General features: G+C 42.6%; 1 protein-coding gene and 1 non-coding gene across 5 annotated transcripts; one reads left to right on the top strand and one right to left on the bottom strand.

Annotated features, from left to right (window-relative positions):
- Window positions 1-44,287: 44,287 nt before the first annotated feature.
- DPF2 (double PHD fingers 2) lies at window positions 44,288-59,762 on the bottom strand. 4 transcript variants are annotated; one of them, XM_053448683.1, is made up of 12 exons: window positions 59,658-59,762; window positions 57,759-57,919; window positions 57,121-57,228; window positions 56,653-56,864; window positions 55,739-55,831; window positions 54,595-54,673; window positions 52,383-52,424; window positions 49,668-49,814; window positions 49,296-49,424; window positions 46,159-46,271; window positions 45,129-45,210; window positions 44,288-45,039 (listed from the first exon to the last, which is right to left on the bottom strand). In XM_053448683.1, the coding sequence occupies exons 1-12, from the start codon at window positions 59,678-59,680 to the stop codon at window positions 44,966-44,968; spliced, it is 1,263 nt and encodes a 420-aa protein (XP_053304658.1). In that variant the 5' UTR covers window positions 59,681-59,762; the 3' UTR covers window positions 44,288-44,965. The 4 variants fall into 4 exon arrangements, with proteins under 4 accessions (XP_053304658.1, XP_053304660.1, XP_053304659.1 ...); XM_053448685.1 differs by having other exon boundaries at window positions 56,704-56,864; window positions 59,658-59,761; XM_053448684.1 differs by lacking the exon at window positions 52,383-52,424 and having other exon boundaries at window positions 59,658-59,761.
- LOC128468099 (U6atac minor spliceosomal RNA) lies at window positions 50,424-50,549 on the top strand. Its single transcript, XR_008345815.1, has one exon. It is a non-coding gene; the product is annotated as a U6atac minor spliceosomal RNA (small nuclear RNA).
- Window positions 59,763-68,748: the final 8,986 nt, after the last annotated feature.

The raw sequence follows: 68,748 nt of genomic DNA, 5'->3' as shown, positions 1-68,748 counted from the left end.
CTCCCCTCCATGTAAAGAAAAAAAAAGGACGCCGTTTGAATTGGGGAGACAACTGATTGAGGCTGCCTGAGACCCAGGATATGTGGTCACCCTGGCAACATGAGGAAAGAAAATAGAGGGCCTGTGCATCTGTATATTACTTTCTTTTACACTAATTGTGTTTAGATCATTAGGCAGTCTGGTCAAGATCAGCTGCGCCAACAGGTGCAACAGCTCCAGTCGGGTCCTACATCTTCGAGGGATCCACCGCTTAACATACCTCCACCAGCTCTATTGTCTCTGGAGGGGGCCACAGCATCTGAACCGCAAGTGATTCTCCCAGATAAATTCTCAGGTGACAGAAAGAAATACCGTACTTTCATCACTTTATGTCAGATATTATTTAACTCTAAACCACGTACCTATGCTACAGACTATGTAAAGATCCATACTGTTATATCACTACTCCAGGAAGAACCCCAACTATGGGCTTATCATTTATTGCACTCTGAGATTTCTGTCTTGGAATCCTGGGCCTCGTTTCGGCAAGTATTGGACTCAATGTACGAGGACCCCTTCAGAATATCTACCTCTACCACCACCCTACAGGCCCTTAAACAAGGACGCCAACCTGTAGAGGAATATATAACAGAATTTCGCCGAATTTCCCTAGAGACTACCTGGAATGAATCAGCCTTACTGGATCAATTCGACCTGGGGTTATCTGATACGCTTAAAGATGAACTTGCTCGTGTCGGGATTCCTAACTCCTTGGAGGATCTTACTCACCTAGCCACTCAGATTGATCGTCGGTTGTGAGAAAGAAAGGCCGAGCGGGGTTCCACATCTTCACATCTTTCTGGCACCTTTTCAGCCCCACTTCAAACTAGTTCCACCGAGGAACCTATGCAGATTGGTCTAGTGAGGGGCCATTTAACACCTGAGGAGAAGACTTGACGCTGATCGTTGAATTTATGCCTCTACTGTGGTAAACCAGGACATTTGTTCCAGGACTTTCATAACCGTCGCCGTTTACAGGATGGTAAGATTACCTCCATCCGCACTCAGAAAAGACTTATTGTACCTCAAGTATGTACCCCGCATTTATCCATATGTCTTTCCTTGAAGTGAACTAAGGGGCCTATCTGCCTTTCTGCTATGATCGATTACGGAGCTAGCGGGTGTTTTCTGGATGATGATCTAGCTAAATCTCTGAAGGTTCCCACTCAGCTGAAAGCTACACCTATTCATATTCAACTGGTCGACGGCAGCCCTCTTAAGTCGGGACCCATTACTCACGAAACGATTCCGCTGATGCAATTTATGCAATTTGACATTGTCCCTGCACCTACATTTCCTGTCATCCTGGGCCTCCTATGGCTTCGTAGACACAACCCTGCTATCAACAGGGAGACTTTCCCTCCACATTTTGCACTAATAAATGTTTATCATCTCCCGCATTGTGTCTGACCACTGATTGTTCTCTATCCACCATCATTCCTTGAGTTTATCATCAATACCTGGATGTTTTTGAAAAAAGAAATGCTGATATTTTGCCCCCTCATCGCTCCTATGACTGTCCTATAGATCTGCTCCCTGGGGCCTCCATTCCTTCCTTCCTTCCTCTGTACCTAAACTATCCACCCTAAAAAATTATATTGATGAAAATCTGGCCAAGGGGTTCATACGGCCATCTACCTCCCCTGTTGGCGCTTGCATTTTCCGTGTTAAAAGGAAGAACAGAGAATTACGTGCATGTGTGGATTACAGAGAACTAAATAACATTACTATTAAGAATCGTTACCCTCTTTCACTGATCTCTGAACTATTGAATCATGCTCACAAGGCATACGTTTTTACTAAAATCGATCTTCGTGGCGCCTATAACCTTGTGCGAATACATAGCGGAGCCCTTACAAAAAAATTACTGCAGTTTTTCTGAAGTAATACTGCAGTTTTTTGGACATGATAAAACTGCAATACTGCACATTTACTGCAGTATTACTGCACATTTACTGCAGTTTTACTGCATTTGTACTTCACTGTACTGCAGTTTTACTGCAGTTATTTTTGTACGGAAGCACAAATGCAATAAAGCTGCAGTACATTGAATTACAACTGTAGGTTTGCAATATAAAAAAAAAGTGCAGTAAATGTGCAGTAATACTGCAGTAAAAATGCAGTACAGTGAAGTACAAATGCAGTAAAAGTGCAGTAAATGTGCAGTAATACTGCAGTAAAAGTGCAGTATTGCAGTTTTTTCATGTCCAAAAAACTGCAGTATTACTTCAGAAAAAACTGCAGTAATTTTTTGTAAGGGAACGAATGGAAAACGGCCTTTGGGTCCAGATACGGTCACTTCGAATATTTGGTCATGCCATTCGGACTTTGCAATGCACCTGCTACATTTCAACACTTTGTGAATGATATTTTCCACGATGTTTTGGACAAATTTGTTATCATCTACCTAGATGATATTCTGATTTACTCATCTTCCCTGGCCTCTCACCGTGAACACGTACAGAGTGCTATCTCGTCTTTGTCAACACCAATTGTATGCCAAGGCAGAGAAGTATAGATTCAAAACTTCTACCGTGGAATTTTGGGGATTTCTTTTATCACCTAACTGTGTCAAAATGGACCCTAAAAAAGTGACAGCTATTCTTCAATGGCCTCCCCCACCGACCGCAAGGGGGTCCAACGCTTTGTCGGATTTGCCAACTTCTATCGAAAATTTATTTGAGACTTTTCCCGTATTACCCAACGTATTACTGCTCTTACCTCCAAAAGATCTGTTTTTCATTGGACCCCAGCAGCACAAATGGCATTCAAAGCACTTAAGAAAAGATAAAAAAAAAACGGGAATTGTTAACAATTAAGTTGGCTTTGGAGTAATGGAGGCATCTACTCGAAGGAGCTATTCATCCAATCACAGTTTTTACTGACCATAAAAACCTTGAATATTTGTGCACAGCCAAACGTTTGCAACCCAGATGGGCACTCTTCTTCGCCTGGGTTCCCGCAATGGCAAGGCTGATGCTTTGTCCCGTATGACAGATAAGGTTACACCTGTTGTGAATGAAGTGGGTACCATTCTCCAGCCCAAGCATATTTTAGCCTCTATAGATAGTTGGGGCGCAGGTACATGTAAGGGAAGAAAATAAATATATTTTTCTCCTGAGGAAGCCCATACGGCGAAACGCGTCGAAGGATCACACGGGACACCCCCTTTTTGATCGAGTTTTTGGCTGACTTTAACCCATCGCTTTTATATGCACCCAGTGCATGGATGAACTGTGAGTGCATTCTTAATAGCCACAATTGTTGTATTGAAGATACTGCACCATGTTCAGTTTTATCTTTTAGATTCTATATGAAGATTTATTAAAGATATTTTCCAACACAATTTGAAGGGCCTGAAGCATCCTATCCGTTTGTGAGTGCAATCACAACATCACATATATTTTCAGTACCTATACTTTTCACACTATATATTTATTTTCTTCCCTTACATGTACCTGCGCCCCAACTTTTTGCCTATCTGTACATTCGCACCCTGAGGAAGAGTGTTGTTTGGGCTGCTGCGGTCATTAGGGAAGTATATCATATTCTTATCACCTTTTTATTTTATTTACACTTGTGAACACGGGAATTAGGCATATTGTATCTTGTCCATATTTTAGCCTCTACCCAATCTATTTGGAACACGTTACGCAGATATTCTTCTCCCTCCAACATTCCTACTCAATCCACTCTTTCCCTTCACCAAGGACTATATTACCATCACCATACACCTCACCATTATCCTGAAATTCTACCATTTATGTACTACAGTCCTGTGTGCCACTGAATGAGCACTCACTGCAGAAGTTTTTCAGCCCTGAGTCACCTAGAAATGAGTGGTCCCCAAGCTAAGCGGACACAGACTTATATGATCCCAATAGTGAGGAAGCTCGGGTGTAGGCAGGTAAACTTCGGCACTGAGTGTAGTAGGTAATGCATAGACAGATTCAGAAACCTGTATAGGTAATCTGTAGGCTGGAATCACAGATGGGTGATACAGAATGCCACGTTAATGCAAATTGGATGATCAGACATAGCTGGATTCGGTACACTAAACAGGTAGTCATACAAGCCAGAGGTTGGTACACAGCACAGGTACGGCAGACAAGCCAGGTACGGTGCAGAGGAAGAGCAATGTAGGATCAGAATCTCTAAGCAGAATAGTAGTCATGCTAGCCGAAGATCAATAACAGCAAACACGAAATCCAACTTCAACAAACAGAAAAGCAGGACCACAACAGGATGCCTGTCCTGAGCAGTTTTGGATTTTTAAATCCAGTGCCCGCTGGCAGACGGGTGACTGCTGGTAATTGGTCCCGATGAGGTGACACTGTGTCCTCAGCACAGTTTGGAACTTTCTAATTATGCTGACCTATAGACAATTTCAAGCTTTCACTATTTGAGTAGTCTAGTAGACAAGACTGGTCAACAGTCTTCTCATCCTAAAGAAAAACCAATTACTTATATACACAACTAGGACTCATATTTTCCTTAACACAGACTAAGCACTAACTCAGAGTGCCAATTAAATGTCACAAAACTACAGGTGGTAAAATGTTACATTTTCCCCAGGTCTACCCATTTTTTGTATATATCACACTGATTAGCCATGTTCTGCACCTCCCCAAACTTTTCATTGCTGATTTTAGGACATGGGGCAGGGACAGATTATCAACGAGAATTATCCCCAGGGCCCCCAGTGGTAAGGGGTTTCACTTGCAGCTTACTTGTGTTTGTCTGCAGATGGGGGACCACTTGGTGCACAGGGTTCCTTTCCTTAAGCAGGGGTATATACAGAGACAAAGACAGACTCAATTGTGAGAGTATCATCAGTAATGGCAAAGTGAGCTCCTACTTCCTGTCATGTGACAGGTTCTGCCATTAAGTAGTTCATTTTGTTAGTCACGTGCTGCAATCTGTAAGAATGCAAACTGCATTGCTCTCTGCTTAAAGTAAAATGGCAAGGATCAGGGTTACTCTATTAGGATGCCCCAGCCAGGCAGCTGCACACAAGCTGACAATTACAAAAGATAAGTATCAGTTGGAGTGGTGTAAAGCAGTGCTCCTCAATCCTCTCCTCCAGGCACACCAACATTCCAGGATTTAGGTATTACTTACGTGTGTCTAAGGTGTTTTTATTTTTTTTTAATTTTCCTACTCTTTACAGTAGTGGCCAAACATTTTGAGAATGACACAAGTATTGGTCTTCACAAAGTTTGCTGCTTCAGTGTTCTTAGATATTTTTGTCAGATGTTACTATGGTATACAGATGTATAATTACAAGCATTTCATAAGCGTCAAAGGCTTTTATAGACAATTACATTAAGTTTATGCAAAGAGTCAATATTTGCAGTGTTGACCCCTTTTTTTTTCAACACCTCTGCAATCCGCCATGGCATGCTGTCAAGTAACTTCTGGGCCACATCGTGAATGATGGCACCCCATTCTTGCATAATCAATGGAGTTTGTCAGAATGGGTTTTGTTTGTCCACCCGCCTCTTGAGGATTGACCACAAATTCTCAATGGGATTGAGAAGGTTGGGGGAGTTTCCTGGCCATGGACCCAAAATTTCGATGTTTTGTTTCCGAAGCCACTTAGTTATCATTTTTGCCTTATGGCAAGGTGCTCCATCATGCCGGAAAAGGCATTATTCGTCACAAAACTGTTCTTGGATAGTCGGGAGAAGTTGCTCCTGAAGGATGTGTTGGTTCTTCATTCTTTATTCATGGCTGTGTTCTTAGGCAAAATAGTAAGTAACTTTAGGAGACAGTCCTGGCACTTGCTGGACTTTCTTGGCTGCCCTGACACATTCTTCAAAACAATTGAATGGTTGATTTAGGTGCAATCTTACTAGCAGCAATAGCCTGTGAAGCCCTTTTCGTGCAAAGCAATGATGACAGCACGTGTTTCCTTGCAGGTAACCATGGTTAACAGAGGAAAAAAAATGATTTCAAGCACCACCCTCCTTTCAAAGCTGTTATTCTAACTCAATCAGCATAACAAAGTGATCTCCAGCCTTGTCCACATCAACACTCTCACCTTTGTTAACAAGAGAATAACTAATTGGTTGATGCCAGAGGAGGCCCCTGCAGGCGACCAATAGGCTCACTCACACGGCCTTTTTAACTCCTGACGGCAAACCTACGGATTTCCTCTCCCGTTAGTCCCTGTTATGCTGCGTAGATAAAGGGAGCGGAAATCTGTAGGTTCGACATCAGGAGTTAAACTTGGAGCGGGGAGACAGGCCAAGTTCCCTGTCAGGAGTTAAAGGGCCATGCAAGCGACTCTATTGTTCGCCTGCGGGGGCCTCCTCTGGCATCAACCAAGTTGCAGCACCAGGATTTTAAAAGTCTGTACGAGCGACTCTATTATTCGCCAGCAGGGGGCTCGTCTGCCATCGACCAATGTGTACTTCACTGGTTGATGGCAGAGGAGGCCCCTGCAGGTGACCAATAGAGTTGCTCAAACAGACATTTAAAATCCTGGCGCCAAAGCTGCTGCATAGTCCGTACAGCGTTAACCCCGTATTAACGCCTTCTACAAAAAAAAACAACAAAAAACGAAGAAGAAAAAATGAACACGAAGAATGTACACGAATATTCACCTGAACCGAACACAGGAACGGGCAAAAATTCACAGAATGCGAAGATTTACATAATTTACATATATGCATTTACGCTAGGGTGACCACATTTTATTTCTGCCATTCAGGGACACACTATGAAGCGCCTGAGATCACACACACAGGTGTATATATATATATATATAGTAGAGCAGGGGTGTCCAAGTTTTTTCTGCAGTGGGCCACTTCATCAGAATTGTATACGTGCGAGGGCCGCACTCATTTTTCACTGAGAGAAGATATGGCCTTTAATAAAATATGCAGATTAAATGACACAAAACCTTTACTTTTCCTCTCACTGATTTCTGGGCCCTCCCCCACACACTTTTAATAAAAGTAAGTTACACACCAAAATTGTACGGAAAAATTATATATTGTGATTGTTAACAGCAATCTCAGGCATACCCAGATTCCAGCATGTACTGGTTGGCTGGGCATTGTTTTTTTTGTCCAATTTTAGTGTGTAACCACACTTTTATTAAAAGTAACACACCACAATTGGACAAAAAAAAAATCAACAATATGACTTGGCATGATAGGAGTGTGATTGCTAACAGCAAACACACTCTTTTTATACCCAGGCAACCAGTAAATGCTGGAACCTAGGCATGATGGGACTGTAATTGCTGTTAGCAGATTGCTGTTAGCTGTTAGCAATCACACTCCTATCATCCCAAGTCAGCCAGTACATGCTGGTACAGGGTGGCTGTAAGTGCAGACCCCTTACTGCTGGCAGCATATTGATGCTGCCAGCAGTAAGGGGTCTGCACTTACAGCCACCCTGTAAGGGGTCTGCACTTACAGCCACACTCCTATCATGCCAAGTCAGCCAGTACATGCTGAAACCTGGCTAGATGCCCCCCTTGTGTATTGACACAAGGGGGGCATCTAGCTAGGTTTCAGCATGTACTGGCTGACTTGGCATGATAGGAGTGTGATTGCTAACAGCAAACACACTCTTTTTATACCCAGGCAACCAGTAAATGCTGGAACCTAGGCATGATGGGACTGTGACTGCTGTTAGCAATCACACTCCTATCATCCCAAGTCAGCCAGTACATGTTGGTACAGAGTGGCTGTAAGTGCAGACCCCTTACTGCTGGCAGCATCAATACACAAGGGGGGGCAACTAGCCAGGTTTCAGCATGTACTGGCTGACTTGGCATGATAGGAGTGTGATTGCTAACAGCAAACACACTCTTTTTATACCAAGGCAACCAGTGAATGCTGGAACCTAGGCATGATGGGACTGTGATTGCTGTTAGGAGATTGCTGTTAGCAATCACACTCCTATCATCCCAAGTCAGCCAATACATGCTGGTACAGGGTGGCTGTAAGTGCAGACCCCATACCGCTGGCAGCATCAATACACAAGGGGGGCAGCTAGCCAGGTTTCAGCATGTACTGGCTGACTTGGCATGAGAGGTGTGTGATTGCTAACAGCAATCACAGTCCCATTATGCCTAGGTTCCAGCACTTACACATCCATGCTATCACACACACGCAAATCCATTCATTCACAGATTCATTCCCTCAATCTGACATACTCATTCACACAACCTCCCCCACCCCCTTACCTGCTCTACAGCTCTCGATGCCGCTCACTGACTTCAGCAGGGGGCGCGGCCTGCCTCGTTCTCCCCACAGAGGAGGCAGGACTGGAGCAGAGAATAGACCCTCCCACAAGTAAGCAGCAGGGCTTTTGTGATCCTGGCTGCCGATCTCATGCGGGCCGCACCTTGAGGTTCCGCGGGCCGCATTTGGCCCGCGGGCCGCATGTTGGACGCCCCTGTAGTAGATGTTGTAGCCGTATTAGTCCAGTTGTGTCAATATCAAATAACAGATGGAATAAGTATCTTGTGATAATACCTTTTTTATTGGACTAACAGAATTTTGGAATGACAAGCTTTCGGGAGCTCTTCTCCCTTTCTCAAGTTTTAGATATATATATATATATATATATATAACTGTATCGATGCAAATGTTCTGTCTTTGCCGCTGTCTCATGATCACTGCAAACTTACAGCTTCTAACTCATTTGGCAGCTGCAGAGAATCGTATATCTGTAAGGAAAAGCGGACCAAGCAAATTATTCAGTGTTGGTTATACCAGTGGTAGTGTCCAAAGACCCACTGTTCCCCTTTGCCTTTCCAGCAAATATATATATATATATATATATATATATATATATATTTGCTGGAGATTTGCTCAATTATAAGCCAAGGTTTTTTCCAGAGCAAATGCTCTGAAAAATACCCCTCGTCTTATAATCAGACCTCACATAGGTCTGACTATGAGACTAAGATCCAGATCCCCCGCAGCGGTGCACGGGACCTGGATCCTCCTGTCTTATGCCCCCCCCAACTTACCGGTGCTTCTGACTCCCCGGTGTGTTGTCCGGGCAGCTGGTAGACGTCTACCCGATTTGCGTAGACAACTTCCGCTGCAGCCGGAAGGAGGTGCGGTTAACAGCGGGGGTTGTCTGCGTCCATCGCGCAGACCTTCCCCGGCTGTCAGAGATCAGAGTTCCCCGTTGCCCCGGCTACGCCCCGAGGACTCAGAAGCACCCGTGAGTTGGGAGGAGGAGTTGGGAGGAGGAGGAGGGAGGGTGTTTAAATGGGGGGCATAAGGCATTTCTGTAGGCTGAGAGCTCTATGAAATGCCTTTTAACCCCCTTAATGCCACCCTGCCTCCAGAAATGCCTTTAACGCTCTATACGCAACTCTGCCTCCTGAAATGCCTTACACCTCCCTATATGCCACTCTGCACCATAATATGCCTTTTAACCCCCTAAATGCCAGAGTGGCATATAGGGGTATAAGGCATTTCTGGAGGCAGAGTGGCACATATGGGGCCATGGCATATCACAGGGCACAGTGGCATATAGAGGGTTAAAAGGCATATCATGGGGCACAGTGGCATTTAGAGGGTTAAAAGACATATCATGGGGCACACTGGCATATTGGGGTATAAGGCATTTCTGGGGCAAAGTGGCAAGCCTGGGGGCAGATGTGCATAACTGGGGGTGGGTTGGTAAATAAAAGGAAATGAAAACAAAATATTTTTCTCAATCATAGCTTTTATTAAAAAAAATATTTCACATAGTTTGCATGAATTAACATTTCAACTTTTTCCTATAAGGTCGTCTTGTATTCAGGCTTTTTCTTTTTTTCATAAATTAATATTTTGGGGGGTCGTCTTATAATCAGGGTAATTTTATGATCTAACAAATACGGTATATAATTTTTTTTTTATTATCATTTATTAGTTTTTTACATTTTTTCCCCTTGCCTGTCTACAGTTTTTGGAATGTTTCCTGACCACGAAGAACATGAAGCCTCCTGCCTCGGACCATCCGACCACTCTTGTTGGAGCTTTCTTGATCAACACCACCAATCGCTTGAGGTGACACTCCTTTCTTACAAAAGGGGCTTCTTACTTCTCACTTGAAGCTATAAGAATATAGGAAGCTAATTTTGCAATTATCGATCATACATCTGTAATGGAATCTATCTGAGCGTCTGCAAATACCACTGTGGCAAGGGAGGGGCAAAATGCACCATCTGGGCTCCAACATCACCCAGCACCCAGAAATAATACTGCATCGAGCAAGCAGCAAGTGGGCCCCCCTAGCCACCAGGGCTAAAAACACCATTTCCTCCATTAATAATCTAACCCTCAAAAATTCATTAAACTTATCTTGATTCAAGTTGCTGCAGAAATTTTTTTGCAGGAAAAAAATATTCTTAACTCAAAATTTCATCATAGATTTTGCCTTGGTTTAACCAAATATCTCTATTAATATAAATAACTATAAAGTACACTTTCTAATGTTTTAACCATGTCACACAATCTAACTCAGGCATCAATTTATTTTAAGTATAGCAGATCTAAACTGTTACCCTTGTTGTGGAATAAAAATGTTCCTGATTAAATTTCAATTATTTGGATAATCATTATAACCCTTCCATATCCACCTGAAATAACACTGATGACTTGCTAGTCATAGTTCTAGGCAATACATACGCTGTACATTTTGCAACCTCCAGAATCTATTTAACTGTGCTCCTGTATAGCATGAATGGAAATTTGAAACTTTCATTCCACACGCTGAAACATGGTGCTCATAGGCAACGGTGGACATTCTTCTAATCATATGGAATGGAAAGTCTGGTTTTCCAGACTGCTTCTATTGTTATAGTATAACATTATAGAAAATAGTTTGGTAAAGTCCTTCACCATGGACAGAGAAGTAATAGAGACATATGTGTATTTCTATATTTCTCATCAATGATCCATGTCACCTAAAAACTGCATTAAAACTTTATTTCAGATACCTGTCCAAGCATACTTGTCCTCCTGTATGTATTACATCAGTGTAGCCTCCTACAACAACTTCCAGTCATTTCAACTAGAAGAACTTCAAGCAATCGTCCTTCCTGTGATGTCATAAACTGGCAGGCAGAGCAGCGTAGAGGAAGCAAATTAAGCTGTCCAATGAAAGGTTTGGACCAAGTAACTACATTAAACTGTATATTATTTTAACCTCTTGACGACAATTGATGTGCCAGGCATGTCATGAGGTCAAACATGTTTAGAAAGTGATCTAAGGTCACTTTCTTCTTCAAAACGGTATTGCTGCAATGCCTTGATGCCAAGACATTCAGCAACACTGAAAACTGCAGCAGGGGCCTCATCTGATATAGTCAAAGTGCGCTATATTAAATGTCTCCGGTCATCTGCTTTAAAAGCAGTTAGGAGTAGACTTGGGCACCAGCCAACTCTTCGTGTTCGTCTTCGTGTTTGTCTTCGTGGGGGGAAAATCTTCGTATTCCTCGAATATTCGCCCGTTCCTCTGTTCAGTTCGGGCGAATACTCGCATACATTTTAGGTTTTCGTTTTTTTTGCCTTTTTTGTAGAAGGGGTTTATACAGGGTTAACGCGGTACGGACTACACAGTAGCTTTGGCATATAAGCAACTCTATTGGTCGCCTGCAGGGGCCTCCTCTGCCATCAACCAATGAAGTACTCCAACTTGGCCGGCAGAGACCACTTGTCTCCCTGCTTCAACAGTTAAAGGTCTGTACAAGCGACTTTTAACTGTTGGAGCAGGGAGACCAGTGGTCTCTGCCGAGCCAAGCTGCTGCACCAGGATTTTAAAAGTCTGTATGAGCGACTCTATTGGTCGTCTGCAGGGGCCTCCTCTGGCACCAACCAAATGTGTGGATGCATTGTGTGAATGAGTGAGAGTATGAATTAATGTGTGGATGAATTGTCTGAACGAGTGAGAGTATGAATTAATGTGTGGATGAATTGTCTGAATGAGGGAGAGTATGAATTAATGTGTGGATGAATTGTCTGAATAAGGGAGATAATTACTGTATATGCTCGTACCGTAGATGCTCGTATATGCTCGAAAAGACAAGGTTTTTTCGAGAGCAAATGCTCTGCAAAATACCCCTCATCTTATAATCGGGGTCGTAGCCGGAGCCCAAAAGTGACTAGGTAAGTATATACACCACAAAAACTTTTAAGGACTACTCAGCTATCATATGCATTAAAGCACACATGGTGACAGTAATGGTTAAAATGTTTCTTACCTTTAAAAATGCAAAACATAAACACAGGTTAACAGACCTTAAAACACACCAGCAAACATAATAAAGCACACACACATTGTAGCACATTGAGGTTGCGGTGACCAGATGTAATGTACAGCAAGATCTTAGATGAGTAGTGTTATTGTTTTTTTTTTATTCTTTTATCTTTACAGAGTATATACTGGGAGCAGCTGTGGTGCACAGAACTGAACATGGGACAGCTTGTAACAGCATTCCAGTGGGTTTTCTTGGCAATACATCCATATTTAGCTTTTTCCCTGAATTGTTCCTATTTTGCCTTTACAGCCTCACCTGTGCTGCTCTCATTTATTTTATTTTTTGACATTGTAAAAAAAAAAATCTAAAACCGCTATAGTTTGAATTTATTTTTCTACAAAACAATAGCATTCAAATATATAGAGGTGGTATCGGGAAACAGTTTCACACGGGACAGGGGACTGAGTGTTTGCTCATGGATCTGTGCTTGTTTGAGTGTGTGTTAATGTATGTGTAACCAAGGACCGGGGGTGGGAATTGCTCTACGCAAAGAGTGGTTCTCAAAACAATCACTCATGTGCGGGGCTATATACCATCACTCAGGGCCGACTGCAGTTACTGTATGAGTTTAACATGCTTAGCTATCTGAAATTACACCTGTTTATTGCTACATAGTGATACACATCTAATCAAACAGCACATCTAATCACTATGGTTTTCGATATAAGCTCTGAGATTCATCAGTCTTATACTGTATTCCTAACAAAGCTGCACAGCAAGCATTCTACAGCTGTAGCAGTCACTCCACATCTACATTGGTTGTATGCAGAGATGTCAGTGTTATCTATCAAAGTGACACATCTTGATATCACACATTGTATTCCTTTTATTTACCTCTTTTGGTGTAACACGCAAGTGGCCAGCATGTGTAGCTTGATTCTAGGCAGATTTAGACAAATCGTCACCTACCTTTGCTGTCAGACTTGTATCATTTGAGCACTTTGCTCATTTATCTTAGACACCAGTACACTACAGAAATCCCACGCACCTGTGCATAGAGCATGTGTTTATCCCTCTCCGTACACTAAATTTTAAAGGTGCTTATAGGTATCTAGAAGTTTTTATGTAATGCAACTCACTGTTCTGCGATTTTCCAGCCCAGTGGGGAGTGAGTCAGAGAGAATCTTGAGAGAGACTGGAGAGAAAGAGAAAAAAAAATCCTGCTGATCTTCACTTTAATCATTGCATAGACAGCATCTGCCTTGTGAACACTTTTCACTTTTTCTTCAAGAATCCGGTTCACGCACCACAAACGTACATATTATCTTAAAGGCATACCTGTCAGTAGACTTGCACATTCGAGGCTTCTAGCTCAGTGGCGGTGCTGGCATTTCATGCTGAGCGCTGGAATATGACGTCATATACCAGCCCTCAGCAGTGAAGCAGCGCACACTGTGACAAAGCAGGGAGAGAGAGGCCTTGCACTCTCACCGCAGGACTTGGTAAGTGAATTCAAAAGGGGGGAGAGGGTAGATAGTCAGAAGGGTAGATAATGAGAAGGGTAGACAGTGGGGTAGATAGTAAGAAGTGGGGGAGAGGGGATTGATAGTGAGAAGGGAGGGGATAGATAGTGAGAAGAGGAAGAGGGGGTAGATAGTGAGAAGGGGGGTAGACAGTGAGAAGGGTGGAGGGGGTAGATAGTGAAGGGGGTGGTAAGAATATTGAAATAAAGAGTGAGAAGGAGTGAGAGAATGAATGAACATGTGGATGAATTGTGTGAATGCGTGAGAAAATGAAATACCGGTAATTAATGTGTGGATGAATTGTGTGAATGAAAGTATGAATGAGTATGAATTGGATGAATTGTCTAAATGAATTAAAGAATTTGTGAGAATTCATTAATGAATATGTGTAAATGATTTGTGTGAATGAGTGAGAGAATAAATTATTGTGTGAATTATGTGAATGAAAGTGTGAATTAGTGAGTGACTGTAAACGTGTTTGTGTGTATCATAGATGTATAATTGATTTGTGGAAAGGCAAAGATGGCACAAGCAGAGTTATTGAGCCCTGGGGACCAAAATGGCACAGGCCCGGCTGTTTGGGAGCAAAGTTGACTCATGCTGGGCTGTTTGGGGACAAAAATGACAAGTCCTATGCCTGTAATTTGGGTGCTGGTCAGGATCTATGTGGCCAATGGGGATGCCAGGGCTGGCTTTGGGGTGTGCAACCTGTACCTGTAATTTAGGGGGTTTATCCATACCTTTAATGATGAGTTTTTATGTGAATTCCAATTGATCTATACCCGCAAAGCTGGGTTTGTGTGTTAATTTGTTGATCCATATGCTATGTTTCCATACATTATTTTTGTTTACCTGCAAATACAGGGTTTGTATGTCTTATTCAGTTGATCAATATCTGCAATGCTGTTTCCATGTGTTTATTTGATCTATACCCTCAGTGCTGAGTTTACATGTGATTTCCAGTTGATCTATACCTGCAAAGCTCAGTTTGTGTGTTCTGTTGATCTATATCTGCTATGCTATGTTTCCATACATTATTATTGTATACCTGCAAATACAGGATTTGTATTGTCTGATTCTGATTCAGTGTGGAGGATTTGGTGCAGGAAAAATGGAGTGATTGCTAGGGAGCGTGGCCCAATTTTTTCAATATAAAATGAATTGCCAACAGGGTCAAATATTTATACGTATCGGCAGCAGGGCCTAATATTTATATATATATATATATATATATATATATATATATATATTGGCAGCAGGGGCTAATATTAATATATATATATATATATATATATATATATTGGCAGTAGGGGCTAATATTAAAGAATGAAAACTAACTGCCAGTTCAGCTGTTACCGTATTTGCTCGATTATAAGACGACCACCCAAATCTGAATATTAATTTAGGAAAAAAAGAAAAAGCCTCAATATAAGACGACCCTATAGGAAATTTTTTTTACCAGTAAATGTTAATTCATGTAAATATTTTTTTTTAATGAAAGCTATGATTGAGAAAAATATTTTGGTTTTATTTCCTTCTATTTTCCAACCTGCCCCCCCTAGTTATGCACATCTGCCCCAGAAACGCCTTATACCCCCTATATGCCACTGTGCCCCATGATATGCCTTTTAACCCTATATGCCACTGTGCCCCATGATATGCCTTTTGACCCCCTATGTGCCACTCTGCCTCCAGAAATGCCTTATACCCCTATATACCACTCTGGCATTAAGGGGGTTAAAAGGCATATTATGGGGCAGAGTGGCATATAGGGAGGTTTAAGGCATTTCAGGAGGCAGAGTGGCGTATAGAGCGTTAAAAAGGCATTTCTGGAGGCAGAGTGGCACAGAGTGCCTCCAGAAATGCCTTATGCCCCGCATTTAACACTCCCCTGCCCCCCCCCAAACTTACCGGTGCTTCTGACTCCCCTGTCATGCAGCCGGGGCAGCGTGTAGATGTGTACGCGATTCGCGTAGACAACTTACGCTGCAGCCGGAAGGAGGTGTGGCTAGCAGCGGGGGTTGTCTGCGTCTGCACCGGTGCGGGGAACTCTGATATCTGACGGCCGGGGAAGGTCTGCGAAAATCGCGTAGACATCTACACACTGCCCCGGCTGCACACCGGGGACTCAGAAGCACCGGTAAGTGGGGCAGGAGGATCCAGGTCCCCTGCAGCTTCGGGGGATCTAGATCTTAGTCGTCTCATAGTCAGACCTATTTGAGGTCTGATTATAAGACGATCCCGATTATAAGACAAGGGGTATTTTTCAGAGCATTTTCTCTGAAAAAAATCTCGTCTTATAATCGAGCAAATACGGTATTTTGTAATAGTAATAATGTAATAGACAGACCCCTATTTCTAATATTCAAGGACTCTATAGTGACCGGGTCTGTTCCCCAGGACTGGCGCATTGCAAATGTTGTGCCAATATTCAAAAAGGGGACAAAAAGTGACCCGGGGAATTATAGGCCTGTTAGTTTAACTTCTGTTGTGTGTAAACTGTTTGAGGGTTTCCTAAGAGATGCTATTTTGGAGTATCTCAATGAAAATAAATGTATGACTCCATATCAGCATGGGTTTACAAGGGATCGGTCCTGTCAAACTAACCTGATCAGCTTTTATGAGGAGGTGAGCTCAAGACTGGATCGGGGAGAATCGCTGGATGTCGTATATCTTGATTTTTCCAAAGCATTTGATACGGTGCCACATAAAAGGCTGGTACATAAAATGAGAATGCTTGGGCTGGGGGAGAATGTGTGTATGTGGGTAAGTAACTGGCTCAGTGATAGGAAACAGAGGGTGGTTATTAATGGTACATACTCTGAGTGGGTGACTGTTACTAGTGGGGTACCACAGGGGTCAGTTTTGGGTCCTATTCTTTTTAATATATTTATTAATGACCTTGTAGAAGGATTGTATAGTAAAGTATCAATCTTTGCAGACGATACTAAGCTCTGTAGCGTGGTTAACACAATAGAGGACAGTGCACGATTACAAATGGATCTGCATAGGTTGGAGGCTTGGGCTGGGATGTGGCAGATGAGGTTCAACACGGATAAATGTAAGGTTATGCACATGGGGAAGAAAAATCCAGGCTGGGAATATGTATTAAATGGGAAAACACTGGGGACGACTGACATGGAAAAGGACTTAGGAGTCTTGGTTAACAGTAAATTTACCTGTAGCGACCAGTGTCGGGCAGCTGCTGCTAAGGCAAATAAAATCATGGGGTGCATCAAAAGGGGGATGGATGCCCATGACAAGGAAATAATTCTACCATTGTACAAGTCACTAGTCAGACCACACATGGAATACTGTGTACAGTACTGGGCACCAGTGTACAAGAAAGATATAGTGGAACTGGAGAGGGTTCAAAGACGGGCAACCAGAGTAATAAGGGGAATGGAAGGACTGCAGTACCCAGAAAGATTATCAGAATTAGGGTTATTTAGTTTGGAAAAAAGACGGCTTAGGGGGGACTTAATAACTATGTATAAATATATAAGGGGGCAGTACAGAGATCACTCCCAGGACCTATTTATACCCAGGACTGTATCTATAACAAGGGGACATCGTCTACGGCTGGAGGAAAGAAGGTTTCTGCACCAGCACAGACTGGGGTTCTTTACAGTAAGAGCGGTGAGACTATGGAACTCTCTGCCAGAGGAAGTGGTAATGGTAAACTCAATAAAAGAGTTTAAAAGGAGCCTGGACGTGTTTCTTGAAAGCAATAATATCACAAGTTATGGATAGTAGATTAATAGGGACAGAACGTTGATCCAGGGATTTATTCTGATTGCCATATTTGGAGTCGGGAAGGAATTTTCCCCCTGGTATGGGGCAATTGGCATCTGCTTCATAAGGGTTTTTTGCCTTCCTCTGGATCAACACGGTAGGGACACAATATGTATATAGGTTGAACTTGATGGACTTTGGTCTTTTTTCAACCTTATGAACTATGTTACTATGTTATTTTCAAATCATATTTCAATCACAGTCTTTACTTCAAAGAGATAAGTACATATTATGTAGTTAAAAATGCATGTCTAACGCATATATTTACCTGCCCTGTTGCAGACCTAGGTATCATCTGCAAAAAGACATACAATATATGGAAAAAAGTATTTGAACACATGACCATTACACTAATATGGACTTTTATGGCATCTAACATGGGCATTCATATGTAGTTGGTTTTCCCCTTTTTTCAGCTATATCAGCTTCCACTATTCAGAGAAGGCTTTCCACAAGATTTTGGAGTGTTTCTGTGGTAATTTTTGACCATTCAGCCAGTAGAGCATTTGTGAGGTCAGGCACTGATCATCGACAAGAAGGCCTGGCTTGCAATATCCATTCCAGTCCATCCCAAAAGTATTCGATGGGGTTGAGGTCAAGGCTCTGTGCGGGCCAGTCAAGTTCAATGTTCAAGTTCTTCAACACTAAACTCATTCAACCTTGTTTTTATGTATCTTGCTTTGTTCGCTGGGGCATAGTCATGCAGGAATAGAAAAGGTCTTTCTCCAAACTGTTCCCACAAAGTTAGATGCATAGCATTGTTCAAAATGTATTGGTATGCTGAAGGGGACATACCAAAACATTTTGAGCAATGCTGTGCTGTAGGTGAATATTTTAGTTATTTCCATTTAAACCAATCGTAAGCTTGATATTTCTGATAACAATTTCTAGCATTTCAACAGGTGATACAAAGGATACTGTTGATTTGATTGGAATTAGTTTAATTGTGTTGTCATTGGTAGGCCTTTGTATGGCTAAGTTGTGTCCAGTGTAAAGGTTGCCTTATTTGTTTGTACTACAATGTTTTCCATCCAAGTAATTTTACATGTTTTTGCGTGGACCTTGTGCTAGGTTACCTGCTTGATAGCAGTGCTTTGTAGAAGCAATTCAATGAATTTCCAATCATGTTTGAATGAATGTTTCAATGTGTCTTCCAGTGCTGCCAGGATCCCCATGTCTAACGCCTGAGATTTTGAGTTGTAAATCTTATGATATGAACTAAGCTAAAAACATTTAATTTAAAGGCTTTGCAAATTGGTCAAGGATATTATTGGTTTTGTTAAAACTGAAAGGATGTAAGGAAAGGTAGGTGTTTGAAAACCAGTAATCTTTGGGTTTGTCTGATTACAGCTCCAAGGTCAGAAGATAAAGTCAAAAGCATAACAGGTTGTCCCTGACTGGTGCCATTTGTAATGGGAACTGGTTTCAACAGGAATCCTATATTGAAAACCTGAGCTGCTGGTGAATTATATAAGGTGACTACTGCATTCAAAAATGTTGGGTGTAGGCACATTTAGTTTCCCACAGGTAATCCCAAATGGAATTGATGAAACCCATTATTATTATGCGGCTAATTTGGTAACATTAAAGAACATCCTTATTTTGCATACCATTTTTACACACACACACATACACTGCCCTTACACACACATATATATATACGTTCACTGCCCTTACACACACACATACACACATACACTGCCCTTACACACACATATACATGTAAACTGCCCTTAGACACACATATACATGTACACTGCCCTTACACACACATACACATATACACATACACTGCCCTTACACACACACATACATGTACACTGCCCTTACACAAACACATACACATGTACACTGCCTTTACACACACATATATACACATTCACTGCCCTTACACAAACACATACACATGTACACTGCCCTTACACACACATATATACACATACACTGCCTTTACAGACACACCCATACACTGCCCTTACACACACATATATACACATACACTGCCCTTACACACACACGTACACTGCCCTTACACACATATACATGTACACTGCCCTTACACACACACATACATGTACACTGCCCTTACACACACACATACACATGTACACTGCCCACACATATACATACACTGCCTTTACACACCAGCTAGCAAATACCTATACTGCGCTGACACATACCGGCCCATACACACACAGAAGCTTACAAACACATACATACACATACACTGCCCTTACACCCCTTTCTCCCCATCTCTTACCTTTTCCACCATCCACCATCCTTCTGCCTTCTGCCTCCATCCTGTATCCTGCGGTGGGAGCGCGAGGTCTGTCACTTCAGCAAAGCGGGACAGAGGAAGGCATAGGCGGGACAGAGACCCTAAATCGTGACTGTACCGCTTAAATTGGGATAGTTGGGGGGCATGTTGTTTTGTCCAAGGGCTGTCTTCCGAGGCTGACCCCAATCTTGTCATCTCCTAGTAAGGCAGGGAATAGTCTGGCTATCCTTCTCGCTAGTATTCTCACTAAAAAGGCCAAATATTGTGTAGTAGATTTTTTTAGCTTCATAATATTTCACAAATATATCTGCAATTATTCACAGGTCACCTAATGTAGTCTTTGCATGGGAATATACCGTATGTAGGAAAGTAGCTTGTCTAAATTAGCATTGGTCCTACTTTCCTTTAATAGCATAAATTTTTTCAGTTTTTGCAACATAAATGTTTTTCTGGGTGAAAAGGTAGACTTAAATCTCCACACTGGATTTTAACATAACAATAGCTGATGTACCAGTCCTTAAAATGACAGTAGGAGATCCAGGTCCGCTGCACAGCGATGTCAGTGTTACAGATACAGAGCGGCAACGTTATATATATTACGTATATGTGGTAGCCCTATGCATCATAGTGCTGAACAAATGATTAGTAGTCTTCTGTTTGTGGAAGTGTTTTTTCTGAAAGCAATTTAGCTGTGTCTTGTTTGTTTCTTCAAGAATCTTCTCTTGGGTAGAGAATTTAGATTCTTTACACCCTAAATGTTCTATAATTTATGATGTGCATGTAGTGATCCGTTTAAGTAATAGAATTTCAGTTTACGGTGTTCCAGGATCGCTCATATTTTTAAGGATTTATTGCAGGAGAGTTGCAAATGAGCTCCTACTGAATAAACTCAAATTGTGATCAAAAGCTATGTATGAATATATACAGAGCCGGCCTTAGGTGTTCCGGCGCCCTGTGCGAACTACTCCTCTGGCGCCCCCTCTCACTACCCCCCTCTGCCCCTTCAAACTACCCCCCCTCTGCCCCTTCAAACTACCCCCCCGTGCCTTCAAACTACCCCCCTCTGCCCCTTCAAACTACCCCCTTGTGCCTTCAAACTACCCCCCTCTGCCCTTTCAAACTACCCCCCCTGCCCTTTCAAACAACCCCCCCTGTGCCTTCAAACTACCCCCCTCTGCCCCTTCAAGCTACCCCCCCTCTGCCCCTTCAAACTACCCCCCCTGTCCCTTCAATATACCCCCCCTCTGGCCCTTCGAACTACCCCCCCTCTGCCCCTTCAAACTACCCCCCCTCTGCCCCTTCAAATTACCCCCCCCCTGCCCCTTCAAACTACCCCCCTCTGCCCCTTCCTTCAAACTATCCCCCCCTCTCCCTACTTCTCCTTATCCTAACTTACCTTGAGGAGTCCTGCCGGCATTTCATGTTGAGCGCCAGAATAGTCCGGCGCTCAACATGAGATGCTGGCACCGCGACGGAGTCACGGAGAGTAAGGGGCGTCGAGCGTTTGCTGAGAACTTCACGAGCAACCGCTCGGCGCCCCTGCCCGGTACATAAATGAAAACATTGTTGGTTTTTTTTGTTGTTGGTTTTTTTAACTTTATTTAACGTCCTCCATGTTAAATAAAGTTAAAAAAACAACAACAAAAGCTAACAAAAAATTCTACTTACCGAGATTTCTCTTTTCCCTGTTATTATGGGAAATAGAGCAAGGCTTCTTCCTAATTGCTAGGGCTAAGAAAGAAGGAAGTTTAATATCTTGTTTTCTGTGAAAATCATAATTTACCTTAGATGTAAATTCAGACAGCATGGAGAGAACTACTCTGTCAAGGGCAAAACACAAAAAGGTTTCCCTTGAGGACAGGGCCTGCAACTCGCTCACTCTTCTGGTAGAAGTGATTGCTCACTCACTTTATATATCTTTAATATTTTTGTATGTACATTGAGTATTTTGGAGGTAGCACTTTTTAAATGGTATTTATATTTAATTTATTGCTAGATGTGTTAGCCACTAGGAAGACCGTCTTCTGAAGTAACAAGGAGAGAGGTGCCAATTCTAGAGGCTCAAAAACAGACTGAATCAATTGATGGAGTACAAGGTTTAAGTCCCAAGGCATCACCTTTAACAACTGGTGAGGTCATAGCCTGTCTATGGATTTAGTGAACATTCAAAAAAGTCTAAAGGAAGCCAAATCTGTATCACGTATAGCACTGAGCGCGGAAATATGTACCCAGTGAAAGTCCTTTATCAAATCCTTCCTATATAAATCTAAAATAACTGTGTCAGGACAGGACATAGGGCAAAACCTCTTAGAGGTACACAAGGATGAGAAGGTCTTCCAGATTTTCAAATATTGTAGTGATTTCACCAACTTTCACCAACTTTCTGGTGTGCAGTAAGGTCTATGTGACTGGTTCTGATAACCCCCTGGTAACTGACTTGCACAATGCACACTCATACATCAACTGAATAGGACTGGGGGCTGTAACCCCTTAACGTCCAATGACGGGCAAGGCACGTCACACAAAAACGGTCAGGTAACGATATGACATACACAGTATGGCAGCAGGCGCCCGTTTTAAAATAGTTTAGGAGGCGATCAAATGTGACATTTTACCTCTCAAACAACCCGACATCACTGGTATCACTGTACTCGGGAGATGTTGCTAAACACATATTGGGGTGTTGTTTGATAGTGACGAATACATGGAGCTATAAATTCATACCTGAGGTACAATTTGTGTGAAAAGAATAAATTACTACCACAAACATTGGCAAAGTATGCTAGTAGAATCTCATGTATGGAAAGGGTTAAAATACTAGCATTTGAAATACCTTGAAGTGTCTAGTTTTCAATATATATATGGTTTATGGGGGAAAATGAATTAGCTGGCTGCAGAGATGGCCCAATTAGGACATGGGGGCCGTAAGACCAGATGTCAAAGTTCCAAGTTGTGGCATTTTACCTCCCAACAAACCCAACAAACCCATGCATCTGGGTATCACTGTACTTGGGAGATGTTGCTAAACCCATATTGAGGTATTGTTTGACAGTGGCATATACCAGGAGCTGTAAATCAATACTTGAAGTGCAATTTATGTGAAAACACAAAATAAATTACTACCACAAAGTTTGACAAAGGGTGGTAGTAGAATTAGTGCATGGAAAGGGTTCAAATACCATGGGATCTCTAGTTTTCAAAAATATATGGTTTGATTGCATTGGCCGGCATAGAGATACCCGAAATAGCACATGGGCCAGAATGACCACGTTTGGAAAAAAATTTGGTTTGGAAATCACAAAACACATTTGTACTTGTACTTATTGCCCAATAACTTAGAAATTAGATGATATGATTAAAAATCTAAAGATTCTTGTCATGAAAAAAACAATATATACCGTATTTTCCCATATATAAGACGCACCTTAATTTTGGGGCCCGAAATTTGAAAAAATACATAGGTACAAAGTTATTGTACTGGCTGCCTGGGCATGATATGAGTGTGATTGAGGACCGCGGCTGTTTATTTCCTTATTAAACGCTCTAAGTGGACCACGGGTGGAAGCTCCATCTCGCTGACCTCAAATGCAGACCAATTGAGCCGTTAATCTGTCCTCCTATACCACTGTCCGAATAGTGAGATCGCAGGCCTGGAAGCCCGCTAAGGAGGTAAAATCTTGTTACTCTGGCAATATTGACCTGGGTCTATTTGGTCCATCATAGCTTAGTCACTCCATATAGACTGAAGTGCTTTTATCTGATGTAGGCAGAAAAAAGAATGAGGGGCCCTTGCAGGAGTCTGTCTCTCAGCTAATGTGTGACCAATCTGCAGATTTTTCCTTCCTTTCAGGAAGCTACTCTGTTTTCCATTGAAGAGGAAACATAGAAAGTGACAGCAGATAAGAACTATTTGGCCCATATAGTCTACCCAACCTTAAATAAGCTCCTTATACCCTGGCCTTATCTTATTTCTAGCTTACTTATGCCTATCCCATGCTTGCTTAAACACTGTTACTGTATTAATCTCTATTGTTTCTGCTGCATTTACTACCCTTTCAATAAAATATTGATATTCTTTAAAACCTTTGCCCCTCTAGCTTCAGACTATGTCCCTTGTAGGGCTGCAACTAACGATTATTTTCATAATCGATTAGTTGGCCGATTATTTTTTCGATTAATCAGGTAAAAAAAAAACTATGCTTATTTTTGTTTATTTCAATTAAAAACTTATAATTTACAATGGCATTTCACGATTTGCCTTCTTATTTTACTGACATAATAAAGCTATTAAATTAAAGCTATATTTTAAGAACCCCAAAAATACCAAAAAAGCTTTACTAGTAAATATTCATGTAAACTATTTTTGCCCAGTTATGCACATCTCACCCCCAGCTTGCCTCTCTGTCCCAGAAATGCCTTATACCCCCTATATGCTACTCTGCCCCTATATATGCCTTATACCCTCCTATATGTCAGAGATGCCAATGTGCACCCTTATACCTCCTATATGCCACTCTGTCCCCTGATATGCCTTATACCCCTCCTGATATGCTTTATAGCCCCCTATATGCCACTGTGCCCCCTGATATGCCTTATAGCCCCATATATGCCACAGTGCCCTGATATGCCACAGTGCCCCCTGATATGCCTTATAGCCCCCTATATGCCTTATAGCCCCCTATATGCCTTTTACCCTTGATATGCCACCATGCCCCCTGATATGCATTTTACCCTTGATATGCCACCATGCCCCCTGATATGCCTTTTACCCCTATATGCCAGAGATGCCACTGTGCCCCCTGATATGCCTTATAGTGTCTTCATGCCACTGTGCCCCCTGACACGCCTTATAGCCCCTTCATGCCACTGTCCCCCCTGATACGCCTTATAGCCCCTTCATGCCACTGTCCCCCCTGATACGCCTTATAGCCCCTTCATGCCACTGTCCACCGATACGCCTTATAGCCCCTTTATGCCATTGTCCCCCCTGATATGCCTTATAGCCTCTTTATGCCATTGTCCCCCCCTGATACGCCTTATAGCCCCTTTATGCCACTGTGCCCCCTGATACACCTTATAGCCCCTTTATGCCACTGTGCCCCCTGATACGCCTTATAGCCCCTTTTTGCCACTGTCCCCCCTGATACCACTTATAGCCCCTTTATGCCACTGTCCCCCCTGATACCACTTATAGCCCCTTTAGGCCACTGTCCCCCCTGATACCACTGTGCCCCCTGATATGTCTTATGGCCCCCCGGTATAAGAAAAACTGACAACGCTAAAATAGGTTTTTTATATTTATATTTATTAAATATAGACAAAAAAATAAATACACAATACAATATAAATATATGGACAATATAAACAATAATTCAAATATTACAGACATCAAAAAATAAAAAAAACACAAATTAAAGAATGCACATAATTAATAGATCCCGCAAAAGTTATACCTGCCCCACCAAGGGTTAATATATCAACAGAAGAAACACAGGGAAAATGAGCATAAAAATAAAGATAATACTTACCCAGTGCTGCTTACTTTTCCTGTTTTTCTTCTGTTGATATATTAACCCCTGGTGGGGCAGGTGGAAGTGCACATCGAGCACTAAAATCCAAACCCCCTGCAGCGCTGCACGGGACCTGGATCCTCTTCGGCAGCCGGTAGGGGTCTGTGCGATGCGCGCAGACAGACGGTTCTCCCCTCCGCGTCCGTTGGGGCTTCCATGATGGAAGCCGCACCAGAAGGTCACGTGTTGCCGGGTTCAGTAAAAGAAGCCCCATCGGAAGTGGAGGAGAGAAGCGGAAGGGGAGGGGAGAAGCGGAGGATGTCTGCGCGCTTTGCACAGACCCTCACCGGGTGGCAGAGAGGATCCAGGTCTCCTGCAGCTTTGCAGGGGGTCTGGATTCCAGAGTTATAATCCGATCTCTATTTGAGATCGGATTATAGAATTGAGTTTTTCAGAGCATTTGCTCTGAAAAACATTTTATAAATCGATAAAAATCGATTCAACTAATAGAGTATGAAAATCGTTGACAATGATTTTCATAATCGATTATTATCGATTCGTTGTTGCAGCCCTAGTCCCTTGTAGTAGTATTTCTTCATTTAAATGGATTTTCTTCCTTTATCATGTTTATTCCCTTCAAGTATTTAAATGTTTCTATCATATGCCCCCTGTCACGTCTTTCTACCAGGCTATATATTTTAAGATTTTTATAATTTTCATAGCTTCTCTGAGCTTTACTCCAAGTGAGGTCTCACCAACCTTCTGTACAACAGCATGAGGACTTTCCTCTTTCTACTGAAAATTACTCTCCCACTGCAACCAAGCATTATACTAGCATTCCCTGCTGCTCTATTACATTCTCTACCTATACCTTTAAGTCCTCTGGAATAATTACCGCTAAATTCCTTTCCTGATGTTGAGGTTAGGACAGTATCAAATAATCTTTACTCTGACCTTGGGTTTTTATGCACTAGGTGCATTATCTTGGCCATTTGACCATTTTTCTGTCGTTTACATAAATCATTTGCCATTACCTTACTGAAATCTAGATGTGTAATGTCTACTGTGCCACCTTAATCAATTAAGTCACCCAATCAAAAAAAAAAGAATAAGATTAGTTTGGCATGATCTTCCTGAAGTAAACCAATGTTGTTTTTAAACTTGAAACCCATGTGACTTTAGACGCTCAACAATCCTGTCTTTTAACATAGTTTCCATTAATTTCCCCACTACTGATTTAAGACTCACAGGCCTATAGTTGGGGAACTCCTCCCTACTGCCTTTCTTGTGAACAGGCACAAAATGTTTTGCTAGTATACCACTAAGCTCTTTTATTAACTTGGACAGCTAAAGTATAAAACCTTGTGTTTAGTGTTAGTCTCACATTTACTGTTAAGCAGTCACGACTTCCTCTGGGACAAGGTAAGGTGACTGCCACCTGGCACAAGAAAAGATCGTCTGCTTCTCCTACGGACCTGGGGTCTACTTACCAACAACATAATGCATTTCTGGTTGGGAGTGAAAAGAATAAACCTATGGTCAGGCTACCATACTTTTATCAGGATATACATTAAAATATGCATGGGGTGCCACCGCCAGATAGACGCAGATGAGAGGGGCATCTAGCAACTGCTTGGCACCCCTCAATCTCCTTTCTGAGGCCTCTAACTCCGTTGCGTTGCTGGCATGTCATGCTACTTACTTTTAATAAAAGTGTGAGATTTTTTTATGGTGGGAGGGTCATTTTAGGCCAAGTAAATGCTGAATTTTCGGTTTCGGTCCAGAATTTTCATTTCGGTGCATCCCTACTACTAAGCCATACGCTTAAGTGGTAGGCCTACACAACATCAATGTTTGGCTTAGTATATAGTGATAGGGGTTATGCTGCACTATTGTCAATGTCTGGCTCAATGTATAGTGATTGGTGTTATGCTGTACCACCATCCTTGTCTGCCTCAGTTTATAGTGATAGGTGTTATGCTGTACCCTCCTCAATGTCTGCTTCAGCATATAGTGATTGGTGTTATGCTGTACCACTGTCAATGTCTGCCTCAGTATATTAAATAAATGCCACCAAGTACTATTTAGACATGTATTATAGTTATTTTGCAATATAAACAAGAACACACAACCAACTAATCATTCACCAAAAATAACAGGGCTACGTGTTCAAAGTTTTTTTTATTATACCAAATTACAAAGTGTTAAACAGAAGAGGAGCAATTCATTTAAAGGCAAGGTTTAAATGATACCTTGGATGGCCTAAGGCAGTGGAGGATGTTAGAAAGATGGGCACGGTGGGACCCCTGGTGGTAGGTCAAAGCAGTGCATGCCAGGAACTGTATATGGTAAATGGGTAACCCTACCTGACTTAACTCTTAGCTATCAGAACCATATGATTTCCTGACTTAGTTTTCAGTACCCTGTAGACATGTATAAAAAAGAGTTTATTATTTTAATGCTACTAAGTTTTGGATAAAAGTATGAAATGCCCCTTTATAAATGGAAGTACATAAAAAAAAATGGCATTTGGTGAAATATGCACAACGTAATATTTCGTAAAAACCTGGCACTCCATGTGACAAAACCTTTTATTTTGAATGTTTACAGTGTCATAAAAAGTCGCCTTCCTAAGACAGGAAATTAATATTTAAATCACTATGGAAAGAGCATGGAAAATAAACGATGCAAAAAAAAAAAGCAAGGCACTGGAACAAGATCAGAAGATTAGAGGTCATAAATAGATCAAAAGAATGAGGGGGAAAAGGAGGAAAATATGTAAACATTTTGAGATGGTGTAAAAGTCAAATTCCAGACTAATTCTGTTTATTTTTAATTCTCTATTATTTTTGCATCAAATCTCCTTTCCCTGTTGCAATACAGCAAAGCTGAGGAGGTAGCATTCACCCACCACATCTTCCGTATGGTGTGTGAAAATAATTAAACTTTACACACTTAAGCCACTCCTGTAAAAGCACACCTGTTATGGTTATCTAGATAGCTCAGATGATATTTTCTCTTTTGCCTTGAACATCAAAATCGGGTTAGCAGACGACTCCTTCCGTTGGACAGGCTTAAAATATATACAAATTATGGGGCTGAGTAAAAATAATTTTTTTTTTTTTTTATTCATTCTCCGTTTATTAAACAGTGTAAAATACAGAGAACATGTACGACACATAAGCATATACAATAAATGACAGAAAGTAGCGCACCACGCCAAGGCACACAGGTTCACAGTAAAAAAACATCAAAGTGGTGCAAACGATACATACCAGGCCGTAACAAGAGTTCCCTGATTCAGAATAGAGAAAAGTAGGGGTGCCACCTGGCACATCCAGCTCAGCACCCAGAGGTAGAGCGGTGCATAAAACAAGGCATATGACGAAGGTGGCAAAAGGAGTTGAGGACATCGAATAAACGGAGCCAAGGAGAAGGAAAAATACAGAGAGAAAACAAAATCAAACCAAACAGCTCCGCAAACAGTTGCTCCGGGTAAGTACATGCGCCAAAAGCGAGGAGGCGACAAAACCGCAGCACATAGGGACGGCAGAAACAATGTGGAACTGACCTGCCGTTATCTAAAGCACATGAAGACCGAGATAATATATTCCGTGTAAAAAGAAAGAAACCAAAAAGTAAACCCGGGACCCCAAAACGTCAACCCGCCCTACCTGTCACCATGGGAATGGAAGGGAACAGACACTAGGGAGGAGAACTGGGGGGAGGAGTAGCCGGAAGATACTGACCCAGAATGACCCTAAAGTCCGCGGAGGCAACAAATTCATGCCACCAAAACCAGCGCCTGGCATGCTGGTAACCCTTACCCCTGGAAGACCACACCAAGTCCTCCATGTGTTCAAGAAACTGCACCCTCTGGAGCCACAACGCGATCGAAGGAGGGGTGGGGGTACGCCAAAAAACGGGTATCACGGCCTTGGCCGCATTGAGGAGATGTACGGTGAGCGTGCGTTTATACGCCTGCGGTGAGAGCGAGGTAAGGTGCAACAGGGCTGCTTCCGGCTTAGCCAACAGATCCACGCCACCCACACGCTCCACTACCCGTAACACCACCTGCCAGAAGGGTCGAATCGCCGGACACAGCCACCATATGTGGTACAACGTCCCCCTGTCGGAACCGCACCTCCAACAAACTTCAGAGATTGAGGGGAAGAACCTGTGAAGGTCCACGGGTGTCCTATACCACCTCGTCAAAAGCTTGTATGAACACTCCTGTATTCTGCTGGAGATGGAGCCCCGATGAGTGGCAAAGAAAACCCCATCCCAGTCTTGGGGGGATGGCGCAACCGAAAGATCCCCCTCCCACAAGCTCAAAAAATAGGGTTTCGATCTAGAGGCCGAGTCCAACAGCAAGGCGTAGAGTACAGAAAGCAGGTGCGGGGCTTCTTTAGAGGAGGTGCAAAGTGTCTCGAAAGCAGACAACGGCCGGAACAAAAGGGGAGTCTTTGGGATAGACAACACAAAGTGGCGGGCCTGAATATAAAACAGGAGTTCGGCCGGAGATAGGGATCGTTTACCATAAAAAATCTCGGCAGATACAAACCTGCCGCCCACATATGCGGTGTGGAACCGTAAAACACGCCACGGGAGAGAGGGTTGTAAAGGTGACCGCTGGACAGACATACTGAGAGGAAAGTCAGGGTTAGGGACAATCGGATAGAGGGGACCAGGATTGGAGGACAAACCGCCCCCCTTCAAAATCCTGGTAAACACCCGCAGAGTAGCGCCGACAGTAAGCGACACCCCAGCCACAAAATGCCTCTTGGGCTCTAGCAACCAAGGAAGACAAGAAAGAGAGATACCCACCAACGATTCCTCAATCTCCAGCCATTGCTTAGGGACCATAAGGGACCACTCCACAATTCTGCGGAGGTGGGCTGCCTGCCAATATTTCTCCAAATCCGGCAACCCCAAACCCCCCTTGAGTTTTGGTCGAATTAAGTGGGCATGGGAGAGTCTAGGAGACCGAGAGCACCAAACATAAGAGCGAAAAACCCGGTGACAGGCCTTAAAAAACGAACGAGGGAGAAAAATGGGCAGGGTCTGGAAGAGGTATAGGAATCTGGGGAGAATATTCATTTTAACAACGGCCACCCTACCAAACCAAGAGACGTGTGCGTAATCCCACCTCCGCAGGTCAGACGAAACAGAGGTAAGTAAAGGGGTAAAGTTCAATGAAAAAAGCAGGGAAAGGTCCCCAGGAATCCGCAAACCCAGGTAAGTAAGGGCACGGGCACACACCCTGAACGGAAAATGACGCGACAAGTCCGCCAGCAAGTCCGCCGGGACATTGCAGCACAGCATCTCAGACTTAGCGAGATTAATTTTATAATTGGAGAGCGAACCAAAGGTTCGCAACTCCTGCAGCAAGTAGGAGAGGGAAGCCATAGGGTCAGTATTGATACACAACATGTCATCTGCGTAAACCGCCAGTTTATGTTGAACCCCAGCCACAGAAATGCCCGAGATGGAAGCGTTTGCCCGGATAGCGTTTGCCAAGGGCTCCATCCCCAGCACAAAGAGCAGAGGCGAGAGTGGGCAGCCCTGCCTAGTGCCATTCGACAGAGTGACCTGGCGTGACACAAGCCCGTTAACCTTAATCAACGCCGTAGGGTCATGATATAAGGCCCCAACCCAACCAAGAAAGTGACGGCCAAGTCCCAGACGTTCCAGGACACGAAATAGGTAAGGCCAGGCCACCCTGTCGAAAGCTTTCTCCGCGTCGAGCGAAGCCAGGGTAAGAGGGAGATTATTACGGTTAGCGAAATTAATAAGGTCAATGACCTTTGTGGTGTTATCCCTGGCCTCCCTCCCGGGGACGAAGCCCACCTGATCCCTATGAATAAAGCGAGGCACGTAGGGCGACAGCCGCATTGCCAAGATTTTTGCCAGTAGTTTAACATCTGTGTTAAGCAAGGAAATGGGGCGATAGCTACCACAGGCGTCAGCGGGTTTATTTGGCTTCAGAATCAGAGAAATATGCGCCATGGTAGACCGAGGATCCAAGTGGGAGCCCGAAGTAAGGGAGTTAAACGTAGTTACCAAATGCGGGCCTAGGATAGGGAGAAATTTTTTATAATAGATAATCGGCAAGCCATCCGGCCCCGGACATCTGCCCGGCTTGGTAGACTTAATAGCAACCCTGACCTCTTCCAGTGTAATAGGAGAGTTGAGAATGTCCGATTCCTCTGGACGTAAGGGGCACGGCAAGTATTTATCTAAATAACTATCAAGGACCGTCTGAAAGTCAGGACAGGAGTCCCGGACGGAAGGCAAATTGTAGAGATCCTGGTAATACTTGCGGAAGCATTCCGCGATCTCAGGTGTGGAGGAAACATGAGTACCAGCGGATGTGCGAACCCGAGCTATAAAATGTTTAGCAGTCTGCGCTCTAAGCGCCCTAGCCAACAGCTTACCGGGCTTATCCCCGTATTCATAAAAATGCCGCTTAGTCAAAAGAAACTGCCGCTTAAGGCGACGATTCGTAAGAGAAGCCAATTGGGCCCGCAGAGAAGCAAGCTGGGTCAGAAGAGTGGGGTCACGAAGGGACTTATGCAGTGTTTCTAGCTCCGCTATCTTCCTAATTACGTCAAGAGTGGCGGCTAACGCGTTCCTTTTAAGCCGAGAGCCAAGTTGTATAAACTTTCCTCGTACCACGGCCTTATGGGCTTCCCAAATGGTGGGCAAGGGCATCCCAGGGGTAGAATTCTCGGAAAAATAAAGGCGTAAATGGTCAGCCACCTCCGAGGAAAACGCCGGGTCAGAAAGAATATTTTCGTTCAGACGCCACAACCAGGGCCGAACAGGGAACGAGGCCAGTTTAATGGTCATAAAGACCGGGGCATGATCGCTGAGCACACGAGGGCCAATAGATGTGGTGTGAAGGGTGGGGAGGTGATGATGGGAGAGGAAAAAGGAGTCAATACGGGTATAACGGTCATGTAGGGCAGAATAATATGTGTAGTCCCTAGTAGTAGGGTGTTGTGTCCGCCAAGCGTCAATAAGCTGCGCCATATGTAACAGCCGCTTGACCCGGTTGATCTGAGTATGGGGGATAGACGAAGTACCAGAGGAATTGTCCAGTGACGGGAGAAAAGTCATGTTGAAGTCGCCCCCTAAAACCGTCAGACCCTCCTGGAAGTCCATCAATTTCTTCAAGACCAGAACCAAAAATTTAGATTGGCGACAATTCGGGGCATAAACATTTGCAAAAGTGACCTTATGAGTACCCAAAAACCCCTTAACAAAAATACACCTGCCTTCAGAGTCCTGCCAGCGATCCAACAAGCGAAAGGGCAAGTGTTTGTGTAAGAGGATAGCCACCCCTTTGGATTTAGAATCCGGGCTACTAGATGTAAATGAGGTGGTGAAGTGATTGTTAGTCAATTTGGGTTCCTTAGTGACCTTGAAATGTGTTTCTTGAATAAAAGCTATTCTGGATTTAGAGCGACGGAGTTCAGCAAATAGTTTGGACCTCTGTTCGGGTTTGTTAAGCCCCCTAATATTGAGGGAAATCAATGTAATAGGATCAAGCGCCATATGGAGTGAGACTGGCAGGACCGTGGAAGGGCAATATCAGCATAAGATAACCAATAATAGAGAGCAGCAGGAGCAATAATATCGGAGCAAAAAACAAAGCAACAAGAAATAAACCAAAACAATCTCTTATTAAAACAATAAGAGCTGGATGCCGTAGCATCGACCAATGAGCAACATGACCAACAAAATGGACATAGACCACACAGCGGGGTCCAAAGGAGCCCCGTGTGGTAGGCTCTGGGGGGAGACTACCAAACCATAAAACATGCATCTTCAGCAGATATCAGTACAAATAAAAAATAAACCGTGTATTAGAAAACAATAAAACGATGTAGTGGTGCAAAGATACGTGCGCCTCGAGGGAGGCTTTCGAGTGGAAAAACAAAACACGAAATAAGGGTAAGTAGCTTAAGGGTCGAACAAACCCTAAGTGACTGTGTGTAGAAGTGTATAGGCCGACATGGGCCAAGGTAAGTGACCAAACGGCACGGAATAAGTGTATGATAGGGCAGGAGCCCACAGACCCGAGAACCCAAAAAATAAAAAAATAAAAACTAACACGCAAAGCAAAACGAAAAGGCGTCGGAAAGTTCGGCCGAGAATACTCAACAGTCCTCATGGAGGAGCGGCAGCAGGTCAAACCGCCTGGCACAGGGAAGCAAAACAAAACCCCCGGCTATCACAAGCAGCAGCGGTCAGTCCTTTCCCCCGTCCATCTGAGAGACCCTCCTGCGACGTTGGCGGCGTTGCGGCAGAGACGACCAGCCGGACTTCGGCAGCGGCGAGATGGACGGTCCACGCAACGAAGAAGACCACTCCGACAGGTCCAGAGGAGGGAGGTCCAGCGAGCTCAGGAAGCCGGGTAAGTCCGCAGGATGGCGTAAGATCACCGCTTGAGTACCCTTACGGGCTATCAGGGCGAAAGGAAATCCCCACTGATAAGGAATGGAAGCTTCACGAAGCAGGGAGGTAAGTGGGCGCAACATCCTTCTCGTCTGAAGTGTGGTGGGCGATAAATCCTGGAAAATAGCGATGTCATGGCCCTCATACTGGATAGGTGTCTTCGATCTGCATTTTTGGAGGATCAGCTCCTTAGTGCGATATTCATGGAGGCAACAAATTATGTCTCGTGGCGGTTGTGCGTCAGGACCTCTGGGTCGGAGCGCCCTATGAGCACGGTCAAGCACAATTGGAGAGTCCTCCGCTCTGTCCAGAAGCCTGTTGAAAATGGACGTGAGAGTGGACATTATGTCCGCAGGAAGAACAGACTCCGGGAGGCCCCTGACACGAAGGTTAGACCTCCGGCCCCTGTTATCAAGGTCTTCCATCTGTCGTAGCAGCCTCGAAATTGTGTCCTGTTGATGGGAGACCGTTGCTGAGATCTCATCAAGTGTGGTATGGACTTTCTCCCGGTCGTCCTCCAAAGCGACCACGCGGTCGCCAAGTTGCGAAAGGTTTGTTTTTATGTCATGCAGGTCTTCGCGGACACCAGAAGCGGAACAAATCAGACATCTCCGCTTTAGTAGGCAGATCCCTCACCGCCTCCTGCCATGAGGTATGTACTTGCGAGGGCAGTATGGTATCCGAATCGGCCACGGAAGGCGACCCGGAGCGAGCACTCCGCGGACTCGGCGGCGGCGACGCCATCTTGCCAGGTAGGCCCCGATTGTCCGCTTCCGTAGAAGAGTGGAAAAACGACCGGACTGAGGTGTTAGAGTGTTTCTCTCTAGCCCCGGCGGGTTTAGGAGTAGTCGCGGTCCTCGAGTGCTTGCCCATGCTTGAAATCGGCACCCTTTTAGCAGCGTAAAAGAACGAAAGCCTCGGAGCTCAGCAGCTACACGTGCAGTTCCATCGAGTGCTAGCCACGCCCCCCTAAAAATAAATTTTTAACCCACATTCAGAGGCGTATCTACTGAAAATAGCGCCTATGGCAAGCACTGAAATTGCTCCCGTCCAAATATCTAGATCACTTTCACAAAAAAAGGTGCCCCTAATGGAATTCCATCGGTGCTGGGCGGCATTTTAAACTTCGCCGACGCCATTATCTACCCTTTTGAAGGGGCGGAACTTTGCCGCCCCAAGCACTTTTTTTTTTTTTAAGCGGAGGAGAGAGAGGGGCGCCGAGTGGTTTTCGCTTACCCGCTCGGCGCCCCTCTCTCTCTCCTCCGCGGCGAGTCTCCCTGCTCTGCCACGGTGCCGGCTTGTAATGCCGAGCATTACAGCATTACAAGCCGGCACCGAGCCCGAACAGGCAGACTCGCCGCGGAGGAGAGAGAGAGGGGCGCCGAGCAGGTAAGTGAAAACCACTCGGCGCCCCTCTCTCTCCTCCGCTTAAAAAAAAAAAGCGCTTGGGGCGGCAAAGTGCCGCCCCTTCAAAAGTGCCGCCTGGGGCAATTGCCCCAGTCGGCTCCATTGTAGGGTCGGCCCTGCTCATTGGCGCACTTACACAAACACATTTACACACACTAAAACACAGAAACCCATAGAAATTCAGTGACACACACAAACTGGCTATACAAACACACACTTTACACATTCCTTACCACTTGCTCTGTGCCAGTTTGATTTCTTTCTTCACACAGCTAGTGCAGATCCTGCAGGCTGCAAGGAATCAGGATGTGACATCAATGAGGAGCCAAGACAGAAAGGAAGAGCCAAGGTCACCACGGTGGAACAGCGACTCCTTCATGCTTCCCAGTGGAACAGGTATAGGGCAGCAGGTGCTCAGTAGTATGCCTGCACCCTCTGCCTCAAAACTGTTCCATACACAGCAGGAAAGCAGGGAAGGAGTCCCTGCTTCCCCCACAATGGTCTGCCCCTGCACTGCAGCTCACACCCCGGCGCTACAATGGTTTATTCCTCTCTGCTCCCCTTCTCAACTAACTAGCTCGCACTGAGGCCGCCCATGCTGAAAGCGTCCACAGACCTCAGATCATACAGAACATCTTGTCTGATTCTTATGTTGTGGCTGTGCCGAATCAGACGAGATGTTCGTTCCTGACAGTGACAGTTGAGCTCTACAGTGTTTAGATGCTCAGTTGATGCTGTCACTGTCAGGATTAAGAGTTAGCCCAGCCGCTCACTGACGCCCCCCCCTTTCAATTGGCGCCTATGGCCATAGGTGCTATACCTTACATATGCCTCTGCCCACATTCCTGGGTAAAGCAGCCATAAATAGAGTATATTTTGCCCTGATATACTTTTTATGGCTTGTCTCGACTCGACTCTCTCCTGTGCAGTCTATGCTAAATGTTGCTGCTGGGCTTATTTTCCTTGCATGCCACTCTTCTTCTGCTTCCCCACTTTGTGAAATCCACCACTGGCTCTCTATTACCTTAATTAAATTTAAAATACTTGTACTAACATATAAGGCCCTCCATACCACTGCGCTTTGTTCCCATGGGGTAAGGCTCTCCTCCCTTATCACCTCTTGCTAGAACTTCCATATCACTGATACAACACTACCTCTTACGTTTCTCTGTTCCCTCAAGATTGTAAGCTTGCGAGCAGGGCCTTATCCACCTAATGTATCTGTTTGTTTTAGTCTCTCAATTCGAGTCTTGTCATACCCCTTGAATATGTTTATTGTATGAAGCACTGCATAAATTGTTGGCGCTATATAAACAATAATCATAACTACTACTGGACAAATTAATGCAGGTCAGTGTGTACAACACTCCAACCAAGGGATTGGTTGATTTAATAACTTTACTCCACACATGGGGACGGGCTGAAGCAGACTGGAATTAAGCATTTCACATGCATAGAAATGTGTTTGGCTGAACACATCTCCTGTACAGAAAATAGCTGGGGGGGGAGCATCAAATGCACGGGAGGGGGATTCAGCAGAAAAAACAGGAATTTTACTCACCGTAAATTCTTTTTTCCTTAATATAGTGGCAGTACACATGGGTGTTGCTCTTCCTTAGGGACAAGGATCTGAAATACAAAGTTAAAACCCTCCCCTTCCTTAACTCCTCCTCTTCCTTACCCATAAGACCACACCAGACCAAACACAGCCAGTAAGTACCAAGAATACTAACATGCTTGAAAAATATCTTTAATGGTAGACAACATGAGGGAGGGAAACATGTACTGCCACTATATTCAGGAAAAAAGAATTTACGGTGAGTAAAGTTCCTGTTTTTCCTGGCATATAGTGGCAGTACACATGGGATATAGCAAGATAACCAAATGGGCGGGGAATACTTAAGACGCCACTGACTGGTGCATCCTGCGCCAGAAAAAATGCCACAGAGGAGGAGAAGATGTCTAGTAAGTAATGCTGGACAAATGTATCGAAGGAACACCGGGTAGCTGCTTTACACATATATATTCAGGAGATGAGGTCGACTTCCCAAACCTAGACCCTGACATAGCTCTAGTGGAGCGAGTCACAATATGGGACAAGATGACTTGCCTGCTGCTTGAGTGAGCTAGTCAAATGGTCACTGTAAGCTACCTCAAGATGATCTGAATATCTACCAAAAAAGGACAAACAATTGATCCGTATAGCGGAAAGCAGTGGTGCGATCTGTAGAAATGTCTAGAGCTCTTTGGACATCCCAATGTGCCATTGTCTTCTGCGGAAATACCTGATCCTGATGGAAAAATGGTGACCATAGCAGCTGAAGACAGAGCAGTAGTTACCCAGTTGTCCTGCTGAAGTAAGAGTCACCAACAATGTCATCTTCAGAGAGAATAAATCCGATCTGCTAATGTAGTCTGCAATACAGGGTGATTCTCTGTCAGCCTGTGAGTGTCTGCATCGCACAGACAGCCTCCGTTACTGCACTTCACTTACACTGTGGCTTCTATGAAGCTGCAATGAAAGTCCTTGTCAGTAACGGAGCCGGGAGAGAGGCAGAGTGACGTATGGGAGGGGGAGGAGTCAGAGGGGTGTATGGGAGGGGGGAGAGAGACGGAAGTGAGAGACCGGCCAACAGTGAGGGGAATCCAGGTCTCCTGCAGCGTTGCGGGGGATCTGGATTCCGGTGTTATAATCTGATCTCTGTTTGAGATCGGATTATTATAAGGAGAGGAGTTTTTCAGAGCATTTGCTCTGAAAAAATCCTCTTTTTATAATCGATAAAAATCGATTCGATTAATCGATGATGAAATTCGTTGCCAACGATTTTCATAATCAACATATATAGGTGACCGCGCCCCTCACACCAAGTGAGTATAAATAATGCAAATAATACCAATTCAATGTAGCTTCAAGGAAATCCGAGCAGTATGTAAAATTCAATCATAAAACAAAGAGAAAAGAAAAAAACATCATAGTGTAATTCATCAAAATAGTTGTGTGTATATATCTAACAGGCAAAATGGACCCTTACGTTTGGTGGGGCTTATTCAAGCCCATAAACCGCGTAGGGGGGTGAGCGGGAGGGATTGTTCGTCTCCCGAATAAATTTCAGTCTCCACTGTAGAATTATTCAAAACTTCGTGATCTCGGAAGAAGAGCGAGAAATCGAGGTAACTACTCCCAAATTCGTCAAAGCACAGATCCGGAGGCGAGGGTGAGATAAAGATGAATACTTTAATATATAAAATAAATAAATAAATAATCGGACTAGCGGCAGTTTTCAAAATCACGGCGTCCCGCGTTCATCCACTGCTGCACAGCCGAATGTATATCCGCAAATAAAAGTCACGTCCTCCTTCTCCTCTGTCACAACGTGCAACGTACGACGCGTTTCGTGCTATACTTCCTCAGGTACGTTGGTGGATCCCTTTCTGTGCTCCTTTATAGCCGTCTTTAATTGATTAGATCAATGGTAAATTGTCCACATAGATTTGTCAATTGTCCATAATTGCACGTTGTGACAGAGGAGACAATGCATTTATTGCCTAAAATTATTTCCGTCTGCAATGATCCTCAGGATCCAATTGTCTAAACAGCTTATGCCTTACAAATGTAAAAACAAACAAGGCCGACATAGATGCTGTCCTGGCCACTGATTCTTTTGGCAGATACGACAATTATAAAAGGCTCAATTTCCTAAATTGGCTAGATACTTCTGTATCTGGTTCCCTCGACAGGAAGTACTCCCATCCAAGTGCTAACCAAGCCCAACCCTGCTTGGCAACTGAGATCAGACGAGATCAGGTGCATACAGGGTGGTATGGCCGTAGGCCTAATGCCTATTACCAGATGCCTAGAGCCCTAGCCACTGAAGCGCTAGACAATGCTACTTGCACTGGAATGCTGAGGATTGGAACATACTCCTTTTAGGCAACATGCAAAATCCTTTGCATGCTTCTCACAGATTACCTCTTGTAATCGCCTGGAGAGATCTTATAAAATTTCCAAAGCTCTTGTGGAGGAAGGGAAATTATATCCTCTGACTCCTCACAAGATGAGCCTGAATTAATAGATTTTTAACACCTGGTATTCCCCGGTGGAAATTAACCAGGCCCAAGCCTGTTTAGCTACCGAGATTATGGCCATAGGCTAACTCCCTGGTAATCTCCCCTGAGGACAACAGATTCAGGAACCAACGTGAATGAGACTATCAAACTTGGGATCCAAAGCAAAAACAGACGCAGTCTTGAATGGTTATGTGCAAGGTTGTCTAGAAGCCAACGCCCAAAAACTGCATGTCCTGAGCAATTAAGCTGAGCAAGGATTGCCTAACTCCTTTTTTTCAGCAGTCCGGCAAGGGGGTGCACAAAACATATTTTGACTTAAAAGGAGCCTTAATCTTTTAGAAAACAATGTTACAGGGCAGAGGCTTTTTTAAGATTAAGATAAATTAATCATACCTTAAAAGGCCTCAATCCGTGGGGGGGGGGGTTGGTGCCACGGATATCCAGTACTGACAAGCCCCACTGCTGTCAGACTGGACTGCACAGCTTAAATTTAAATTTTGTGCCCTGAAGATCGGATCCGCGCATGCTCTGTAACACGATCAGATCTTCGGCCGGATGCAACGCCTCCCGGGTGTGCGTTCCACCGATGTGGTACTGCTCCTTCCCTTGCCGGCCTCTAGAGAGATTTCTTATTCTGTTCCATAACATCCGCCGATGCGGATGTTCCTACCTCACTCTGCTCACCACCCGGGGAGCAATTGGAGGAGGGATCCCCCTGGAAACAACTCGTGTGCCCCACCGAACTACATGTCCGTCCCTGAAAAGGAAGGAGGAGTTAAGGAAGGGGAGGGTTTTAACTTTGTATTTCAGATCCTTGTCCCTAAGGAAGAGCAACACCCATGTGTACTGCCACTATATGCCAGGAAAATTTACGATAGTTCCATGGTCCGTTTATACATTATAGTGCATACGGTGGTGGGCGTGTTCCTTCAAAGACTAAATAGTACGATGGTGGTAATAAAGTTCTCTGCAGAAAAATTACAGAAATGTGTAGTATTAAACTAGTAATGTAAAGGTTATATTACTTTTAATGCTAACATTTAGCATTCGATTCAACATTTATTACCTGAACACACTAGGGCAAGAGGCATTTTTTCTCTTACCCACTCATCCACAGAGATATGACGGTAAAGGAGTTTCACCAAAGAACTTGCTACCAAAAAAGAACATACATTTTTATAAGGTATCAATTAAGGTATGAGAAGTTTTAAACACACTTGAGACTGTTTGTGCGAGGCTTTTTAGTTGCTTGTATGGCATTGGAATCCCAGCCCTGACCCCTATGCAGCCTTTGTGGCATAATGCTATAGAGTGTAGTAGACCACAGAAACCTTATTGGACAGTGACCTTCCTCTATCATCAGAGAAGCAATTATGAGATACATAAGGGTCTCTGCATCATGAGTGATCAAATGGTTAAATTGTACAAGGGCATTGTGTTCTCTATTTAAAGTAAACATAACATTTTAAGTATCAACCATACAAAATAGACTTTTTTAACCACCAACACCCCCAAAATGGGGGTTTGAGCAATGCTTTAAATCCAGAGATTTTCCACGCATTCCCTTCAACCAACTTCTTTCCCATATTAAGTAATATAGATAAATCCGCTATGATTAAATTTTCATTTTAAAGTTTCTACCCAGGAGCATAGTGGAAACAAAATAGAGAAATCCAGAATACATTTAATTCTTAAAAAAAGCAAGCTACACCTAAATTAAAACGTGACATTTTCCTGTAATTTAATAAGTGTGTGGGTTTAATCTATTAAACAGGGGTGTATATCTAGAAATTAACCCTTTTTTTAGTAGTAGATTTTTTGGTTGTCTGGCCCAATGCTACTTTTCCAAGTACTGATTTTACTGTCGATGGTCAAATGATCACGTCATGTAATTTATAGCTTCTTACATGATAAACAGGAAAAAAATCTCTTTCCATAATCTGACAGTTTGTTAGGAAAACAGGATTCAATTTACCAGTAACCTGAAGCTTGGTTTCTTAAGCAGCTATGTGTCCTGGGATTTTGAAATCTAGTCTCAAAACTATATTTCATAGCCTGGCTATGTTGTGAGATAGTAGTCTGATAAAATGCTAGCAAACCCCAGAATAACTGACATGCCCCCCCAACTGTCCCGATTTAGCCAGGACAGTCCTGATTTTGTGTCTCTGTCCCGCTTTGCAGGGGCAGAGGAAGGGTGAGGCGAGATCCGTACTCACCTCAGCTACAGCTGCAGGGGCGGACAGCCACCCGATCAGCAGCTGCTGCCTGCATGCTAGCTGGGAGATCGCAATCTCCCTCTAGTCGGCTCAACATTAGGGAGCATGAGGTCTGTCACTTCAGACCCCGCTTTACTGCTCCCTCATCACTACCCACTTGCAAATAATGCCGAGCGTGGGGATATGACGTCATCTGAAGTGACAGACCTCGCGCTCCCACCACAGGATGCAGGATGGCGGCAGAAGGATGTTGGAAGAGGTAAGAGATGGGGAGAAAGGGGTGTGAGGGCAGTGTATGTGTATGTATGTGGAGAGGTTATGGTTGGTTATAAACACACAAAAAAACATCCCACGGAGCAACATTAAATCCAGTATTAAGAAATGGAAACAATATGGCACCGCAACAAACCTGCCAAGAGAGGGTGGCCCACCAAAACTCATGCACCAGGCAAGGAGGGCATTAATCAGAGAGGCAACAAAGATTGCGCTACACTGGCCCAAAGATTGCCCTACACTGCAGGGGTTGCAAATCTCCACAGCGGAGATTAAGGCATCTGTCCATCGGACCACTTTAAGCCATACACTGCACAGAGCTGGGTTTTATGGAGAAATGGCCAAAAAGCTATTGTTTTAAGAAAAAAACAAGCAAACAGGTTTACCGTTTGCCAAAAAGCATGTGGGAGACTCCTCAAGCATAAAGAAGGTCAATGTAAACACTATGTCTGGCATAAACCCAACACCTCTCATCAACCAGAGAACACCATTCCCACAGTGAAGCATGGTGGTGCCAGCATTATGCTCTGGGGATGTTTTTCTTTGGCAGGGACTGAAAAACATGGCAGGATTGAAGGATGGTACTAGATAAAGGGAAATTCTTAAAGGAAACCTGTTTCAGTCTTCCAGAGGTTCAAAACTGGGACAGATGTTTACTTTCAAGCAGGACACTGACCCTAAGCATGCAAAAGCAACACTTTAAGGGGAAACATGTCTTGGAAAGACCTAATCAAAGCCTAGACCTCAATCCAATTGAGAAACTGTGGGGTGACTTATAGGTTGCTTTACGCCAGCAGAACCCATACCACTTGAAGGAGTTAGAGCAATTTTGCCTTGAAGAACAAGCAAAAGTTCCAGTGGCTAGATGTGCCAAGCTTGAGACTCGCAGCTGTAATTGCTGCAAAATATGGCTCTACAAAGTATTGACTAGGAGGGGGGCCAAAACCGATCACCCCTCATCCACTTTGCTTCACAGTCAAAACCGGCGGTGTGCATTATGGCCAAACATCTCCGCTTTGGTCTCGTCTGTCCAAAGGACATTGTTTCAGAAATCTCGTGGTTACTTCAGATGCAACTTTGCAAACCAAAGCCGTGCTGTCTTTTTTTTTTTTTTTGAGAGAAGATCCTTTCTCCTGGCAACTCAAAACTGTTCCGACTAATCATACTGCCACATTCTGATACCTGTAGAGTCTGAGATGTAAGTCTTGGGTTTCTAATTTCTCTGAGCATTACATGGTCTGACCTTGGGACGTCCACTCCTAGGAAGATTGTCAACTGTCTTGTTTTCCACTTTTGAATAATATTTCTCGTTGTAGAATGACTGTTTGCGAATTACCTTATAACCCTTTCCAGATTGATGGGCAGCAACAACTGCTTCCCTGAGATAATTTCCGATGTTTTTCTTCCTTGGCATTGTGTTAACACACCTGAATTCTCCAAACAGCAAACTGCTAAAACTTCAGCTTTTATAGAGGTGGTCACACTTTCTGATGATCAATTAATCAAGGGAATTTGATTAGATGCACCTGTCTGCTACTTAGTATCTTAATTCAACTCAAGGCTGAAACACTAATGCACAAACTATATAAGTTATGTATGCAATGTTTTTTTTATATGTATATCACAGAAGCCTCCGTGTCATGGGCTGCTGGAGGGGCCTGAGGGCCAGCCTCCTTCCTACAGACTATGGCTCTGGCCTTGGAAGGAGTTCTGTTTCTGGGGACGTGGGTACATGGGGTCCATTGGGACTACTTCGAACCCCTGGTACAGAGCGCCACATTTCCCCAAGTTCCAGACACTCTATAGACTGGAGCTCAGACACAGATTTGCGGCACCTGTATTTGGGGAGGGTGTTTATGTGTGGTGTTTTACTCTCCATCTGCGAAGTATTTGCACCGGGCTCTGATATTCAGCAGATTTCAGCCAGAAATCAGGGAACTGCCCGTTTTTACCATCCTCCCCACAGACTACAATAGCAACCCCCTACTGGGCCGAGTCCTAATACCGAGACATGTGCAAAGGAGGCCTGATAGAGATCTGTGTGGTTTGCTGTGTCTATTGTATGTAAATTATCCCTTAAATACCGGTGTATTTTCAATAAACCAGAGTCCTATTTTCCCCTCAACAGTGGTGTTGTTTGATGCTTGGTGTGGGCTACTGTAATACCTCACTGTCCTTTTGTACATGCGTTGAGTATACTAAGCTACAGCTAGCCCCAGCACCAAAGCAGCTAAGGTGCAAGCGGCACTCCCCTTCTCGCTACAACGCTGGTTCTGTCTGGTGCGGGTGTCCTGGCAGGTGGACATCCCGCCAATGTATATAAGCACAGACATTCCCTTGTATGATGTTGCATTTTTAATATACTAAGAATTAAGAGGAAAAAATCGTCATTTTTTTTTTTTTTTTTTAGAAACATGAACAGAATTGCCAGAATAGTGCTGCTGAAGCCATTTAAACGTTCCCTGTAAACAAAGCAATATCTGAGTGCATCATAGGTTTTTCATTATAAAATACTTTATATCATCTCCAAAGAGTACATATGACCTATTTAAAATCTCAAACTCTATTATACTTGATAATGCTGCTCCCTACAACATAATTCTGTTTATTTTTTTCACATAAGTGATCACATAAAAAAGGTCAGTAACAGTGAATATTTTTGCATTAACCCCCACACCTTTAAAACATACTCCTACCTTGTAGGTATTAATCTGGATGTATTAAAATAAAAAAAATGAGCTGCAGACCGCTATTCATTGGATCACACTCATCCCTGGATTTAAGTCACATAGAGAACACTGCACTTACAGAGAATTTGATATTCAATCAGTTTTTGTTAAGGATCTTAAACTTAAACTGAGACTAAGGCTTAACTTGGAGCTACGGTCTGAAAAATACTCCACCGGTTTTCCACTTTACCCAAAAACTGATCCAAATATGCCCTGAACACTATGGCAACACAAGTATTTTCATAAAAGCATCATGAAAACAGTAATGTGTGATTTACATGCATAATTTTATGCTATTTATGTGTTTATACACAAATGGATGTCCCAACATAACCAAGGTTGCTCCATCACCATTGTTCTTAATTATTTAGCTTCTTTAGTTTCAAGGTCCCAGGATGTCCAGTATTCCATCCCTCAACCATGACAGGCTACATGCACCTGTCAAGAATTCTGATTCTGGTAAATAGAAGCTTTATCCTTCAGAAGATCCAGACATAGGTGACAACTCCAGCTCCCTGTAGAGAAAAAAAAACGTTTATATATATATAAGTATATAAAAAAAAAAAAGTAATGTGTCTAGATATGCAAACCAAGGATAGCTCACCTTCAGGGGGCTCAGCCATAGGTGGAGAGAGGCAGTACATGTGATATCCACGGTCGCAATCATCACAGAACAGCAACTGATCCTATGGAAACAGAGAACTCAAAACAGCTCTACAGAAAAGTCTGAGGCATGTTGCCTCTAGAAAGGGGAAACATAAGAAAACTTACAAAAAATTCACTACTGCAAGTTCATATAAAATATAAAGTACACCTATATTTAGCAAAACAATCTTAATTTCCACTTTAGATTACCTGTCATCCATGTGGGAATTTCATCATATGAAAAATGGTACTGGCAAGACAGATATGGTGTACACTATCCAAGCGATATAGAAGCCTTAAGACCAAGACTGATCTATCCTGCAAGCCTTTTATTTGGATAAAGGGGTAGAAGATAGCTTGTTGACTTTCAAAGGCCGACATTTTTCACGTTCAGCATTGTCCGCACTATAAGGGATTACAAACTTCTCCATGACGAGTCATATAAGCTTTGAAGTGGGGGAAATGTCTTCCAGTAATGGGTATCTGAATCAAGACTATCTTCTCTTTCACTAACTTAGCAATATGTATTTTCGGCCAACAGAAAATGTAAAAGTGAAAAAATATGAATACTTATTGATATAATGGCCAATACACACAGCTGCAACCCACAAAAGACTCTCTCCAATATACAACTACAAATTCAAAGTGGGGCACTTCTGTAATACTACGAGTATAAAAAGGTATAATACATAAAATAGCAATCAAATCAAGCTAATAGGTACTATAAGTATGATTTGATTTCTATTCTATTGTATGCATTGTAACTTTTAAACCCATCCTAGTTTTACACAAGCGCCCCAGTTTTTTGGTTTTGAATATGTATTTTTGGTTTAGAGCAAACTGCTAGCTTCACGTGTCTTCATAAACAACTTGAGACTTGGGAAGACTAAACCCTGCAGAGTACATTTTCAATGAAGTCACACAGACACTTGGAAGTTTTCAATAGATTAGTTGTACAAGAATAACCACTTAAACCAATGTTTACTCACATCATTCTCAGAGGTTCCACAGATGTTGCAGCACTTGCACTCGATACACTGCCAACGGTAAGTCTTCACTGCAGCCATCATCACTGGTGTGAACTGCAAACAGGAGGGATGTCCTGTGACCGCAAGAGAGAGTGGGACTCAGAATGAGTCTTCGTGAGTATAATTTTGTATTGGGTGTATATTAAAAATATGTGATGCACATACATTATCCCAAAAACGTGTACTGAAATCATATACTATGTTACTGCCATTTTCAGTGTGAGAAAAAAGCTAACTTTTCCATGTGGTTACCTTGAAGAAGTGTTGCCCATGCTAACTGTGTTAGTATAGAAAACTAATTTACTTTTAAAAATGTGTTTGGATGATATACTTCATTCAACCAATTTTTCTCCCTAGGATATTTTGGGATCATGCTGTAATTCAGCCTCTCTTGGTCCTGTCTGGTGTCACACCTGCCCTCTCAATACAATACTACACACCATGGTAAGGCAATAAGGAACCTAAACCAGAGAGATGCACCTAAACTCATATCATTGCAAAATTCAATCTGAGTGCCACGTTAAGTCTCGAAACATATTGCACTGAAAGAATATTACCTCAGGATGTTAGTATTTCGTTCCCACCCCTTATCTTGTTTAATTTTGTAAACATTCATTGATAATATGGTTCCAATAGGCAGTTTCTATGGTTCATTAAAGGCCATTTTTGGGGGTGCCAAGGAAACTATTACTTTTTTTTGCAAACTGAAGGCGATTTCAACATAAGATCAGGTGGCCTCTGGATGTCACTCTTCCCAGTACTACAAAGCTATACCATTTTAAGAATTAATAGCGCAAAAGCGATTCTCTTTAATATAGTCCAGTATAATACTTTATTCACCTTTTAAGAAACCTCACAGAACACCATCAAGCATTTTAGTATTGACTTTGTTATGCTGCAGGGACAGGCAATTAACAGCATTAGCTACTTAAGCACTTTATTTAAAACATATCAAATACATCTAAGGAGCCGCTGAACACAACACAAACAAGCTGTAACATTTTCATAGTTATAATCTAACTGCATGCAATTAAAAATCTTCCCAGCTTACTTTCTGTAAAGAGACAAAGCACATTACAGGAAGCAAATGGCAAAGGTAAGTTCCTGTGATTTTTTATTGCTTGTAGTTAAATTACATAAATGAAATAAGGCTTGTTAAAACATCTTAAAATAGATTTTTAAATAAAAAAAAGTTAACAGCTCCACAATCTCTAGCACACGCATTGCACTTAATTGGCTCCGATTAGGAGATGCATCACACATGCCTACAAGGCAAGCAGGCAACAAGTATTGGTCTGCATTTAGTTCTTGTAATCAACAGCCTAAAGAACTTTGTGTGTCAACATTTGAAAACGTTATATATACACACAATTTGGCAGTTTTTTTTATTTGAAATCAAATATTTGCAATTTCATTTCACTTGATCTGATGATATATTTCAGTATCCAACTGACCAACCTGATTGACCATTAAATGTTTTGAATCAGAAGGCACAAAGAGAGTGGTAGAAAAAGTCCAAAATGCCCGATACAAAGTGAGTTCCACCACAGGCAGATCAAAATCTTTTATTACAAATATCTCAAACTGCCACATGATGTGACTAATGCTATGCAATGTTTACGTTAATGACAATTCTGCTGTAAACATGTCTGGATTTACCCTATGTTAATAAAACAGAGCAAGTAGACCATGTGTGTATTTTTCAAAGATTAATCTTCACCTATCCATACCTAGTACTTTTTTTTTTTTTTTTTACCACAATTACCTTTAAACTGAATGTATTTGTAAATGTCAATACAACTCATCAAATAAGCAAATTCAACAACCTATGCTATGTATATATTGTAGGTCTGCACTGTGGTATAGATAAGCATAAAATAGCAACCTGTAGAGTTTTTGCATACATTACGACCTTTTTATGTAATACATTGTTATCACAGAACTGTTATATTAACTTCATATAGCTATATAAAAAGAACACACTGTAATCCATACATTATCGATCAGAAAAGATACCATTTAGTCAATTAAAATGGTTGACTACTGACCAGAAATATTAACTGGGAAACCTGTTAACATATTGTTACAGGCATGATTAAATTAACTTTTGTTAAAGGAGCGGCCTGGTCCCCCATTTTGTTTAATGTTAAATGCATATTGGAGACCATTTTGCATGGAACCCAAGGGGAATTGCTGTATGTACTCTCTAGTTCTTAAGAGTTAGAAAGTGAAACTTCTGCCCCGTTTGATTCCGCCCTGACTGCCTCTACTGAAAGCAAGGAGTACACATCTTGCACATGATTATCTGTGTTCAGCTACCATACATGATATTGGCTGCTACTAATCCCACTTATTCCAATGGAAATCCATCTCACATTAAATGCATTGAGTAGTACCAGCCATGAGCAGGAAGTGTACTTTAGTATGCTTCATCCTTTTCGTAGAGGCAGCTGAGGAGGTGCTTAAGTAGAGGTTTTATCTTCTAATTCCAATAACTAAATATTGTATGAACACAACAAATGGATGCCAATGCGCATTTAAGATAATGGGGTAGAAGTTGTACTTTCATTTGTAAGGGTGAAAAATGAAATCTAGTTCACAAGACGTTTAGACTTTGTGTGTCTATAAAGCTAAAAGCACTAGCACCTTTTAGCCATTCCAGCTAGAATAGCATTTACAATAATAAATTAACATTACTTTACACGTGAAAATATATATTATAGATACATACTTTGGGGTAAGCTTACAAATGTGCGTTTGAGTTAAGCAATTTGAGGATGTTATTAAAGAGCAGTAAAACTGAGAATGCAAGACACACTGGAGGGTTCCTCCTCCAAAAGAGAAGCTGGCGCCTCGTGCAACTTAATTCAGCAACAGATATTTTTTGGGGTCTGGCTGAAACTCACAATCTCACCTTGACTTAACTGCAGTGAAAGCTTTTCAAAGTATGCTATCTGACCCTAGTCATTGTCATCTGAGATACCCAAATCCTGTAATCTGAAATTACCACACTGGTGGTGACTATCCCCACCCAGACAGACTTTTGACAATGGAGGTTGATCATAAGGTCCCTTTCCTTTTTCCCCTTCCTTTCATACCCGAACGACCGCAGTCTGAGCAGGAAACCAGCTCCTCTGGCTGGTTAGTTTTCTTGTTGATCTTGGAGTCCCCGAGACAGAAGTCACAGTAATTGTTAGGCAGTGCAAGACCATCGGGACCCTTCTTTGCTGCATAAAGAAAAACAAATTGAAAGACATTCAGGTGGAGATACAGATAAGAGTGTCACACAGCAAGACACATGGAAATAAAATCAAGAGAATGATGAGGTCTTAAAAGCAAAACACTGAGAAAAGAAGTGAATAAAAGTGTATGTAATAAGATAAGCAGACTATTAGGGGAAAACACGCAAGAGGGAAGGGTAATGAGAGTTCTTAAATGGAATAGAACATGAAGACTGCACAGTTGCTTACATTTTTGCTCCTCTGGCCTCTGCATAACAGGAGTGGGTGGCTGGGAATCTTCCTTGTCTTCGGCTCCAGCCCCTTCCTCATCAACCAAATGTGAGTGTGCATAGTGATAACTCAGGCCTGGACGGTTCTTGTAGCGCTTTCCGCAGACTGGGAAACAAAAAGGGAGCAAGAAGTATGTGTGTTTTGGGGTGGATAAAAAGGGAAAAACGGAACCGGTTAGGAGACAAAGAAGGAACAGAGCAAAAGGGAGGTTGCAGGGGTTAAGTGGCATTGAGACCGCGAAAGCTTTCAAAACTCTTTCTACCTCTTCAGCTCTACATGCAACAGCAAAGTAAAATGCAAAAACACACAAAAAACCCCCCCAAAAAAACAGACAAGGATTCAGGACAACAGTGAGCATCACTTTACAGACTGCAAGCTTATTGGCCCAGCCGCAACACCCCACTTACCATTGGCTCACACTCCATTGTATACTGAGCTTTATCTACGAGGTTCATCTTGTTTATAGACAACTTTCATGGAAAATTTATTTCCTGCTTCTGTCTTAACTCCAAACCACTTTTTCCTTATTACCTTATTATTATTGGTTACATTGAACACAAAAAAATCTAATAACCCCATGGAGAGGCCAAAATGTTACAAGATCATGTGTCAATGCATTGAAGAATTGATCTACATTGCCATGAAACCACATACATTTATGCAAATGAACCCTTCAAAGCAAAGTGTTACAATATGGCATGTTATGTTTTTTGATGGAAAAATGAAAGGAGAGAAGGTTAGCAATTTCTGTGACACAAAAGGTCAAAGGCCTAAAGGTCTTTACAGATCATATATGGCTAAAACGTTTCTTCTTGCTTTGTTGTATCTCTATTAAAAAGTAAAACGTGATATATACTGGCATTACATGTTTAAATATTTTCAGAGGATAGCCATTATGATAATTTAAGGACAAGTACCACTAAAACAAGATGGTATGGTAATGAGGTCACTTAGTGGCCAACTCGGTTAAATACTAAATGAATTCATTTAATTGAACACGCATATATGTTGACCTACAGTAATTATCTAGAGATCAATGCCCAATTATGTTTATTCAAACAAATTTTTTTTGCAATGCACTGTTTGTTCCTTTGATGGATATAAGGTAAATTAACAAGGAGTTGTATTTAATACAAAGAAGCTCAAATTATTATTACAAAACCCAAATTTCTAAAAGTTGAATGACAAAATATAAAAGCACTACACCAATGAATCTATAATCCACTGCTGACATTAAATAGAAAAATTATGCATCTGAAGGCTCTAAGCGAGGTCTTATGTTGCCTGCGAGAAGTATCCACACTTGAAACTTGAGCTTCATATATTTCTATTTTCCATAATAAGTAGAAGGAAAGTTAAGCTCCTGTCAACTAGTCAAAGGATCTCTCCACAAAAAAAAGGTATTTTTGAAAATATAACCACAATGTCAGCATGCCAGTTGATATTCTTTGCCAAATGAAAAGGAACTATAAAGACTAGTACACGCAGCATATAGATTCCAAAGCATTGCATCAACCCTGAAAGAGTCCTGATTAAAGGAAAATGAAAATCTAAAAAAAAAATTATACCGTTTTAAATCTTTGAACAAACCATATTTAGTGGATACAGATGTTTATTTAGAGAGCTGTTATCTTCTATTTCATTGCAGGAAACCCTGAAGCTACTAGCCTCTTTTTCGTTATCAGTTGTGGTATTTGTAGAATTCCCAGGATGGACTAGGCTTTTCAAAACAGGCAGTGAAAGGCTTTTTTAAAATTATAAACTCCTTAATAGGATTTTTCACCTGTATTGTATTACAAAAAACACTGTTTCCCAAAGGCGGGAAGCAGAATACTACAAGGGTCATAATTCTGAAACATTAATTTCCATTTCTGTTATTGCCTTTGGAGCTCCAGACAGTAAACAAATTGCCAATATCTAGTCTTGGGGAACAGGAATTGTGCATTGCATTAGCCAATGATATCCAAATGCGATAATGTCTATGTGATTCGTCCCATGTGCAGATGTCAGTGATGAGCGAAGGCAAGTTTTGTTTTACACAGAGTTGCCAATTTAGAAGTAAATGGGATATCAGAGACTTTAAATGTGTAACTTTGTTTATGAAATTAATACCAAATTACTACAGCTGGGAAAACTATTAAAGTTTTAACAAAGTATATGGATAACACTGGCTTTGGTTATCCACACTTACGCCTCAGACAAGTCTGTGTTAGAGCAAAGCTAAAAGCTATGTAAGACTTTTATATCTCAAGAAATAGCAATTCATAAGGTCATAAAACAAAGTCTCAAATGCATGAAAGGAATATTTAACAAACATGCAAGATTTTTTTTTTTTTTTTTTTTAAACAAGGTTGGTTCAAAATGCTATGTGATGTTACAATATAGATATAATTTCTGGTAAATCTATCAGGTTCCAGTGTTCCTTAGATGCACGTTACATAAAACTTCAACCTTTTTTCTTTAACTTAGGGATGAAAAGTCAATGTGCCACGGACACATTTACAAAATGGGGTCGCAATGGACACATGGATGCAAGTTTTCAGACCCTCCCAATAGGACAATGGCATGAGTGAGAAAGACATAGGACATGGCATGCTAAGCTGCAGGGCCAGCAGAGACGGGCAGAGTGGGGAAGATGCCAATCTAGCTGCACAAACAAGCAAGTTCAACTACCTCTTTCGGAGAATTTCGAAGTTTGCTTTAGTTTGTTACTGTCTGAAATGAGGAGAGAAAGACACACAGAAAGACAGGAGTGAGTAGATAAGCCACACATACAGAGCAGAGAGAGCAAGTGAAGCAACAGATTTGTTGATACAGGGGTACCTTGTACCTCTTGAAAAAGCCAAGTTATTCCTACCCAGCAGAGGCAGGAGAATAGTAAATGCTCAAATATATATATTTTTTTTTTAAATGCTGATTTTCTGCTATAGAGTGCAGGGAGAAAATTTACAGTCACTAAGGATAATTACTTGGCTTTCTTTGCATAGTAAAATTTAAATTTACAGACACCAGATGCATAAGTTTAATTTACAGTAATGCCCACTGTCATCTATACATACATGGTAAGAATTACTCATTTGATTACATTAAAAGGGTATTGTAAGTGTTGACAAGACAAAGGCAAATTAAAAGCTAGTTATGGTCATTTTTAATATTTTTAAAATGGAAATCTTCCTAAAATGGAAATATTCCATGCCCAGACAGCTGGCCTCTCTTGCTCTTTCCTGCGTGATGAACTGCTTTTTTAAAAAAGGACACTTTAGGCCTCATGGGTTGGGTTAAGACACTTCAATCCACTGACCTAATTACATTTGATGAAAGCGTAAATAACCCCAGTGAGATTTTTCTGGACGAAAATGGCACTGAATAATAAACATAGGTAAATCAATGAAGGTATCCAAGAAATCTTTCCACATACACCAGGCATTTTAACTATGCATGGTAACTCAGCCTTTCTTACAGGAAACTCTTATCAAGGTTGGTCCTTTAATAAAGCATTTTGAATTCAATGCGAAAGTTAAAATAAACCCCTTTCTTAATAACAGCGTAGACTAAGAATTCTGTGCCACTAAAAAAAGGGACACAATTCTGGCAATAAGTGGCTTACTCGACAACATAGTATATGAATGTATTGATTAATATAGTTTTAAAACCCGAAAATTAACCCTCCCCTTTGTACCTCAACCTCATCTATAAAAACGCAAAAATGTAAACATTTGAAAAGATGCAAATGAACAATCGGCAGGAGAGATGCATGGTGGTGAATATTCTTAACACTTAAGATATTTATAATGTCTGTACAATAGGTCCTTATATAGGTGATATATATATATATATATATATATATATATATATGCTAAGGGGCATTTCAATGTATTTTCCCTTTTTTGTTTGGCTTGAGATGCCTGGGCTCCCAATAAATGTTATTTAACCCCCTCCTTGATTTTTCCTCATCCTGATCCAGCTGTGCTGTGTGTTTTATAGCCCTGCATTGCTGATTGCAGTGTGTGACCAGCCAGAAGGGGGAGCACAGCAGGGCTCTCCTGCTCTCAAGTGAACTTCCAGTGGCTGCCTGCATGGATGCCTACAGGAAGGGAATGCCCAATCGCATGATTGAGCATTCCTTTTGCGACTATGTACCAGTGCACGTGACGAGCTGCGCAACACCTGATCAGCAGCAGGAAGATGTCCCTGTACCAAAGTGGGTCCCAATGGACTTCTCGGCTCAGGTTTTAACACATATAAGTCCTACAGAAACTGGAAGGGTTAAAATGGTACACTGGTTTAAAGTAAATGTTTAAATGGATACATTTAGGGATGCTGAGTGGTGTCTTCGACTGGGCAAGGAAAACTGAGGGAGAAAGCACATAACCACAATCTACTAGACTAGATGATTGGGACACTGGTATTAGAAGAGTACTGTAATGCTGGAGGCAATGTTCAACCTATACGATGTAGTTAAACAATAGTAGAAAAACAAAATTAGAAGTAACCAGGGGCAAGTTTGCTGGTATTAACATGAATAGATTTTCTGGAGAAGTAGAATCGACTTGGCATTATAAGCACACCTGCTAGGGTGGTTAATTTTATAATATTTGAGTTGGGATCGCAGTGGAGAGACGTATACTAACAGCATCCACTTTAAATATGCATGCATTTGGTAATTATCTACTGTATCCAGAATAATTCATGTTTAACTAATCAATGGAAATTGAGGGTAAGATTGGATGTATTAAAATTATTAAAATTGTAATACAAAAAAACCATTTGACGTTTCTGACAAATAAGGTACAAAACTAGAAGAAAAAAAACAAAACAAATAAAAAACAGCTTTTATCCCACAAAACACAAGACCTGTAGTGGAAGGATGGTAAATAAGACTTACTGTCGCAGGCATACGGCTTATCTCTATCATCCAAAGCAGCTGCATCCAACTTCTTCCGGGCACTTCCCATGCCTTTCCCCTAAAGATTAAGAAAAGAAAAAACACACAACAATAATTAAGACAAATTAAATTGGGCAATGGTCTTTTATTTCCCAGCCCTAAATCAATTCAACAAGATCCTAGGAAATGTGGCGTTAATCTGCAAATGTCACCTACATGCTGCCAGTAGCATCAACAAAAAGGTGATGTAAAAGACAGACAGCGAGCTTGATTTGCATTTCATGCTTTCATGTTGTTTACGCCAAATTCTGGCCCTGCCATCTGAATGTTGCAGCTGGAATCGAGACTCATCAGACCAAGCAACATTCTTCAAATCCTCCTTTGTTCAATTTTGGTGAGCCAATTGGAGCCTCAGTTTCCTGTTCTTAGCTGACAGGAGTTGCACCAGGTGTGTTCTTCTGCTGCTGCAGCCAATCTGCTTGAAGGTTCGACGTGTTGTGCATTCGGAGATGGTATTCCGCATACCTTGGTTGTAATGAATGGTTATTTGAGTTACTGTTGCCTTTCAGTCATCCTGAACCAAGTCTGTCCGTTCTCCTCCGAGATCAACGAGGCATTTTGGTCCGCACAACTGCCACTCACTGGATATTTTCTCTTTTTCGGACCATTTTCTATAAACCCTAGATACGGTTGTGCGTGAAAATCCCAGTAGTTTCACTTAAAAGCCCCTTCCTTCCCCATTCTGATGCTTGGTTTGAACTTCAGCAAGTTTTCTAGACTACGTCTACAACCCAGACTTAAGGCTTTGGTATGGAATTAGAATCTATCACTATATTGTGGAGACAGAGAAAGAAAAAACACTCAACAGGAATTCAATAACCCAAACAGTACCATAGAATCAATGATCTATATACAACCACTGCTACGTTGACCAAATTTGACATACAAGAGTCTGCATAACAGTGATCCAGGACTTGTGAACAAGGAAAGACAACTAGCTTTTAAAGCTAAATACAGAGAAGATATTAAACCGAATATACCGGTGGACTGCAATAAGCACTTTTTATTTGGACATAAACGCATTTTTACTTTCACTCAGCAATTCAGCTCTAAGCCTAAAAAACAAGTAACTCTAAAACCCCACCTTTGCTTTGCCTTTACCACGTCGTTTTGGTGTATCTTCTTCATAATCTTCATCATCAAGGTCATCCAGGAAATCATCAGGCTCCAGAATACGCTAAAATAAAGAAAGAGATTCAAAAAGCTTCCCTGAAACATCACAAGCCCTCTGTTAGCCATCATCTAAAAAAATCTTTGAAAGAAGGCATTCAACCTCATTTTGATTACTTTGGCAGATCTAAACGTATGTCTGTTAATATTTTGTCTTATTATGCATGTTTCTCCATATATGAACCAATATACTCCTTTCCTCCAGATCCCTTCCTCCTCTGGCGTCCTATAGCCATAACGCCTCCCTTTTTCTACCTTAATTTCCTCTCTTATTAATCTCTCTTTTTCTGTAAACACCACAAGCCTTCTGCTAGCCATCATCTTAAGCCAGTCACAGATTTACACATACTTTACAGACTGTAAATGAGGATCATAAGAGATATTTCTAATAACGTCTACAAATGTGTCTCTAAGAATCCACAGGTCTAACACACACACAAGTCTGATATGCGCATAAAAGTTAGAAACACTCGTATTTACATGAAAAATTCATACATTTACATGATCAATAAGGAGTGTAAATCAGCGAATTTGGTAAAAATAATACCTTTATTAGCTATCCAAAGTCAAATGAATAGCAAGCATTTGAGACCATCTAGGTCTCTTCCTAGGAAACCTATGTAGTCCTGAAAGGTTCGCAATAGATCACAAACTATCTATTATACTTAAGTTAGCTGATAAAGGTATCATTCTTACATTTTATATTTTCCTTTCTATGGCTTAGATTGTACGACTATTTACTGTAAATAAATATTGCGTTGATGAGGGGGACATCAGTTTAAACTTCCTTGTCCCACCAGGCTGTTTATGTGGCCTCACTGTCTTTACCGTGATAACTCCACTTGCTACGTAACGCTGCCTTGCGCCGTAGGCCTGTACCTTCCGTGCCCGGCTGACAACACCTGGGAATTCAGTTAGGCTGTCATCATCACGAGGATCTGGCACAATCCGCTTCTCAATAGTGTCTGAACGAAGGAGAGCTTCTAAGCTGCTTCCATCCTGTGGTATCAGACCTTCCTTTTTCATCATCTGATCTGGGTCTTAAAAAGGAAAGGGGAAACAATTTGACAAAGCGATTAGACACAGATTTTCAATTCCATTCTTGTGAAAACCCTAATCAGGCCATGACATCAACATGACTGACAACAATGGAAGCCTGCAGATAAAGTGAGTTTATTGGAACAAAAAGTAAAAACAGGTTTCTGTCAGTGATAATCAACTGTATTTTATACTCAAATTGAAAAATATTTTCTCAATGGCCTTCCCCTCTAATAAGTGGATAGCAAGTCACATTACCTGGTTTCAGAGAAGGAAACGAGAGCCTGGGGTCCTCCGGTGGGTGCGCCCTCCTCTTTTTGCGCCAGCGGCGGGATGGGTATGTGTATAACTGCCCTGGTGCTGTACCTTACATGAAGACAATAAAAAGCATATGTGACATTGACCTATCAGCTGGGTATGGACAGTTCAAACATTTTTATGCAATTTACTTTTCACTAGAAAATATTTTGTAAAATGTGTTTTTTGCTTAACAGAAACTTACACTAGTACTTTTCATGTAAATCCCCTTATATGACCTGTACACAATACAAGTCAACAAAAGTAAATAGCGTTCAGGGCTTTAGTTTAACCATGCTAAATGAATAGCTTGACCCTTTGGCAAATTCTGCTTTGCTGCCTAGGCAGAATCATTAGCAATGCCTTCTAGTTACAGGACACATTGCATTGCAGAGGTCTACAAAGACCACAAATGAATCTAGTTCTGTTGAACAAAGTAAAGAGAAAACAGTGAAAAGTGTTAAGACAAATTCACCACTAATATTACAGAAATGGTTTACAATATATAAATTCTATCCATGAAATAAAATCCTAGTTATTGTACCTAAGATACTTAACAATATCACAAGCTTGTCAGAAATAACATGTATCCATCATACCTGGACCCCTGTGCCGCTTCTCCATCCAGATGTAACAGTTGCTTTGAGCAACACCAGTCTGTGAATCCAGGAAAGGCAACCGCACGCTGCGCTCTGCACACAATCTGGCATTATAATTGTGGCACTGCTCCATAGCATCCTTGTAATACTGCTCTCCAAGGCTGCATGGGAGGATAATTTGACAATAATTTGTCATATTAAAAAAGTTTTTCATATAAGAGGTGCCTGGATAATAAAAAATGTAAACTTAAATTCTACCAGTGGATGAACTAGCTAGACTGTCCTTGTTAAACTCGCCTGAGTCTAGAACTCACGTGTCCAACCGTGAACCATTCTGGTATAACCAAGTGTAGTTATTATGAAGAACAGGTACAAAGCACACAAAATCTATACCCACAAGTTTAGAGTCACCATTTATTAAAATGAGTAAGAAATGTCATCATAATGAGTAGCCCAAATGCGCGTAATCTGGTTAGGACACTATTTTTTTGCACTATAGAGAACAGCCATTTTTATTGGTGTGTGGACATTTATTTTCATCACTAAATTTGGTTTTAAAAAAACAATCAATCAGAGGGTAGAAAATTTCACAACGGGGAATTGTTTAGATAAATCTGCGCCTGCCACTAAACTATGCTACTCGAGGCGAGTGGTTCACAATTTCCAAAACAATTACACTGACAGCACAACACCAATACCATCTATAGGACATTTTGAAGAATTTAGTTAAGTAACAGCACAATAGCAATTTAAGTTAAATAAAAAGACACAAGTTGGAAGATATGGAAGAAGGCAAACCCCCTTACCACCACCTTGCAGGCTGCACTTTATTCAAGCTTGATATTGTCCTTTGACCAGTGACAAGGCTTACACTGGATATTCAAGGTGGTTGGGGAAGCAAAATTATATATTGCTCCTTTGAATCAATACCCGTCTTTATACATAATTGCTTACCGGCCTATGCAGCATAAAATTATTCCCAGTTTAATGGATTTCCCAAACACAACCCCATTTACTTTTATTTTCTCAAAATGCATAACGTTGCATTTATGAATATTAGATCCCATCTGCACTTGGATGTCCAGATCCTCAAAATCACTCCGCAGGGATATCACATTTAGTTCAGACTGTTTTCTAATTTAGTTTCATCTGCAAACAATGAATGGTCTTTAAACAAGTTTTCAGTCCAGATGAATGCAAACTCACCTAAGCCTATCTTTTTTAATTTATATAGTAACCTTTTAGTAGGAACTGTATCAAATAAATGACATCCACTGAAAGAAAGATGATTTACTTTTGCTCGCCTTTTCATTACATGCGATTACGTCAGTCTAACAAGATCTGTTGATTCATTATATAGAGACAGAAGTCTCGCTCACAAATACACAGACTTAACTTTATAATAGACTCCAATATATATCCAGTAGGATCCTCCACAACCCGAGCTTGTATATTCTAGACTCATGTGGCATCATATAATTAAAAACATAATTGTTTGTAGTGTACAGAACATTAGATTTAAGTCTGTGATGAATGTGGCCTTCCAGCAGAGAACGAGCTACTAGAAAGCTAAGTAACGTGAGTTATTGGTGAACAATAACCCCCGCTTGGCTGGGAATTGCAGTCCTAACACATTTACACAGCCACAATCTGCCCAAGCGGGAGGTCGATCGGGGGGCTAAACCTGTGAAACCTTCCACTTTTTCAAAACTCTGTTTCTTTATACACTTTTTATCTTGTCCCTTGTTTGTCTCACCCCCCACCCTCAATTAAATCGTAACCATTCATTTCCCCCCTCGTGAGCTACCAAACTGTCTATATGATTCCTCTATCTTACATTCATTTTTGTGCATTTAGAACACGGCTATAAATCTGTTTCACCGACAGTACTCAACTCACATCTTATCCACTGCAGCGGCCATCTTCTCACTCTCTCCCGCGACAGCAGCAACCTTACGGAGTCTGCGTAAGAGCGACTGACGTCACTACCAAGCATGCGCACTAGTTGCTACAAGAAAGCGACCAGCATGTCTTGCGTATAGGAAGTCATTGTTACCGATTTCCGGTTGTGAATCGGTTGCTTAATGATAGGGAGTTCGTTCTTTGTGGGTCTTTGAAAACTGTTTTGCTTAATAGTATTTTTTTTTAGAGATGTATGATTCTAGTATTGACCAAAAACTCGCCTTTTAGTTTGTTAAACGATACATAAATTTTTCGTTCTCCCACACTATATTGTAGCTAGGCTGTTACGGCGTTATGAGGGAAATGTCGTTATGTACCTTCCATAATCTGGAGATGCAGCTGAGCAATTTTGACTTGATTTTACTGCCATGGCATATAACCTGTGCAAAAAAATAAGGAATTATAGAAATTATTGCTATGGCAGACTTTGACATTGGTGGCCAAACAGCTGCATGACAAGTGTCCAGAGGTGTTTAGCTATATACCTGTTTGCAAAAAAGGGCAACGATGGTTGAACCAGCACATAGGAGAAATATCTCCGTTGTGACGGAACCCTCCATCACTGGGGAGGCCCAAGAGCCAGCCTCCTCCCTGTTGACTACGGGCCTCGGCTTCGTAAAGACTTCTGTATCTACTCCCAGAAGTATATCTTCCCATCACTTGCTGAGACGATTATCTCTGGCAGCCATCGTTTCAGATTAATGTCAGAACCCCCCCTGCCATGGTGCATTAATGTGTTGTATAAATCGGTCTCTTCTCTCCACCACCACAGACATTTACCCTGGCCAATTCCTGGAACTGATTTCGGCCAGTAATAGTGGAGGTTGGGACCCCACTGTATTTTTAATCCCTTTACTGACCCTGTTGTCTCTGGGAGGCAGATTAAGGGGGCGGTTCGTATCCCAATATCTTGATTTATGTTAATGTGTGCTTTGCTAGCTATATCCAGCCCTGTGTGTGAAAAATAAAGCAGTCTTCATTTTGGTTATACTATACACTGAGTCTCTGCTAGTGACTGGGAAACTCGGGAAAGACTGTGTTGTCCCAGGCCAAGGGAGCACAAGTCAGCAGAGGTAGTCGGTCAGACCATCCAGCTCTGTGACATCCGGAATTTAAGGTATGGAAACCCCCCCAGTGGTGAAGGGGTTGATTACATAATCATAGGCACAAACACTAGGTAGAAAATGCACATGCCTGGAAGCAGTAGTCTATTTGGCCTGTCAGTAACCAGTACTGTTGCTGCCACTATAGAAGAGATGTGCATACAGGTAGTAGAAGAACCAATTCGCTGTCCCACCTGCTTAGAAGAAAAGACTGAGAATTAATGGGCTGTGAATTTACAGATAACATAAGAGGTGCTGGAGAGGACTAGGCTCCTTAAGGCTTATAAGGGTCCAGGGCCTGATAGATTTTGGGGAATCTATGATAAAAACATTTTAAGGATGTTTGTGCCCATTGTTTGGCCAAGATTTTTAATTTAATTATGGAAGGCAACATTATTCACCAGAGAAGCTGGCTGCCACGAGTGTGGTGATTCCCGAATCGGGGAGGCATCCACTGGATAATACTGCACAATATCATTAATAATAAATAAATAGTATCAAACATCGTTATGGCTGGGAAATGGAAATTAACAACCATACCAGTTACAAAAGAGGTGAATTCTATTAGTGATATGGAGGAACTGTGACATAGACATTGAGTGCATATAAAAAAGTCTGTAGTAGCTGGGAAAAAAAAAACTATATGGGTGTCAAACTAGAAAAATAAAAGAGAAATAACAAATAGTTAACAAACAAAAGCAGAACTGGGTTCTTTGCTGCCATGAGATTGTATCAGGTCATGTAAAGTTACTTTTGGATATATTAGATATGGACGTTTGGACACGTAAGACTGAAGTCAACTTAGTATATGTATTAGGGCTTAAGAAATGCTTTTATATTAAAACCCATTTACTAGCCCCTGCTGCCCATATATATATATATATATATATATATATATATAAATATTAGTCCCTGCTGCCGATAGCGGGTATAGATCAACACACAAACCCAGATCAATTGAAATTCACTTGTGATCTCAGCACTGAAGGTATATATCAAATAAACAGACTCAGACATACAAGTCCTGTATTTGCAGGTATACAATAATAATATATGAAACGTAGCATCGCAGTATAGATCAACTGAATAAGACATATTAACCTTGTATTTGCAGGTACACATAAATAATGTATGGAAACATAGCATAGCGGATATGGATCTACAGAAAAACACAAAAACCCAGCTTTGCAGGTAAAGATCAATTGGAATTCACATAAAAACACGGCATTAAAGGTATATTTAAAACCCCCTAAATTACAGGCATATATCACAGGTTGCACACCCCAAAGCCAGCCCTGGCGTCCACACTGCCCACATAGAACCTGGCCAGCACCCAGATTACACACATATGATTTGCAATCTTTGTCCCCAAATAGCCCAGCACAAGTCAACTTTGTCCCCAAACAGTCCGGCCAGTGCCATCTTTGTCCCATATACACCCTGCCTGTGCCATCTTGGTCCCCAAGGCTCAAACCTCCTGCTAGTGCCATCTTTGCCCTTCCACAATTATACATCTATGATACACAAACACTTTTACAGTCACTCACTAATTCACACTTTAATTCAGACAACTCATCCACATATTAACTCATGCTCTCCCTCATTCACTCAATGCATCCACACATTAACTCATGCTCTCCCTCATTCAGACAATTCATCCACACATCTCCCAGTTTGTGCCCTGTAATTTCCACAAAACCACAAAAAACTAGGCATGTGGGGTATTTCCGTAATCAGGAGAGGTGGCTGAACAATGTAGGGTGTATTTCTCTGCTGTAACACATACCCTGTGCCAAAAATCCTCAACAAAACAGAAATGTTGGTGAAAAAAGTGCAGGCAATTATAGCAAAGGCTGACTTTGGTAGTGATTGGCGGCCAAATGGTTGCATGAAAATTGTCCAATTAATGGGGGCGTGGATAGCCGTCGGAGAAGATGGCCGCTTAAGTGAATAGCTCCACCGCGGCCCTGAGCTATTTTAGCTATCTTTAGCCATCCTGCACTATGGGGCGTAATAAAAAGATGCCAGAAGACGCAGAGACCCCGAGGGGCAAGAACAAGTCGACTACTTCCTCGTTACGGGAATATTTCCAGACGCCACGCGATCTCGCCTCGCGGCCTTCTGAAGGCCTTGACGCACCGTCCCCTGAAAGCACGGCAGACACGGAGGACTGCAGGTGGTGATGGCGACGCTCAGGTGGACCCTAAGGGCCAGGAGACGATACTTCATCTGTTTTCCTCGGCCCCATTGAAGGCTGATTTCATTACACTAATGACGGAGCTTAAACTCATGCTCTCCCTCATTCACTCAATGCATCAACACATTAACTCATGCTCTCCCTCATTCAGACAATTCATCCACACATTAACTCATGCTCTCAATGCATCCACACATTAACTCATGCTCTCCCTCATTCAGACAATTCATCCACACATTAACTCATGCTCTCCCTCATTCAGACAACTCATCCACACATTAACTCATGCTCTCCCTCATTCAGACAATACATTCACATATTAACTCATGCTCTCTCTCATTCACTCAATGCATCCACACATTAATGCACACTCTTTACTTATATCTACCCCCTCTCCCTCCCCTATCACTTTCTACACCCTCTCCCTCCCCTATCACTTTCTACCCCCCTCTCCCGCTGTCTTCTTAAAAGCCGCTCGCTGGTGCCGGCCCCTCTCTCTCCTCCGCATCAAAAAAAAAAAAAAAAAACGCCATTTAAAAGCCGCTCACCGGCGCCCCCCTTGGGATGGCGCCCATGGCACGTGCCATGGCTGCCATACCCTATATACGCCTCTGCATAGAGGAATCGCTGGTCCTGTTCAAGTGTAGACTGAACTTCAAACAGTATATCCCGTCCAAGCGCTCAAGGTACGGTGTAAAGTTATATAAACTAAGCAGAGGTGCGGCACTACCAGTGCTCTGTGCAATCAGGAGCTGTTGGCCCTCGGGTACATTGACAGGAAGGATGTGTATATCCTCTCCACTATACACAACGAGAAGGTGGTATCTGTCAGTGTACGTGGGGGAAGGTGATGCACAAGTGCTCAAGCCTCAGTGCATCACCGATTACAACAGGAACATGCGGGATGTAGATCTTTCTGGCCAGTGTCTGCAGCCGTACCTAGTGCTGCCTAAGACCAAGACTTGGTACAAAAAGGTGTCAATTTACCTCACCCAGGATGCCATGTATGTTGTACAAGAAATGTGCCACTGGGAAGATCTACACCTTCGAGTTCCAGTTAAAAATCCTGAGGGATATCCACTTTGAGGAGTCAATCCCTAACGTGCAGGATGAGAATGTCCTGCATCTTACCTGCAGGCATTTTCCTTGCACAATCCCCCCACTGGTGCCAAACAGAAGCCTCAGAAAAGATGCAGAGTTACAAAAAGGGTATTAGGAAGGACTCCAGGTACCACTGCCCTTCTGGCCCCTCTTTGCCAGGACTCTGCATTGATGAGTGCTTCATGATCTACCACACCAAGGTAGATTATTAAATTTATTTGCTTTATATTTCTGTATTTTGCGTTAGGGTGAGCCACAAGGGGATAAAGGTTTCTTTTATTTTTTTAAATTGTCACAATTCCATATGTTTTTGCCCTGCAAATTCCAAAAAAACATAAATAACCATATGCATAAAAAACCTATGCATGTGAGGTGTTTCCATAACCAGGAGAGGCGGCTGAACAGTTTAGGCTGGATTTCTCTGCCATAACATATATCCTGTGCAAAATATCCTACGCAACACAGAAGTGTTGCTTAGGATATTTTTATGGGGTATTTATAATTAGGGGGTGCTAAACAGGCCCCAAATGAAACATAGGTCAACTAAAGCAAAATGTGAAAATTTCATGTTTGGAATCTATTACGCGCATGGTCCAGTTTGTGCCCTGTAATTTCCACAAAACCACAAAAACTAGGCATGTGGGGTATTTCCGTAATCAGGAGAGGTGGCTGAACAATGTAGGGTGTATTTCTCTGCTGTAACACATACCCTGTGCCAAAAATCCTCAACAAAACAGAAATGTTGGTGAAAAAAGTGCAGGCAATTATAGCAAAGGCTGACTTTGGTAGTGATTGGCGGCCAAATGGTTGCATGAAAATTGTCCAATTAATGGGGGCGTGGATAGCCGTCGGAGAAGATGGCCGCTTAAGTGAATAGCTCCACCGCGGCCCTGAGCTATTTTAGCTATCTTTAGCCATCCTGCACTATGGGGCGTAATAAAAAGATGCCAGAAGACGCAGAGACCCCGAGGGGCAAGAACAAGTCGACTGCTTCCTCGTTACGGGAATATTTCCAGACGCCACGCGATCTCGCCTCGCGGCCTTCTGAAGGCCTTGACGCACCGTCCCCTGAAAGCACGGCAGACACGGAGGACTGCAGGTGGTGATGGCGACGCTCAGGTGGACCCTACGGGCCAGGAGACGATACTTCATCTGTTTTCCTCGGCCCCATTGAAGGCTGATTTCATTACACTAATGACGGAGCTTAAACTCACAGTGAAGGAGGAGATGGCGTCCCTGAGGACCGACCTCCTAGGCCTCGAAAAGAGGATCGACACTCAGGAGCGAGAGACCACCCGCCTGTCTACCAACCTTTCCCACGTGGCGAAGATATCGACACAGCACACTCTTTACCTGGCGGACTATCGGAGACGTTTGGAGGACTTGGACAACAGGAACAGGCATAATATTAGAATACGTGGCCTTCCTGAAGCCTGTCCCCAAGGGGTACTTAATGATCTCTTCAATTCACTGCTCAATAGGCACCGGGATACAGGGATCCCCATGGATCCCTCGTGGCCCATTATCAGCCCCACCACGAGACGTCATTTGCCATGTGGTGGACTACAGGCTGAAGGAGACCATCATGGGAAGAGCACGTGAGGTGGGCACTTGGCAATACGAAGGCCATGAAATCTCCTTCTATCATGACCTCTCCGACCTAACCCTGCGTACCCGGCGCATACTACGCCCGCTGACGAGTGAACTCCAACTGCAAAAGTTACGTTACAGCTGGGTTACCCCTTCAGCCTGAATGTCTGGATCAATAATACTGTTGCGTCGCTGAGATACCATCATGAGCTCCCAGAGTTCTTGGAAGCACTTGGCATCGATGATCTTCACGTTGACGATTGGGGGCTTCCCGGAATTACGCTTACCCGGGCACCCAGCGGACCGTCTGCCCTGCCGACACCGCCGAGAGGTCTCCAGCATTCGAGGCCCGCTGGGACAATGAGACTTGACCCCTGCTCCTCCAAGGGATGCCCCTCCAAGAGCTTTTGTGAGAGAGGAGTAACGACTGTCCGGTGCAGTGAGTAACCCCCAGGACAGTGACTTCGGCCTCATTTATTGCTTCTTGGCCTTGCAGTTTAGTTTTCTGTTTTCTGTTTTTTTTTTGAGTTCTGCATTGTGGTCCCTTGTGCTTGAAAGCAATAGTAGATACCCCCCTCAACTACGGTGAGGGTGGAGGGGTTCATCGTTGCCGGGACAGAAGAATACATCCTCAGACTCTGTGGTGTTTGGATTTCGAGACTCTGATGCTACCACTTTAACTCTATGTTTACCATATCATGTGCTGCGATATGTTCATGTTAAAATGTGTACATCATTGCACTTTCCTTTATGGCTTGATATTGTGCCCCCCTCTGGGCTACATTGTGATTTTGCACTATGCACTCTGTTCCCTATGCCGTCCACTGCTATCTGTTTCGGGTTGTGCTAGGTGCATCCCTACACTTGACGTCATAGCTTGCTGTAACGGCCCCTCCTAGGGTGCTTTGAGGCATCGCACTACACATTTTACACTGATTGCTGTGGCTACATTCGGTCGGGACTCCGATACTGACACTCCGTCCCTATGTTTACTATGCTAAATGCCGACATATGTTTTCTGTTGAATTGTGTACGTCACTGCACTTTCTTTTATTGCTCGGTTTCGAGGCACCCTCTGGGCTGCGTTGCGGTATTGCACTATACGTTCTGTTTCCTATGCCATATGCTAGTATCTGTTTTGGATTGTACTGTGTGCACCACTGCTGTCATAGCTTGCGGTCCCCGCCCCCCCTGGGGTGCGTTGAGGTATTGCCTCTCCTTCCTCTCTCCTTCCACACACGGGTTCCGCATTTGCGGCTGACTGTTTGGTCATATACACGGCTCGACACGAGGTTCTACGTCTTGTTATATGTTGCCTTTTTCAGTTACCTTGTTCTTTGAGTTTGTAATATCTCTTACCAGTAAAAGGCACCATGACATATTGTGTTTGTACTGTATCTTCTTCCGTATCAGTTTCCCCATACAGGATCTGATTCTCGCTCTGCAGGTTTTGGGTGGCGGCGGGCTCTCTCAGAACATTGTTCTTTTGTGTCTTTTGGTCCTCTCTTGGACGGGTGGCGCTTCCCCCTGCATCAGGAGTGTTTCACAATATTGGGGTGGTCACGCCTGCTGCCCTCCATTATTAAAGGCAGCTCGTTCCATTACCCGGTAACCACTCCAAGTGTTGTCTTTTCCCCTCTCTCCCCTTCTCCGCCCCCTCTTTTTTTTCTTTTCTTCTTTTCTTCTTTGCTCTCGTCTCTTTTTCTATTTCTCCCTCTCCTCTGCTTCTCTTCGCTATGACACCAGTGATGGCGCAGCGCCCTACTTGTACGCGTCTCAACCTTACCGTCGTCTCATATAATGTGAAAGGCCTCAATATCCCTGAAAAACGCTCTTCGTATGGGGTTTTTCAGCAATAACATATGGTCTCAACCCAGAGGTGTGGCTGTTCTTTTTGATAGACATACGCCATTTATTGAGAAAGCTCATTTGTCTGATCCGAATGGTCGGTTTATTTTTGTAAAAGGCACTATCGCGGACTCCCTTTATACTTTTGCTAATGTGTATTTACCCAATAGACAGCAACACCGCTGCCTCTCCAAGATCCTTCGATTGCTACGCCCCTTCCAAGAGGGTCTCTTGATCCTGGGCGGAGATTTCAATGTGGCATTTGAACCCAGACTGGATACTTCCGAAGGGCACTCCTTTACTCCCCCGCATGTCTCCCAAAAAATGAAAGCTTTACTGCATGATCTTCGGCTGGTAGATTGCTGGAGGGCGCTTCACCCCTGCAATAGGGACCACAGTTTTTTCTCCGCTGCCAAACAAATCTATACTAGACTCGACTACCTCTTTATACCGTATTAGCATCTCCCCAAATTGTTGTCTGCGCACTACGGTCTGATTACTTGGACGGATCATGCGCCATTGATGATGTCTTTGGCCTCGACTCTAACCCGACCGACAGCGATGACATGGCGACTTAACGAATCACTCTTTATAGATCCAGTACTTCAGGCTGATGCGAAATCGCTTCTGCTTAACTACTTCACGGACAATAACACCCCAACTGTATGGGAGGCTCATAAGTGTGTGATTCGCGGACATTTCATAAAAGTCGGGTCTGAATGGAAGAAGGCGGCTGCGTCCGCACTAGGGAAACTGTATGAAGACATAGCGACATTGGAACAAGCCCATAAAGATACTCTTACCGATACTGCCTTCCAACAGTTGGTCCTCTTACGTAGAGATCTCTCTTCATTGCTGGTCACTAGGGCGAGGCAGTCTTTCCTACGGCTGAGGGCCCTATATTATGAACACGGGGCAAACCCGGTAAATATTTGGCTAGGGCCCTGAGGACTCGCCACAGACAATACTATATCCCTAAAATACGCTCCACAACTGGTTCCTACAGACTTCCTCATGAGATTATGACGGCCTTTACGGACTATTACTCTAACCTTTATAATCTGTCTGGTGCTACCTCGCCTGCTACTCATGCTTCCCGATATATACTTACCTCTCCAGAACTTTACGGAGAAAGCTGTCTGTGGAGGAGGCGGATAGTATGGAGACTCCTATCACTTTGACTGAGCTA

The sequence above is a fragment of the Spea bombifrons genome, chromosome 10 (assembly GCF_027358695.1).
Source record: "Spea bombifrons isolate aSpeBom1 chromosome 10, aSpeBom1.2.pri, whole genome shotgun sequence".
NCBI lineage: Eukaryota > Metazoa > Chordata > Amphibia > Anura > Pelobatidae > Spea > Spea bombifrons.
This window is presented reverse-complemented; position numbering and strand designations above follow the sequence as displayed.

Excerpts from the sequence above, each read along its gene's own strand:
- DPF2 (XM_053448683.1), bottom strand. The coding sequence starts at position 59,680 with ATGGCCGCTGCAGTGGATAAGAT. Across the intron at positions 55,832-56,652 it reads TAGCAAGTGGAGTTATCACG|CGTATTCTGGAGCCTGATGA; the intron begins GTAAAGACAGTG and ends TCTTTATTTTAG. Across the intron at positions 45,040-45,128 it reads TATGGCTGAGCCCCCTGAAG|GGAGCTGGAGTTGTCACCTA; the intron begins GTGAGCTATCCT and ends TTTTCTCTACAG.